The sequence below is a fragment of the Salvia splendens genome, chromosome 1 (genome assembly GCF_004379255.2).
Source record: "Salvia splendens isolate huo1 chromosome 1, SspV2, whole genome shotgun sequence".
Classification (NCBI taxonomy): domain Eukaryota; kingdom Viridiplantae; phylum Streptophyta; class Magnoliopsida; order Lamiales; family Lamiaceae; genus Salvia; species Salvia splendens.
In genome coordinates this window covers 8,564,056-8,630,215 of record NC_056032.1, presented here as the reverse complement: position 1 = coordinate 8,630,215, position 66,160 = coordinate 8,564,056, and the positions used below count along the sequence as shown (strand labels likewise).

The 66,160-nt window shown below is 40.5% G+C and overlaps 7 protein-coding genes and 1 pseudogene across 9 annotated transcripts in view; 4 read left to right on the top strand and 4 right to left on the bottom strand.

Annotated features, from left to right (window-relative positions):
• The window catches only part of LOC121805162 (beta-amyrin 6-beta-monooxygenase-like), a 1,627-nt gene extending 283 nt beyond the window's left edge, over nt 1–1,344 (bottom strand). Inside the window, exons 1-3 of the mRNA XM_042204953.1 lie at nt 399–1,344; nt 103–290; nt 1–17 (exon numbers count right to left, since the gene is read on the bottom strand). The exon at nt 1–17 is cut by the window's left edge and continues 283 nt beyond it. Of these exons, the coding sequence (XP_042060887.1) occupies nt 1–17; nt 103–290; nt 399–1,344 (1,151 nt within the window). The remainder of the gene's footprint in view (nt 18–102; nt 291–398) is intronic.
• Nucleotides 1,345–2,957: 1,613 nt separating this feature from the next.
• On the bottom strand, nt 2,958–4,562 carry LOC121803548 (NAC domain-containing protein 30-like). Its single transcript, XM_042203182.1, has 4 exons — nt 4,474–4,562; nt 4,198–4,373; nt 3,844–4,115; nt 2,958–3,559 (listed from the first exon to the last, which is right to left on the bottom strand). Exons 1-4 carry the CDS (start codon nt 4,491–4,493, stop codon nt 3,143–3,145), a joined length of 885 nt encoding a protein of 294 aa, XP_042059116.1. The 5' UTR covers nt 4,494–4,562; the 3' UTR covers nt 2,958–3,142.
• A 9,191-nt stretch (nt 4,563–13,753) lies between these two features.
• On the top strand, nt 13,754–22,443 carry LOC121740761. The gene is made up of 7 exons (XM_042133385.1): nt 13,754–14,157; nt 14,954–15,754; nt 19,297–19,649; nt 20,294–20,505; nt 21,312–21,568; nt 21,658–21,836; nt 21,929–22,443. The coding sequence occupies exons 1-7, from the start codon at nt 13,944–13,946 to the stop codon at nt 22,010–22,012; spliced, it is 2,100 nt and encodes a 699-aa protein (XP_041989319.1). The 5' UTR covers nt 13,754–13,943; the 3' UTR covers nt 22,013–22,443.
• Nucleotides 15,791–18,229, top strand: LOC121740770. Of its 2 annotated transcripts, XM_042133400.1 has the most exons (3): nt 15,791–16,457; nt 16,567–17,069; nt 18,073–18,229. In XM_042133400.1, exons 2-3 carry the CDS (start codon nt 16,571–16,573, stop codon nt 18,084–18,086), a joined length of 513 nt encoding a protein of 170 aa, XP_041989334.1. In that variant the 5' UTR covers nt 15,791–16,457; nt 16,567–16,570; the 3' UTR covers nt 18,087–18,229. The 2 variants fall into 2 exon arrangements, with proteins under 2 accessions (XP_041989334.1, XP_041989328.1); XM_042133394.1 differs by lacking the exon at nt 15,791–16,457 and having other exon boundaries at nt 16,465–17,069.
• Nucleotides 17,078–19,038, top strand: LOC121740786. Of its 2 annotated transcripts, none has more exons than XM_042133419.1 (2): nt 17,078–17,382; nt 18,236–19,038. In XM_042133419.1, the coding sequence occupies exon 2, from the start codon at nt 18,308–18,310 to the stop codon at nt 18,857–18,859; it is 552 nt and encodes a 183-aa protein (XP_041989353.1). In that variant the 5' UTR covers nt 17,078–17,382; nt 18,236–18,307; the 3' UTR covers nt 18,860–19,038. The 2 variants fall into 2 exon arrangements, with proteins under 2 accessions (XP_041989353.1, XP_041989345.1); XM_042133411.1 differs by having other exon boundaries at nt 17,078–18,147.
• Nucleotides 22,444–39,614: 17,171 nt separating the features above from the next.
• Nucleotides 39,615–40,649, bottom strand: LOC121764067 (probable pectinesterase/pectinesterase inhibitor 32). Its single transcript, XM_042160335.1, has 4 exons — nt 40,406–40,649; nt 40,054–40,341; nt 39,858–39,968; nt 39,615–39,772 (listed from the first exon to the last, which is right to left on the bottom strand). The coding sequence occupies exons 1-4, from the start codon at nt 40,647–40,649 to the stop codon at nt 39,615–39,617; spliced, it is 801 nt and encodes a 266-aa protein (XP_042016269.1).
• Nucleotides 40,650–49,827: 9,178 nt separating this feature from the next.
• LOC121740743 (F-box protein At3g07870-like) lies at nt 49,828–51,090 on the top strand. Its single transcript, XM_042133366.1, has one exon. It carries the CDS (start codon nt 49,877–49,879, stop codon nt 51,014–51,016), a length of 1,140 nt encoding a protein of 379 aa, XP_041989300.1. The 5' UTR covers nt 49,828–49,876; the 3' UTR covers nt 51,017–51,090.
• Nucleotides 51,091–51,159: 69 nt separating this feature from the next.
• Nucleotides 51,160–55,327, bottom strand: LOC121740752 (annotated as a pseudogene).
• Between the last annotated feature and the right edge of the window lie 10,833 nt (nt 55,328–66,160).

Genomic DNA, 66,160 nt, shown 5'->3' with positions numbered 1-66,160 from the left:
TGCACCGTCCAGAACGTCTACATGTTTGGATGAATAGAATTAGTTTGTAAGCTCTCCAAAATAAGTTTTGGCATAATTATCTAGGAAGAGTTTAGTGTGCACCTTCCATCCTTTAGGAATGGTGAAACCTGCATAGGTGAAGTCGGTTGTGGTTTCTCTGAAGGCTCCCTGTGCGGGCGGGGTTAGCCTAAGCGATTCACGCGCAACGTTCCATGAGTACTTCATCTTCTCAATATCCTCCCATGTTAGAAGTTCATCACACCCTTTTGTGTCCGCAATTGCCATTTGTTCTGTTTCAAACCAGAGGGTTAGCAAGATTTGATAATTTGATACTACCTCCGTCCATTTTGAGACATCCACAATTTAAGAAATCTGAAGAAAAGTTAGTATTTTGTTACCTTTGAAAACCCCATCATAAATGTGGGGATATTCAGCAAGATAGTTCATCACGGCCGTCACTGCAGAGCTGGTTGTCTCAAAGCTAGCCACCAGCAATCCTATAATGTTGTTAGAAATCTCCATTTCACTCAAAAATTTTCCATCTTCATCTGTAACAAGCAGCATATTTGACAGCAGGTCCCGCCCCTCGCCCTCGTGCTTCCCCCTCAGCTCCTCCCTCCTCTCCTTGATGATCCTCATGAGCTCATCCCGCACCATCTTCCCCCCCTTGATCGCACCATTGTAGGCTGTCCCGGGCAAGTCTATAGGCACGGAGAACATCCCGTTGGTCACCAGAGTGAAGGGATCCGAGAGCTTCTTGATGTGCATGGGATCAACCACGCTCAAGAACAATCTACACGCCAGATCGAACGTGTACTTTTTCGACATAGGCAAAACCTTCACCACTGGGTTAGCCTTCCACTCGTTATCCAGATGGTCACGAGCCAGCTCATCCATCACTGGAATGTACTGTTTCAAGGCCTCCGGCTTGAGGATGTCGTGGTGGAAGCTTCTTTTCAAGGCGGATACTTCCTTCAAATCGCTCTCGATGAATTCTGGGAAGAGCAAGGCCTTCTTCATCGACTGAGGCCACCATGAGGTCAGGATTTTGTTCTCGTTCGTGAAGAGGAACTTGTTGCTTTGTGCGCCACAAAATATCACCATTTTCTCACCCAACAATGAGGTTTGGAATACCTCGGGGGAGTATTTGGACATCCTGTCTTTGACAAATTTCTGGGGGCCTAAAACGGCGAACTCCATGTTTTCTCCGACCATCGGCCACCCCTTGGAGCCGGGAGGGAGGTTTTTCAGATCATCGGAACCTTTTTTTCGGAGGGAGGAGAAGATATAAAGGGAGAGAGGAATGAGGAAAAGAGGAACAAGATATGGTACGAAGGCCTCCATGTTTGTTTTGAACAATGTGTAGTATTGGATATGTGAATTTAGCTTGCATTTAGACTTTTTAAGCAAGCTCTATTTATAGGACTAAAACTTTTTTTTTTTTGGCATGCATGCGTTTGACAAAATGAAATATGTTTGGATTCTTGAGAGGTGAATCACAACAGGCTTGGGAATGTAGTATAGTGTAAGCACAAAATGTGGTATATTTCGTCTTATTATTAATAAAACCATCTATTTTTAAGGATTATTTTTTATTGTTTAATTTATGCTTGTGGTTGTCTTATTCGGATGTTATAGAATCTACAGACTAATGGTGGTATGGTGAAGACTTGAGATAGGAAAAATGTCTTTTTTGTTGTTTTCTAGTTTTAAATTTAGTTTAGGTTGTTTTGTTCGAGTCCTATTCTATCTTGGTAAGAGACTGAGTATACTCTATCCATCTGTCTTTAAAAGTCTCATAATTTATTTTCTTTCTGTTTGCATTAAATATAATGTTTTATTTTTATTATATTTAATAAGTTGATCATACATTACACTAACTCATTCTATTAACATTTTATAATAAAATCATTATATGTAGGACAACCATTCTATTAATTTTTTACCCACTTTCCTTTTTAAAATCAAACAATTTCTTAAAAATTATGCCGATTAGATATGAGAAATTTAATCCTGGATGGAGAGAGTATCTTTTAGTTTCTTGTTAGAATTAATTAGAAATTAGGTTTAGATCAAACTCTACCCCAAAGGCATTGAATCGTCTCTCTTCGTTTCTAACTAATGGTAGCTTAGTTTGATTTGTTATTATACTTGACTTTAGAATTTTGATTTAATTTCTTTATCTTTTTGTATTTCCTCTGTTCGCGATTTAAAATCTCATTTTGCTATTTTGGGATATCTGTAATTTAAAGATCATTTGGCTTTTTTCATTTAAGGAAGACAACTATTCACCTAACTCATTACACTCACATTCTATTAAATATAAAACAAATATATAAAAGAGGAGTTCACATTTCTCATTTTTCTTCACAAAGTCAAACAATCTTATGTTGGTTATTCTCATCCGTTTTTTGGCATCAAATAAATTGATAATCACCAAATAACAGGAAAAAAAACAGAATTGTAATTTTTATGATTTTTTCTCTATAAATTAATCTTTTCATTTGTTGATATGAATCTCATTTTGTCATTTTTATATTTTTATATGTTTGCTAATAAAAATTTCATACCACTTTTATTATAAATAACAAGTAAGTTTCACATTTTATTAACTCATTTCATTTACATTGTATTACAAAATGAATATATAGAGTTTAAAAGTGGGATAGCCCACATTTCACTAATTTTTTGAACTTAAATTTCTTAAAACTCACGCTTAAAAAATGAAGACTCTTATTCATTGACAAACGAAAATTTATTATGTAAAAAGCAATACAAAACCTAAACTCCATCATATCAAAATTAAAGCAGGTTGATTTGCAATGTAATTTTTTTTAAAATGAACATACTTAAGATAAGTTTACATACCCTACAAACATAATTTTACGTTAAAAAAAAGGCAGAGAAAGAAGGCGAAATCATGAATTAATGTTTTCATTGTTAGCTGCGGCAATCTATGAAAACAGATATGTATAATAAAATTCACAATTGCATACAAACAAAAAGCAGTCAAGAATCAACAATAATCAGCCTACGTCGCAAGACCAATGGGCAAAGGCAGCTAGATAGCTTTGATCAATGTTATTTTTTACAAGTTCTTCCCTTTTCCTCTTTACCTTCCCTGAGTTCCCTCTATAAAAATCTAAAATAAGTCAGGAAAGCATTGTAGTAGATTGGTCAAGTGGGTTTGATCATCCAAGTAATCACCGTGTGGGATCAGCGGCATGTTCGTGTAGTCAAACGACGCCGTTCCCATGAGTTGATGCGTAGATCCAAGAAGCTTGTAATCGAAGCTGCTTCCAAAGCTGCTCTTGATGTCTTCCTCGTTGGTGAAACCACTGTCGTTGTTGGTGGCGAAGCTGGTGGTGGACATGGAAGGGCTGTCGAGCTTCGGCATGTGGCCGTCGAGGTTTTGGTTAGGGTCGAAATTAGGCATGTTGGGATACGATTGAGGCCGGTAGCCGCCCATGTTTGATCTCATGTAGTTCCAAGCCTCGTACCCTTGCTTGTGGCTCGGATTCGGCTTCTTGAATGCGCGACACACGACCCATCCTTCCTCCTGCGGAACCAAATATGAGATGTGATTTTCTTGCAGCGTTAAAGAGTTTTGCTTTGCGTTTCATTAGCTTTTCAACCTTAGAAAGTGCTCTAAGAAAGAAAGAAAGAATGAGAGAGATGTTTTGAAATCATTATGCTTGTGCACCAAAGAAAGTGGCTCTTCACATGAAATTTAAGAAACATGCTCATAGCATGCCACTAAATTCAAAAGGAACATTTAGAATGGAGATCAACCAAGCTAAATAGCGTTACAAAGACTACTAGTAATTTTTAAAATTGATTTACCTGAGGAGGTCCATGGTCGGAAGTTTGAAGGCGATACTCGTGCATGATCCAATCCGTTTTGCGGCCATTTGGCGCGCGGCCTTTGTAGAATACCAACGTCTTCCTCATGCCGATGATCTTTTCCTTGGACAGCACAGCCTTATCCCTTCCGGTCGCCTTCCAGAATCCAGCCGCAGTTGCCCTATTAGTCCGTGTCCCGGTTGGATACTTCCTGTCCTTGTGGCTAAAGAAGTACCACTCATTTTGCTCATCATATCCCAATTTGCACCTATCTATTTATCACACAGACTAACATCATCTAATGATCATAGTATTTTTATTTTGTAATAAATGAGAAATATAATTGTTACGTACCCTGAATGTCCCATGGCTCAATTTTGTAGAGATCGACCTCGATAATTACATTGAGGTCTATTTTGAGATCATCCATCTTCCTCTTGAGGTAGTAGCCGACGAGTTCTTCTTCGGTGGGGTGGAATCGAAAGCCGGGAGGGACGCACGACTCCATGTCCATCATCTTCTTCATTGATCTAGAGAGAGAGAGAAACAAGGCAGGTAAATACTTGATGATGAAAAGCAGTAGTAAAATGGTGTGTGGGAGATATTTGTGTTTAGTGAAATTCACACAACTCTTTGATGTAATGATTCATTGCATATCCATTCGTGAGCAAAATGGAATGATGGTCCCATCCCAGCGATGTTTGATTACATGTGTTAATAACACCCCCCCACCCATCAACAAATATAGGCCAATCACTTAGTTGCATGTACAGTGATTCAGAGAGAGTATATTAAACACAACAGCTGCATATGGTGTTGGCCGAAAACATTGACTACATGTTGTTTTCTTTGAGTACATTCCACTCCATGCTTCCTGGTGCACAAGGGGTTTTCAGTACCAACCCTCATACTCTTGTTCAATAATTTATGATTTTTATAAACTTTTTGCCCTCTGTCAAACACAAATATTCAAGATATGTATATGCAGAATTGATCATATTTTGCTTTCCTATCCTCACACCGAGCAAAGCTTAGAAGCATAAGAAATACAAAATGCACTAACCAGGAGAGAAGGAAATTAAGAGAGAGAATGGTCTCTGGGTGAGAGAGAGAGAGAGAGAGAGAAAAGGGTGGTGACTGGTGAATATGCAATGTTAATGAAGCTAACAAGTTATGTAATGTTGGTTAAATTTGGGGGCGAGAGGGATGTATGCTTATTTATATTTATATGATCATAAGCAGAACCAAAACCGCACTAACATTAAACATATATATAGATACACACCACGGGTTTTGATCTATGCAAAACTAGATTTAAATACAGAAACGCAGAACAATATCATAATTAGGTCACTTTTAGGTCATAATTAGGTAATTTTTAGGTCATGCTAACAAAGCATGACCTAAAACGATCTTAGCATGACATTAAACCCAAATATTATAATATGACCTAAAATTGCTTAATTATGACCTTCCGTGTTTTTGGTTAATTATTGACCATTAGATCATCTAATCCTAGGGCTAAGATTTGGTCTGCATTTCTGGATCTAAACACATACTTATTTTGATCATCTCCCTACACACCTATACATATACACACACAAAATAGTTATTGATTGCGCGTGGGGTGGCTGATGTTGGCTCAAAGGCTTGTTTGGACGGCGTGACAACAAGCATTCACGCCAAACCCCACCCCCCTGGGCCCACGGTTTATTTCCTTGAATAACCAACATTCCATTAATTAAGCACTACCTATTGTAAAAATTAAATGTTTATTCACAAGTCCAGCGATGCTATTTCTGTTTGGTCCGCCGCCCTTGAATATTTGGCACCACTGGATGCTTGCCACGTGGACGGGCCCAGAGCTGTTTACATGGGGAAGAAGCTATTCATTTCTGTAGTGTTTAGGCCATCCACAACGCTGTCTCTATACCGTCTCTTAAACCGTCTCTTAACTACTATTTGAGCACTATTTGAGGGCCCCACTGTCCTTTTTTCCTCCATCTCTTAACTAAGAGACGGAACCTGCAACGCTCCGTCTCTTAACCGTCTCTATACCGTCTCTTAATTACTATTCATTCAATTTAATTTATAATTTTTTTTAAAACCCAATTCAATTTAAACAAACATACTTTATTAAAATTAAAACAATATTACAACTTAACATTAAAAAAAACGAAGACATAATTAAAATTCTAAAAAAATAAAAATGACATAATTTAATCTTCTCCGCCAAAGTTTTCCCAAATGTGCTCAATTAGATCCTCTTGGAGTTGGGTGTGGGCGCTAGAGTCGCGTGTCCTTGCCCGAATAGCCAACCGTTCTTGTATAGATGGATGCGCTCCACTTCGCGGCGGACTACTTGCGGTTGAGCTTCCGGGGGATTCGGGGTCGAACCAATTTCCGGCATCGGGTCCTTCGTCTCGGACAATCATGTTGTCCAAGATTATGCACGTATACATGATGTCGACCATGCTCTCCATGAACCACGAACGAGCCGGGGCTTTGATGATGTTGAAGCGCGCTTGGAGAACCCCGAACGCCCTCTCCACATCCTTGCGCGCAGCCTCCTGCTTCTGCGCAAAAAGAGCCTGCTTTGGGTTCGCTGGCCTGCCGCACGTCTTCACGAAGGTCGGCCACTTCGGGTAGATGCCGTCGGCGAGATAGTACCCCATTTTATACCGCCGGTTGTTGGCGACGAAGTTGATGGCCGGCGCTTTACCATCCAAAACTTCGGTAAAGAGGTCGGACTGTTGGAGCACGTTTACGTCGTTGTTCGAGCCAGGGACCCCGAAGTACGCGTGCCAGATCCAAAGTCGGTAGTCGGCAACGGCCTCGAGTACAACGGTTGGGTGGGTGCCTTTGTGGCCGCTCGTGTAGGAACCCCTCCAAGCCACCGGGCAATTCTTCCATTGCCAGTGCATGCAATCGACACTGCCAAGCATCCCGGGGAATCCGTGCACTTGTTCGTGCAGGTTGAGGAGGAACTGACAATCCTCCGTGGTTGGCCTCCGGAGAAATTCGTCACTGAAGGCTGCCCGGACGCCTCTGCAGAAGTTGAGCAAGCACAAGCGCCCAGTGCTGTCTCCGATGTGCAGGTATTCGTCGAATATGTCGGCCGTTTGTCCAGTCGCAAGCTGCCGGATGGCTGCAGTACATTTCTGCAGCGTCGTGTGGCTGGGACGACCGACCGCGTCGAACCCTTCTCGGAAGAACTCCTCCCTGGCCGCCAAAGTATTCGCTATGTGGAGAAATAGCGGTTTCCGCATGCGGAAACGGCGACGGAAATAGGTATCTCCCCAAATCGGGTTATCGCAGAAGTAGTCGCGTACTAACCGTGTGGCGGCTTCCTCCCGGTTCCGATTGATGTACTTCCGGGAGCGTCGTGGGGGTGGTGCGGCTTCCTCCGCCTCTCGTCGTCGATCTTCTTCGAGTGATTGTTCCATTAATTGGCGCATTTGCTCAAAAGGATCCATTTGTTTGAGTTGATTGAAGATGGAAATTGGAGTGATAGAGAGGATTTGAGAGGAATAGATGTGTGTTTGTGTTTGAAATGGGTATGGAATAGAATTATTTATAGAGTAAAAAAATTAAAAATTTAAAAAATGAAAATAAATATTTAACGGTAATATTACCGTTTGAAAAAAAAATTTTTTATTAAAAATCGATTTTTTTTTAAAAAAAATGAATTATTGCGTCATCAGTGACGACGCCCACTCGCGGGCCAGCGAGTGGGCGTCACGCACGCATGGGGACGTGCCACGTGTCCCTGGCGCGTGGCGAGACAGCTCGTCTCGTGTCTCTCTGAGACGAGCTACGCGATGAGACGGTCGCGAGCTGGAGACGAGATGGGCGCTGCAATGCGTCTCGCGGGGGTCTCGTCTCTCTGAGACGAGACGCGAGCCCGGCGCGAGACGCGTTGTGGATGGTCTTACTCTCTCCATCTCGCAAGTACTAGTATATCTTATTTGTTACGAAATTTTACGTAGTTTTATTTTATAATTTGGGTATAGAGATAATAATAATAATGTTTGTGTCAATTAAAGGAGACATTTGGAAAAGGGAAAAAATGTGTTGCTAATCGTGTTAAAATTTTAATATAACAAAGAGTAAGATCAAGTTGTTCATATTATGTAAATCACTACGATTGTTTATTTAGGTTTGCTAAAGATAGAATGCCTCATAATTTTTGAACGAGTTCTTTTGTGGTTACAAAAAGAAACATCCCAAAGCATTATAATCCACAATATAAAGCCAAAAAAAAAAATCATTTTGTACTTTATCAGTAAAAAATTAAAAGTTCATCAGGTTGGACTTTTGGTCCCAAACTTCAAGAACCTTCATGTCATCAGATCGCAGAAAATACTACTATAAAATTTGAAATTTGCACATTTTGCGTAAAAGAGTACTTTTTCGATTATAAATTTTTTAAATGACTTTGAGCATTTTGTAAGAGAAGAACTAAAAGAGAATGATTTTTTTAAATCCTTCCTATGTCAGTAGAAATTACAAGAATTGAGACCATACAGCAATAATATATCCACAACTAAAAAAACATATTTTTTCCAATGGATTTTTCAGTTGGTGAATCTTAAAAACTCATCGGTATACGAATTTATCGACGGAAATATATACACACAAACTCACCTTTATGTGTATTTTAAATCTATTTCAAAGAAGAAAATACTAATAAATTGTTAATGAGCTTTTCTAAAATAATATTCCCGTCCACAAAATATAGTCTTGTTTAATTTTATCCATTTGCCGTTGTTCATCATTATTAGTTGCTGTAGGCTTTGACAATTAGAGACCAATGTTTTTCTTTCGCGTTTTAAATGTTAACTTCGAATGACACTTTTCTTGTGCGTCTTAAATGTCTTAATTTTGAAAACATTTTTATATTTGCATCTTAAATTTCAATAAATTTTTAAAATTTTCTAACACTAATAATTGCGTCTTTTTTTGTGTTCTTATTTAATAAATTCTTATAGTGCTATCTGTTCATAATAAAATTTTTCGATAATAAGTTGGATCTTATTTTTACTAATAAGACTTCATTTTTTTTCTCTATTTCTCTTATTTTAGCAAATTTACATTAAAATTCGTATCAAAATGTTTTAGAGAAACATAAACGTAACTTCACTTAACTTATTTACAATTAAATCAACAAATTGTTGTTTCTTTTACCTACGTTAGGTGTGCACTAGGTAAACCACTTGTGCAATAGCATTTGATTATACAAAAACGTAAATCATATTTCAATAACCGGATATGATACATTTATAGACCTACATACATCAAATTGTTATAAATAGTTATTTGATAATGAATAAGTAGTGGGGCAATAACATAGTAGAAATCTGAAATCCTTAACATATTTAATGAGTTTAGAACTTTAATAAAATAATTAATAGATTTCATTTGTAGCATTTAGTTATTACTACACATATTTTTACTTGAATTTTAGAGCTTCTCAAATATTGAACTTAAGCTATAATTATTGTTCGTCAGCTACGATAAATATCATGTCATATTTAAAATCGATATAGTAAATATAAATTAAAAGTTGCATTATTATTAAATAATTTATTAATCCTCACTCTACCCCAAATTTGCAGATCATACCCCTAAGATAAAGAACTTTGCGGCTCCTTATATGACAAGTTTGAGACAAAATCCAACGAGGTAATTGATTGTTGAATAGGGGTACATTGTTAATTTCATGGCTCACGGCAAATAATTTATAAAAATCATGGTACAATATTCTCCGTCAGCGCATAGCCGTCCGTTTTTTAGTCGGCTCGTAATTTTAAAAAATATAAAAAAAATAGATGAAAAACAAACTATAACAAATGTGAGTTGAATGTAGAATTTGTTTGCTAAAAAAATAAAATAAATAAAGCATTTGGGCGGATCAAAAATAAATACTACTATGAGATATGTATTCGCGAATAAAGTATATATTTGAGTTCAACATATTGATTCATTAATGTATTGATTTTGACGATCAAAATAAGGTAAATCTTTCATTTAAACCGTCCAAATTAGTGATAAATTAATCTGAGGTTGAGAAACTAATACTTAGTATGTAACATTCATCTTTATAATTTACGATTATTGGAGTAAAAGAAAATATTGTAGCATACTTACAAGTAAGTGGTATTAACGAGAAAGAACAGTCGTTGCAGCAAAAAAGGCGATTTCGTTGTCTTGGCGGCCCCCACACTCCGGACCGACATCATGTGAGGGGGTTCAATCAGGGTACGCAGTAGCCCGTTAAGGGGGAGGCCTTAACCCACTGGCTGCCAAAAGCTCATATAGAGTATTGAAAAAAAAATCAAAAAATGGTCGGACGTCCGTGCGCTCGTCCGTCGAGGCCCCACAGTGGTGGACAATCGTGAGGACGAGCGAAAAAAACAACGGACGAGCGCTCGTCCGTCTGGCTCGTCCTCGAGCCGCTCGCCGAGCCTAATGGTGGACGAGCGCGACGGACGAGAGGCTCGCCGGTCGCTTGTCCGCGAGCTCGTCCACCACTGTGGATGCTCTAAAACTGCATTGTGGAGGATTAAAATTTTATGAACTTATTAGTAGATATGTAGTGGAATTGGAAACATTATTTTTTGCTAATTAATTAGGATTACTATTTCATTGAGTTGCAGTAATAAATGTGCATTGTGGATAAAACAGAAGGTGTCACTAAAAAAACGCTAATTAGTGACGGAATTAGTGACGGCAAGCGATAGCTCAATAACTAAATAACGGAGACTGAAACGCATCAGTCACTAATTAGTGACAGATTAGTCCGCCAGTAATACGAACTTACCACGGCAACCACCTATGTTTTCCGGGTGGGTTAGTAACTTTAATGACGGACAAATCCATCACTAAATTTTTTAGTGACAAGCTTTTTAGTGACAAATCTGCCGATAATCCCTAACTCTATTAAGGGATGAAATTTCGCTGATTGGTGACGGATAATATAGTGAGTTTTCTGTAGATATGTATTTTTAAGTAATCAAGTTGATTTATATCTAGCTACTAAATCTCACCAGGTATCTCAAAAATCAATTATAATCATGTATTGCTATAAACTATAGTACTAAAATACGAAAAGAGGTCATGATTGGAAATGATTTATGCTACATATTGATATAGAAAAGGGGGAGAGAGGGATAAGAAAGGGATGAGGACATTATGGTAATATGGTCCATGGGGTTTTAATGACCTTAACTATACAAACTGGCAGTAATTGGGGCCAATTCTTCAAGGTTAATTATGTCACACTAATTGACAATGTGAATATCGTCTTGCTGTTTTATTTTATTTGGCTAAAGTTTGTTGATGGGAAGTCTTGGTCTGGTCAGTAAGTCGCTTTTCCTTAATTTTAGAATCTTAGAACTTCAATATAACTAAGATTGTATGGATATATCATTTTTTATATTTAAAAGGAATATTATTGGTAATATTTGAGGAAATTGTTTGGTTTCGCTTTCCTTAATAAATTCATACACACTGACTTATTTATAATGTTATTAGTATTTAATTTAGTATTGTTTGAATCAATCAAGATATGTCTAACAAATTTTAATCCATCGGATTATTTGACATAAGAGCATCCGCAGCGGTGGGGAATTGACGTCCGTCCGTCCGAAATGTTTGACATAAATTCCAGAATTGGGGTTAGCTCACCCGAAATGTTTGGTTCAATCCGGTGTGGGCTAGACCTGGGTTTGGTTTTTGGAGGCCGTGGCGGTTTAGTTTTTCCAATTGAATGTCGTGGTACTAATTATAAGAAAAACGATAATCAAAATCTGAACTAAATTACCATATACACTGAACTAATTTGAAGTTCTGGAACGCGATTTGCAAAACACAGAATCTGAACTAAATTAAGAAAAGAACTAAACCCACTTGGACCGGATGAAGTTCTGGAACGCAACGACTGCTCATCTACATCCAAAATGTTAGAGATCAGTTCGAATGGATTTAGTAGACTGGAACTATTTTTTGAAGACAACGAATACCGTTCAATTCGCTCCGCCTCGTGTCCACCATGGTGAGAATCCGTAGAAGACTATGGTTGAGAAAAGGCAGAGGGCTAGGGTTGAGAAATGGTACTGAAACGGCGGAGAAGAGAGTGGGGGAAAGCTGAAACGTCGAGCGGGAAGTTTAATGGGAGAGAGTTTTACCCTAATTCATAATACCGTGATTTACGCCTGCATCATTTTTACCATGTTTGACTACATTAAGAAATAACTATGCTATCCTTGGCTGAATTAATTCAGTAACGGGATGAATAATTAATATAGATGCAGTAGTTTAATCTCATCCACCAAAATTTTAATCTAATGGATAATATTTAGTCTTTAGTTCTACACTAAGGAGGTGTTGTGTATATAAGGGGACCCTGGGTTGCGATCAATTGAGATTTTTTAGCCTAATTGAGAATTGAGATGCATTATCAACCACTCATTTTTATTAAATGAGTGGTCCAGAATTTGCCACATGGAAAATATTTTTAGATTAATTAATTATGAAATGACAGAATGGTAATTTCATGATACATTTTATTCAATAAATACTTTTTTAAAATTTAATTTTTTAAAATTTAATTTAATTTTATTTTTTTAAAATTCTTAAATTTATTTTTTTTGGGTCAACTACTTATACAATTAATGTCAACTACACACATATAAGTCAACTACATATACAATTCATGTCAACTACACATATATAATGTCAACTATGTGTACAATTCATGTCAACTGCATATACAATTCATGTCAACTACACACATATAATGTCAACTACATATACAATTCATGTTAACTATAAGTTGTTGACATTTGATGTGCATGCTATTGACGATAATAACCCCGAGTTGACATAATCTACTTGCAGTTGACATTTCGAAAATGTTGTGGATGAATGACTGAAAATGCATGTCAATTCTCAATTAAGCTAAAAATGTTAACCTACAGGACCCTATATATATTATATTTAGTACATATATTATAATATAATTCGGTTTTTCGGTTTTTTCCCTCCGAATCGAACCGAATCGAAAAACCGAAATTTCATATTTTTAAAACCGAACTGAACCGAAAAATTGAAAAAACCGAACCGAATTTTAAATTTTCGGTTTGGTTTGGTTCGAATATTCAGTTTTCGGGTTTTTTTCTCACCCCTATGCTCAAGGGTCCCACCATTCTATTATTTAATTTAAATGCTTCAATTACTTAAAACATTTCCACAATATTAAAATGCATTAAAAATAACGGAAATACTATTACAAATTACTAAAAAATTAAAAAGTACATAATTAAAATCCTAAAAATTTAAAATTACTTAATTAAAATCTTAAAAATTGAGGTTGAGAGAGTTGTTTGGTATACTGTGATTTTTTGTGTTGAAATGAAAGGTATTTTATAGATGAAAGTGTGAATTTTGGGATAAAAATAATGAAATAATAAATTAAAAGTGTGAAAAAATGGATATATTTTATTATTAGGAAGTGGAAAAATATTTTTTTTATCAAATCTGAAATTTTCAGATTTTTTCGAATAAAAAAATGATAAACCAACGGCCAATCAGAGCATGCTACGTCGGCTGCTCGTGCTCTTGCTGTCGACACGGCGGTGCTCTTAGCTCTTAAGAATAAGGCCGTGCCATCGACACGAGCACAGTGGTGAGCACGGCTCTTGCCGTGCCGTTAGCACGACGAGTGCTCTAATAGTATCGTTGTAGATGCTCTAAAGTAGGTAAATGATAAAGTTCAAATATCAGATGAAATGATAATTCCCAAAAACAAAATAAACAAATTTAAAATTGTAAATCTAGGGGCAATTCTGGCAGCAATGCAATAAATAAAATCAAACTATAGTAAAAAATTTAAAATCCACCGCATTCCTTTCTTCACACTCCCACCGCTGCCCCTGTCAGAAATCAATTCCTCTCCGGTGAGCTTAATCAAATTCCTCCAATTGTCCTCCCCAGCTGCTCAGTAATTGCAGTTACACCCTTCATATTTCCAATCGTGCCCTCACCGGGGCTGGGTATATACGTACGCGCATTGTGTATTTACGTCCAATAATGCGCGGATGCCTCAGTTCAGGCAATCCGGCGGCAATGGCTCCCGAAACGGCGTCGTCACGGATCACTTACCGCTCAGTTTCCGCGGCGGCTCCAGGCAGTTCCATCACCGGCGATCGAAGCCGCCGCCGCCGTATAAGATCTCTATCGGATTCTGCATTCTGATATTCGCTCTCATTCTGTCGATCTCCGCTTTTTTCTACTTCGCATTGCAGATTAAAGGTCTGTGAATAAATGACTTTGTTCTGTTGGGGGTTTAGGGGTTTGGTGTTGGAGCGTTTATTTTCTCAGTTTTTGTGAGTTTTTCTAGCTGAAAATTTTGGCGATTGAATATTGTTTTTGTATAGTGAATTGGAGCTCGAGACTTCAGTGATTAGCACTTGTTGGGTTGAGTGTTTGATTGCTGATAATATTGGGATCTTTGAACTTGGATGATGATTTTTAGTGGGAAAAATTTGTGCATGGACCCTAGCATGGTGAATTGCAAATGATTTTGCTCATGTTTGTGTTATTGAAGTTTTAATATGTCAACTTTGATTAACATTAGAGGTTTGTAAAACCTCCATTTAGTTTTCAGATCTGCAGAACTCTTTTAGTACAGTTTGGAAGGTGCTATGAGATTCGTTATTAAGATATAAATCGAATTAATCTTGCCAGATCCTTGCCTCAATTATAACATCCTAGGGATGTAGATATTGAGTTATTGACTAAGGCCTCGTTTATGTGATGGATGACGTTGGATCTGATATTGAACATTTATTTCCGACGTTGAATCCAAATTGTAAAATCTACCAAATTACTACAAATCATCGGCTGTATGTGCTGATATGTTGGTTAATCAGAGCTTTTTTGACTTGCCGGTACTTGGGTAGTTTCATCCAACTGCATGTAAAAATGGATGTACCCTAAATTCTCTTGTTGAAAACTAGATTAAATCTGAATTGTTTCAACTTCTATCTAGTGCAACTTGCTAGGCAAAAGCTTGAGATTTGCTATTCACTCATTATTTCCGTGTTAGGTGTGGAAAGCAATAGACACCAGACTGAAGATGAGTACACGAGCAATGATACAGATTTTCTCATGGATGTGACACGAATACAGAGACCCAGGGAGCTTAAGTTTGGCCATGGGTCTGCTGCACATGGCCGGGATTCACGGTACTGGGATAGGGATGATAGAAGAAGAGATGAAGACTATACTGAGGAGGAACAGGAGCGAGCCCTGGATGGTTCTGTGGATAAGGTTCATGTGCCAGTTAAAAAGAGTGATAAAGTAACTTCTAATGACCTGTCGCATGGCAACTCGGATCACCATAGGAATGGCTTATACAATGAAGCCGGGCGCAATGAATTGAAAATGTACGAGGCTGAATACGAGGCTTCTTTAAAGAGCACTGAGAAGTCCATGGATTCAGATGATCACCGAAACCAGCAGTCACATGATACTGATGGGAGGGAACACAGAGCACTAGATGAGGTGGACGAATATGATGATGGTATTGACTTACAGGACGATCAAATGGAAGAAAGTGATGATACTGTAAATGATGACATGGAGCACTCTAGTGCCACTAAATCCTATAACAACAATAGGGAAGCCTCTCTTGTGAATGACACTAGCCAAAGTAAGCAGCAAATTGAGGAGCTTGATGAAGCTTCTGCTGATTTATATGAGAAGGAGTCTCCTTCAGACTCCCACCTAGTTAAAGTTAACCTGATTTCTGAGCAGGCCAGTTCTGCTGAAGGTCAGCCTGTTAAGAAGGTTATTCCTGAAAAGCGCTCGGGTTCAAAAAAGAAGTCTAAGCGTCGAAAATTTTCTGGTAATTTGTCTAATTATTAATTACTTTTTCTTGGAAGTCCTATTACTCCAGTGATTGTCAACTTTCATTACAAGAACGAGACAATGAGCTATTCCGCTACTTAGTTTGAAAATGAACACCTGTGTCTCCTACTCATATCAATTGATACGTGTTTTAATTGATGTAATTAGTTGTGTGGTGGTTCTTATTCAATTCTATGGTTGCATCGTTGAGTTTTGTTGGTAACTTCAATTTAAAGGAGCATACATCATTCATACACTGATACAACAGAGGAGGTGACTTCCATTACAGCAATACTCGTTTAAAGCCTTTCACTTAGTATTTGTTCAGTGTTCTCCAGCTATATAACACGGATACTTCACTTTGTTGCCGTATCGCGTATCGGATACGTATCCGATACCGATACGCGACGGATACGCGACGGATACGTATCCTGGGCGTATCCGCGGGATGGGCCGTATTGGGCCGGGAAACCTCAGATTCGATACGTATCTCGGTGGATACGGCCCAGTTTAAAGCCCATCTAAAGGAGCCGGCCCGATAGAATTAACGGGCTGGACCAAAAAGCCCATTTGTGATGTAGCCCATTGCAGCTGGATGAACAAATCTAGCTCTATAAATAATGATGCTCTATACAATATAAGATTCCACACAATTGAGAAAGCCGCAGCTAGGTCAAAAACTCCCCGCCTCCATAGATTCGGTATGCTTTTTTTTTAGATTTTTCGTTTTATGTATCTATTTTTGCCATCGCTTTTCTATGTTATAATTCAGTTTTTTGCTCCCCCAATTCAATTCAATTATAATTTCAGCAGTATGGCATCTCCAAATCTGAGTGCTACTGCTGCTAGTTCTAGTGCTAGTTCTGCTGCTAGTTCTAGTGTTGGATCTGGGTCCAGACAAATAACTGATATCAGGGCTCCATTGTGGGATCATGTCACCATTCTAGAGAAGCCTAAACCTGGTGGAGGAAATATATTATGGAGATGCAACTATTGTCCATTTTCAAAAAGCACTAGCTATACAAGAGTTGAAGCTCATTTGCTGCAAAAATTAAGACAGGGGATTAAGACATGTCCAAATGTTTCATTTGAAATGCTGAGTGACATGAGGAGGGAAGTGGAAAAGTGTAAGGAGCTATTGGAAAGATCAAAGGCATGCACTGTTTCTTTGCCTGTAGCTCCTTCAGACAACAGCAAGAGGACCAAGAGGGGGCCTGTTTCTCAATTGGAAAAATCATGGGCATTGCAAGACCGCAAGCACTTGGATGCTTTAATTGTTAGAGCAATGTTTTCTGGAGGGATTTCTTTCAACTTTCTGAGAAACCTATATTTTAGAGAAGCTTTTGCATTTGCTTGCAGCCGCAATTTGCCAAGTTACACAATACCTGGGTATAACAGGGCAAGGGAATCACTGCTCAAGCAAGAAAGAAGGCACATAGAGACTCTATTGGAGAGTACAAAGAGCACATGGCCAGAGAAAGGGGTCACAATCTGCTCTGATGGTTGGTCAGATCCTCAGAGGAGGCCAATCATCAACTTCACCGCTGTTTCTGAGAAAGCACCAATGTTTTTGAGGGCTGACAATTGTGAAGGAGAATACAAGTCAAAAGAATATATTGCTGAGAAGTTGAGGGCTATCATTGATGAAGTAGGTCGACAAAATGTGGTACAAATCATCACAGATAATGCTGCAAATTGCAAAGGTGCGGGTCTTTTAATTGAAGCTGAAAATGATCACATATTTTGGACACCTTGTGTAGTGCATACTCTCAACCTTGCTATGAAAAATATATGTGAACCTAAACTGCCAAGGACACCTACTGATGAGGATATGCAGGTTTGGAGTCGATTAGAATTTATAAACAATGTCAAAGTTGAGGCTACTATGATCAAGAAATTCATAATGAATCATGGCATGCGTCTTTCCATGTTTAATGAGTTCAGCCATTTGAAGTTGCTCTCTATTGCTGAAACAAGATTTGCATCGGTTGTGTGTATGCTAAAACGGTTTGTTGAGGTAAAAGCAGCTCTCCAACACATGGTGATTAGTGACAAATGGAGCATCTACAAAGAGGATGCTTCAACTGCCCAACATGTAAAGGAAAAAATACTAAGTGATGTCTGGTGGGGCAATGTGGAATACATTCTTAGGTTCACTAGTCCTATCTATGATATGATACGCTTTGCGGACACCGACACCCCGTGTCTTCACTTAATCTATGAGATGTGGGATTCAATGATTGAGAAAGTGAAGAAAGAAATATATTTGTATGAAGGGAAGGAACCAAATGAGGAGTCAGACCTCTACTCTGTTATTCATGATATATTGATTGCTAGGTGGACAAAAGGCAATAATCCACTTCATTGTTTGGCTCATTCACTCAATCCAAGGTAATATGCACTGTGCAATTAAAATTCAGATTCTTTGCTCTTCATTTTTTCATTTTAACTTCATGATCTAAATTGCTGCCAATTCCAGATTTTACAGCAACATGTGGCTTCAAGAAGGTGCTGGCCGACTACCCCCCACAAGGACAAGGAAATATCACAAATGAGGATGACTTGCTTCAAGAAATTCTTTCGCATACCGCAAGAGTTGGCTGCAGTGAAGGAAGAATATGCAAGGTTTTCTAGTTGTTCAGAAGAATTCAATGACCCTGATTCTATACATGTTAGATGGGCTGTTTCCCCAATGACATGGTGGACAAATCATGGACAATCTATCCCTCTTTTGATGAGTTTGGCCATGAAACTGCTCAGCCAACCGGCCTCTTCTTCTTGCTGTGAAAGAAATTGGAGCACATATAGCTTCATCCATAGTGTCAAGAGAAATGCCTTAACTCCTGAGCGGGCTGAAGATTTGGTCTTTGTGCACTCAAATCTGAGACATTTGTCAAGAAGAACTGATGCATACAAGAAAGGAGAGACAAGGATGTGGGATGTTGGGGGAGATTCTTTTGATTCCCTTAGTGGTGTTGGTCTTCTTGAAGTTGCTGACCTCTCCATTGATGAACCTGAGTTGCAGGCTGTATCATTTGGATTGGGTGATGCCGAGGATGAAGGTGTGGAGCTGGAGGAGACGGGGAATGAGGAAGAAGCTTGATGTTGATGGCTTGATGCTAGTTTGCTACTACCTTTTAATTATTTCCTAATTTAGAACCTGCTGCTATCATGTTATTTTGAGTGTAATAGACCTTTAATGTCTCTATGTTGAATTAGAATATCTATTTTGTAATTTATTTTGCACTATTATTATTTATTAAAAAAAATAGTTAAAACGTATCCGCGTATCGGGTTGTTTGGGAAAGAGCCGTATCCGCGTATCCGTATCCTTCGGATACCGATACGCGTATCCGTATCGGTGCCGCATAGTTCTCCAGGCTAGTATTGGTCATTTGCAAAATGCTGATATTTCCTTTTTAATAAAAAAGAATAAAAGGGAAAAGTAACCCTTTTAAAACAAATGGAAGTCATGTTATGTCTGTTCCTTGCCTGGGATTCTGGTCTTCTGGATCAAATTCTGATGTTATACAATTTTAGGTTCTTGTGAGATGAAATTTCTGGATGCCTCTGCATTGATTGTGGAGCCTGTAGAAAGTCGAAAATTTGCAAGATTTTCCTTACAATATACAGAAAGGGAAGAGAAGCCCACTGAAGATGAAAAATGGGAACCTAGATTTGCTGGACATCAGAGTCTCGAAGAAAGGGAAGAATCTTTTATTGCCCATGATCAGAAGATTAACTGTGGCTTTGTGAAAGGTCCTAAAGGTTCATCAAGTACAGGGTTTGACTTAGCTGAAGGTGATGCAAAATACATTAGCAGTTGCCACATTGCTGTTATGTCTTGCATTTTTGGCAATTCTGACCGCTTGAGATCACCAATTGGCAGAGCCGTAAGATTCTATGGACCCTTTTTCTGCCTATTTGTTGTACTTAACCTCATTTCTGTCACACATACCTGATAAACCCAATGAGATACTTAAGTTTATTAGAAGTATAGGTAATTGAGAGTTGTAACTGGTTTTTCAGTTTTGTATGAGAATTTGGATTAGATTTAGTATTTTCCTATATAAAAAAGTTGCTAAGCAAGAGGTCTCACCATTCAATAAATTGAAAGACAATTCTCCCTTACACTTGAAAATAATCAGGGTCACCACTAAATAAGTGAGCCTTATTCATCGATTTTGTTTACTTTTGGGAGGTCCTTATTCATCTATTTGGAATTCTTAGCTCATTTTACTTTCGCTGCTATGTACCTTGATGCATACAGGATATCTTTCTGTATTTTGTTATTGTCTTAATTGAAGCTGACAATATTCACTTTTGTACACCCTGCGTTAGTGTCTGATTCAATGGCTTTCTTGAAGTTAGAGGTATTTTTGTTGGGGTTTATGGTCGTAAGGGATTACTGATATCTGTGTAACTCACATGTCATCCATCTTGAGAAGTGGTAGAGATTAATGATGGAACTATAACTGGATTTGAGAGATCTCACACTTTTCTACCCAAATATGTACTCACCTTTGTTAAACAACAGGTGTCTCGTATGTCAAGGAAAAACGTATGCTTCGTCATGTTCGTTGATGAAGTGACTTTACAAACTCTTTCGTCTGAAGGCCAAATGCCTGATACAATGGGCTTCGTCGGGCTGTGGAAGATTGTGGTGGTAAAGAATCTTCCTTACACTGATATGAGGAGAGTAGGGAAGATACCAAAATTTTTGCCTCACCTACTTTTTACTTCAGCCAGGTACAAAGAATAGCTAGAACAATTTCAAGATGCATTGCATCTTTAATCTTATTTTGCTTGCTTTATATTTTTGGTCTTTTGCTAAATTTTTAGAACATGTCTTCTTTGGCTGTACATTTTCAGTTTATCACATTAACACGCTTGTGTCAGGGGCCTGGGTGAGCTTTGGTGTTATTTATACTGGAAATTTTAGCCAGCACCTAAATGTTGAATAATGTTTAGCGTGTATTTTAGATATACACCATCATTTCTGTCAAGGAGACAATCGTAAACTGTGGTTTTAAAATTTATACCTTTAGAGCAATGGATTAACATCACACACTTTAAAACTGTACTTTCTCATTCATGATCTGAATTCCCAATGAAATTTATTGTCACATAGTTCCATTCCTAAATATTTTTGGTGAAAGATGCTGATATAGTCTTAAAAGCCCCTTCAGAAATGCAGGGAACTTAGGAAAATGATTTTGTAGGACTTCATTTAGGACTCTTCTCATAGCAGTATGATATACTTGTATCATGTACGACTCGTATGCTAGTCACATACCAGTATCTGGTGTAGTTTGTTTGATATTAATTCAATTCAAAATGGTTTGTTGATATTCAGTTCAAAGGTTATCATGTTAGCAATTGCACTCTGTCACATACACTCATTTTACTTGTGGAAATTGGGGGGGGGGGTGTTCAACAGAGAGCAGTTTTACAGCTCGACTCTCTTAGTGTTAATTGCCTCTTAAATTTGAATGATTTACAACACATTTCGCAGCACCTTATTATCAAAATTTCCATCTACCATTTCATTTCAGGTACTCAATTTGGTTGGACAGTAAACTTCGTCTCCAACTTGATCCAATGCTTATTTTGGAATATTTTTTGTGGAGGAAAGGCCACGAATATGCTATTTCGAATCACTATGATCGCCATTGCTTGTGGGAAGAGGTGGCCCAAAATAAGAGGCTCAACAAGTATAACCATAGCATTATAGATGAACAGTTTGCATTCTATCAAGCAGATGGGATGAGACGATTCAATGCATCAGATCCTGGCAAACTTCTGCCAAGCAGTATGATTTTGACAACTTCATCTTTACAAAATCCTTTCCATCTGGCTGTTATAATCTTTCCTTTATATGACACGTTAATTGTATGGCAGATGTACCTGAAGGTTCTTTCATTGTTAGGGCTCACACACCAATGTCAAACTTGTTTTCCTGCCTTTGGTTTAATGAGGTTGAACGATTTACTCCCCGTGACCAGCTGAGTTTTGCCTACACATATCACAAACTGAGGAGGAGTAATCCAGAGAAATCCTTTTACCTTCACATGTTCAAGGTGTCATTGTAGTTCAACCCAGACTTAGATAATATATTCAAGCATCACAATTCCTAATGTTTTGATTGTTGGACTCAATATCCACATTTCAGGACTGCGAGAGGCGAAAGATTGCAAAGCTGTACCATCACAGATCCGAGGAGAAGAGGAATGTCCCACAAAACGAAATGGTTTAAGTTTTCCATCACACCTCTTCTAGCATCAAGGAAACAGGTTCATTCTTTTGATCTATGTGTCAATGTTGGAGTGGTGGATACGGTCTCTTGCGGCATATATACTTGCAACTTGCTATGTCGAATGGTGAAGGCGCATTGCTTCCACCAATACAATACGATACACGCGAGGAGAAGGTTAGCTCTTGCTAACTCTGACTTGCTCAAAAGAAAGAACTACATAAAACATAGACATCATGTTCTAGAGCCTCAGTTCGAGTCCATTGATGAGATATATTGATTGTATAATGCCCACAAATTTAACCCGACCAATATCTTTTGTAACCATATTCATTATGCTAGCACCTGTTACAGTGTCTATACCATGTATTCTTGTCATCATTAACTTGATAAAATTTTGGTGTTTATTCCAAGATTTTCTTTTGCTTGCTGAATCTAAATTGTTTCTAATGATATTATTGTGGACTCGAACCTCCAACTTTGGTTTTTCTACCACTAAGTCAATACACGCCGAATGTATATTGTTGCCGTTTCTTGTCTTTCAGATTTTGTTTTACTTCATATGTACGTTTGTTTCAGGCTTTCAGATATTGGAATATTAATTTTAGAACCTATTAATTTTAGACTTGGAGTAAAATATTATCAATCGTAGGTTGGTGTGTTTTTTTTAAAAAAAATTCTAAATTATCATGTATAGTGAATTGGTTTATACGGTTATCCCTCTTTTTCTTCCCTTTTTTCATGCTGAAATACTCCCTCCGTCCCATTCAAGATGACCATATTTCCTTTTTTGTTTGTCTTAATCAAGATGGTCACTTTCCAATTTTGGAAATAATCTCCTCTCTCTTCATTAAAATATTCAACTACTTTTTCTTCTAAACTTCATTCCACCTAACAACACTTCCTAAAATCTTGTGCTACTCAAGAATGTGGTAATTTTGAGTGGGAAGGAGGGAGTACATTTTTGGTGCCATCGTAGATTCGTAATATGTATGTGAGGTGTTGCAACAATCAATTCTCTGCATATGTATGAATTATTATTCCAACAAATTTATTTGGACTTTTTCTCACGTTTACAAGGATAAAAATAATGTTTTTTTGTTATTAGCATGTAAATACATGAACTTTCATCATTTTTTAGTTTTTCCTCCTAACTTTATTTTTAAATGTAAATACATTCAAAATTAAAACTGATTTCTGGTTCTGGTTTCTGATTTTTCCCCTAAAGCAAAAATTAAAACTGATGCGGCAAAAAATAAATAAAATAAAATACCACCTCACCTCTTTCTCTCTTGTATATTTATGTATCTTCATTCATCTTCCCAAACTTCCATCTTCTTTCGACTTTTCATCCTTTAGTCACAGAAAAATATGTATGACAAAATACAATTTTCATTCTTGGATTTTCTTGGTTCCTCTATTTCCCATTGCAGTTATCATTTATGTTAGGCTTGATTTTTACTGTTGTTGTTTGCTAGATTAGTGAACATTTACACTGCATTCGTTAATGTTATAAACATTGATTTAAACTTGAATGCTTCGGAACATGATAGCCCTTTATAATAGATGAGATATTTATTCTTAGTCTATGATCCAATTGATATAAATGGCTTGTGCTTACAATGTAAAATAACAGTGTGCTTTGTATTGTTAAATTGTGAGTGTGTTTAAAATTTTGAATAAATCTATGAGTAGCCTAAATCCAAGGATGAGAGTTATGTTTTCATGGTATGTTTTGAGTAATTGAAAAAGGAGATTGAAAAAGATAGAGATTTGGGAACCGGAACGAAGGCAGTGAGGAAGAAAGAAGATGAGAATAATGAGATTAGTGAGGTGGAATTTCATTTTTTAAAATTTTTAATAATAACATCAAAACTACGTCGTTCTGATTGCCAGGTAAGTTTTAGTTTGTCACATCAGTTTTAATTTTTGCTTTAAGGGAAAAATTAGAAAAATTCAAAAGTTTATGTATTTACATTCAAAAAATAAAATTTGGGAGAAAAATCAGAAAATGATGAAATTTCATGTATTTAAAGGCTAATAACCTTTTTTTTCCAATTTAATGATAAAAAGAAGGCTTCATCTTGTCACTAACCAACCACTCTCATTAATATCCTCCAAATAATAATGATTTGCAAAGACGAACAAATCCTTGTGTAGTGTATTACAGCTTTTAATTGATAGGTGACAGCTACTGGAAAAGGTGGCATATTTTTCTTGCAATCATGATAGTCACAGGTAAATAGGACTATCCCATGAAATGAACTATTCACCTAACATTCATTCAATATTTGATATGTCTCTTTATCTAAACACATTGAAATATAACATATAAATAGAATATTGACAACGTCATGCACTTAGCCTATGGAATACATACCTTGTCTCCACATACAACATGCATGGCCTGCTGTCTTTTTTTCCAAGATAATGGGTAACACATATTTCAAATTGCTTCTTTCTTTTTCTTTTTGTCTTTTTTCTGTCTATTTCATCCTAAACTAGTTGCTAAAAACTAAGTAGGGTCGTCATAAATTTGACATGCATGCATTGATAAGAGTACAAGTATACAACTGAATATCTATAATACCACCACGTAAGTTAAAGCCACGTCAGATTCATGATATACCTACTCTAGTTTCAAGCATCATTTTTTTTTTTCTATTTCATCCCACATAAGTGATGTTGATTAATTAACACCCAAATCACAAGATCTTATGCAAATCTATCATCCCAACAAAATAGTAGGATTGACTATTTATTTTTAAAATAAAATTAATCATATACACTAGATAAAAATACAATAAAATGCAAAAAGAGAAATGGAAATAATAAAAATAAAATTCTTTTAGTCATGTTCTTCTTTCCCTCTTCCAACAACAAAACCAAAAGAATAAATCAAGTATCTAAATCAAGATCAAACAAAAAAAAGAACAATATCATAAAAAAAAGATTGATTAAATTACTAAGATAGCTTCTTGTTGATCCCACGTTGCGAATTATGCATGAGAAACACCTTCTTCAAAGCTTTGATGAATACAAGAATACTTGTTTTCTTCCCAGAGATTATGTGCCCATTTGCTTTGGACAACCTCAAACCTCTGACGCAGCTCACCCTCACTTCTCTCCTAGGCGGCGAAGTATCCGAATTCTGTCCATTTTTCGCAAATCGATCTTCGTTCAAATCCTCCCACAACATGTCCATTTTCTCTTCTCCATCGTCTTCTTCTTCTTCTTCTTCTTCTTCTTCTTCTTCTTCTTCTTCTTCTTCTTCTTCTTCTTCTTCTTCATCATCTCTCTCCTTAGAGCCTTTTGAAAATCTGAATGCTTGAAACGACGGAAAGTTGAACCCCTCTTCTTCGGCCGCGAGGCGAGGGACGGTGGCGGAGCGACGCCACAGAGGCGGAGAGTCGGGGGAGGAGTCGGCGGTGGCGGGGAAAGTGAAGTCTGTGGAGGCCATGAGTTTGTTTTTGGGGGGTTTGTAATAAAGAGGGAGCGTGGCGGTGGTTGGGGTGGAAGGTATGGTGGTTGAATATGTGTGAAAGGTTTAGTTCAACGGCTTCTCAACTTTTGTTGCACTAACTTGTTAATTTGTATCCAATTTAGAGGGGCATTATTGGGTTTCGACCTACTAAACTCTATGTCTACATGCGTATATGAAGTTTAGGTTGATTGGATTTAGAAGTTATAGTATTTTACTAAACTTTTGCTCTGCTTGTAATTTTGATATGATTTGTAGAATGTTAAACGTGGCATTTGACTCGGTTAGTGATGAATCCGCGAATTTCTGATGTTAGTGAATGCAGGAAAATACAGATCACGACACAGAGAATTTACGTGGTTCGATTTACTGAGGTAAATCTACGTCCACGGGAAGAAAAGAGGGCAGAGCTGTATTGCTTGATCTGTTTTCTACAGCTTACAATACAGACTTGCTATTTGATATTTTATCTCTAGAGAGCGAGAGAGTCTAACCCTATCTATCTGATCTAGGTTCTATTTATACAAAGGACCAAGATCGTGGCATGCAGCACCATTTACTAGGTAGTGGATGTCGTGGAGATCGTGGCCTAAGATCGTGGATGTAGCGTAGGTCATGGCCTACGATCGTGGCCTGAGTTGACACCACGTGGTAGTGGGTGTGTTGGAAGTTGTGGAAATCCTGCATGGGTCCACTAACTCCTTGTTCGGTCGAATACTGAGACCGAACTGCTTTGGTTGCCGATCTGAGAGTAGAGCTTGATGCCGACCTGAGAGCAGAGCTTGATTGGTTGGCTTTTACCGAGCTGTAGGCTGAGGCCGAACTCTTTGGTAATGCCGAACTCATACTCTTCCTTGGGCTTTGGGCTGATGGGCCGTTGGTTGCCGATCTGAGAGTAGAGCTTGATGCCGACCTGAGAGCAGAGCTTGATTGGTTGGCTTTTACCGAGCTGTAGGCTGAGGCCGAACTCTTTGGTAATGCCGAACTCATACTCTTCCTTGGGCTTTGGGCTGATGGGCCGTTGGTTGCCGATCTGAGAGTAGAGCTTGATGCCGACCTGAGAGCAGAGCTTGATTGGTTGGCTTTTACCGAGCTGTAGGCTGAGGCCGAACTCTTTGGTAATGCCGAACTTATACTCTTCCTTGGGCTTTGGGCTGATGAATCCGCGAATTTCTGATGTTAGTGAATGCAGGAAAATACAGATCACGACACAGAGAATTTACGTGGTTCGATTTACTGAGGTAAATCTACGTCCACGGGAAGAAAAGAGGGCAGAGCTGTATTGCTTGATCTGTTTTCTACAGCTTACAATACAGACTTGCTATTTGATATTTTATCTCTAGAGAGCGAGAGAGTCTAACCCTATCTATCTGATCTAGGTTCTATTTATACAAAGGACCAAGATCGTGGCATGCAGCACCATTTACTAGGTAGTGGATGTCGTGGAGATCGTGGCCTAAGATCGTGGATGTAGCGTAGGTCATGGCCTACGATCGTGGCCTGAGTTGACACCACGTGGTAGTGGGTGTGTTGGAAGTTGTGGAAATCCTGCATGGGTCCACTAACTCCTTGTTCGGTCGAATACTGAGACCGAACTGCTTTGGTTGCCGATCTGAGAGTAGAGCTTGATGCCGACCTGAGAGCAGAGCTTGATTGGTTGGCTTTTACCGAGCTGTAGGCTGAGGCCGAACTCTTTGGTAATGCCGAACTTATACTCTTCCTTGGGCTTTGGGCTGATGGGCCGTCATTGCTGTTGGGCTTGTTTAGTACGCACCCCATCACTACCCCCCCGAAAGACGAAGTGAATCACTTCGGCGAAGCGAGTCACTTCGGCATTCTGGATAAAGGTACGGGGGAGGCTGACGTCAGGGGACGTGCCTTGCACGTGACTGCATTAAATGCGACAGTAAAATCCGGCCGTTGAATCCTGAAAAGGTGGGATTCGAAACGGTGCGACGATTTTGAAATCTTCGCCGAATCTGATAAATACCTCCCTTCTTCATCATTGAAGCACTTTTGCGACTGCTTCTTCTGCACTCTATCTCCTTTGCGTAAAAATTTCCTTCCGCTTTCAAGAATTTCTTCAGAATTTCTTCAGATTTTGCAAAGAGTAAGAACCATGTCTTCTTCTTCTTCTTCCGAGTTAGGTAGCGGTAGGAAAGGGGGCAAGGGGTCTTCTAGCCGGAAAGAGTCCGGAGAGAAGACTGTAGAATACTTTCACAGCGTCTTGAGTAAGGACACCGTGATATCTCTACACGAAAAATATCTTCTTCCCGGGGGGAAGGCGGTGGTTCCCGACGATGATCATAGGGCTAACGACCCGCCGGAGGGTTATGCCACCGTTTACGAAGCCTGCTTAGAATGCGGGCTTCGTTTCCCTCTTCCCCCACCTTTTGTAGAGCTTCTTGATTTTTTTCAACTCCCTTTAGGTCAGGTGACTCCGAATTCTTGGAGGCACTTGTCGGCTTTTGCTGCCGAACTCCGTAGGCTAGATAAGGATCTGTCTCTGCGGGCAATCCTTAATTTTTTCCAATTTAAAAGGAAGGGATCTTGGTTTTACTTGATCCCCTTACAGCCTTTTAGGGCATTCTGCAAAACCAAGTGGCCGAAATGGCAAAACCGCTTCTTTTTTTATAATAGGACAGCGGCTCCGGGCTTTCCCTGGAGAGGGCCGAAGTCCGTGATTCCTCATCCTCGGTTAGAACCGTTGGCCGAGCTCGAGGGCGAGCTCAATAAGATTCCTATGATTAGGAAACAATACTCGGAAACTGAGCTCGTCAAGGGCGACCTCGTGTTCAATATCTCGTCTTCGGACGAAGAAACTGAGGGTGAGGATTTCTTTTTTATGCTTTACTGCTTTAGCAGCGAAAACTAACCTTGTTTCCTTGCTTTTTGGCAGTGTACATGCTGAACAAGGCTAGCCGCAAATCTTCGGAGTCCAAGGAGCCGGAGAGGCCGAAAACCACCAGCTCGGCGTCTGATGCCGAGAGGACTCCGAAAAGGCAAAAAACCTCTTCGGATCCGAAGAAGCCGGAGTCGACTTCGGCAAAGGGGAAGGGGAAGGCCCAGAAGCCCCCGAGAGCGCCAGAGAAAGACGTGGTCTTGGCGCCTCCTTCGGAACACATCTGTGAGCCGTTTTTATGGCCCACGGACTTCGCCGAGGTGAATTCTCTTCTTGATTTTCTGGCCTTGCTTTTTTCCTGTATTTTTTGTGGCCCCTTTGTTGACTTTTTTCTTTATTCATTTTCAGAGGAACGATATGCTCTCCAAGCTCGTCGCCGTCGAACTCTCCAAAGCGTCCAATGACTATGCTGAGATGCAGAGGAAGTTGGCGGCTGCCTGTCATCGGGCCGAACAGGCTGAGGCTAACTTTGAGAAGGCCAGAGCTGCTAGGATTTCGGCCCAGGATGAAGCTCAGTTTGCCAAAAACCAGCTCGTCATCCAGCGGGAGCAGACGAAACGGAGGGATGCTGCTGCTGTGGTTGCCCAAGGGGAGGCTCTCCGTGTTTACACGGAGAAACTCTTTTGAGCAGCCAGTTCTCGGCCTTTGTCGGTAGTCTGGTAAGGCTAATTACCGATAAGGGCGAGCAGGGGGCCGACGTCGTGCTGCCTCTGTACAGCCGAGAGATAGCAGCTCGGCTTCAGAATCTGCCGCTCCTTGAGGAGCTCGCTTCATCCTCGGTCCTGCTTTCTGCAGACCGAGTCCGGGGTTGTCGAGCTGATCGGGACGAGAACCTGGAGGCTATCTTTGCCTCCGTGGGACCCGTTTCACCCGCTTCGACTTACAACGGAGAGGGTGAGGCCGAGCCGCTGGAGCTGGAGGCCGAAGTCGAGCGGGCCGGGTATCCGGAGAAGGAAGCCGATCAGGGGGCGGAGGCGAGGCCGGCAGGATGCGAGGCCGAGGCTGAGGTAGCTCAGGAGAAAGAAGCTGAACCAGACCGAGGATCCGGAGACGAAGCTGGCGGAGTATGATTTCGTCTCCCTTCTCTTAGTCTAGTTTCTTCCTTGTGAAATGGCCTTGAAGCCCTCCTAGTGTAAAAAATTTTCCTTGTGAATGAAAAATTCTCTACACTTGTCTTCGTATAGCTTTTCGTACTCGCCTTTATTCCTGTTGTATTTTACTATCCGCTCGGTACAGCTGCCGAACTAATATAGCTGCTTTGTACTCAAAGGAGATGGAGATACTTCACTGGAAACGGCTGTACTCTTCGGCTTTAGACGAAGCTGAGAAAAGAGCTATAGCCGATCAGACGAAGAATGACGAGCTTCTGGCTCGTTTAGTGAAGCTGGAGGCCGATAATAAGGACTTAGAGTCCGATAAGAATGATCTGGAGGCCGAGCTGAATACGACCATTGCTGAGAGGACTGCGTACGAGGATTACATCCGTGTGCGCGGGGGAATGACCATATCAGATGTTCAGAGTCGAGTTGACGAACTGTGGGAGGAATATCATGTACTCCGGAGGAACAATGCGCTGGAGAGCTCGGCTTGCCAACAAGTCGTGAAATCATTGCGGCGCTGGGCTTCTCGGTACGACATAGTTCTTTCCCGGCGTCCCTCAATTGAGAGATTCCTCAGGCATTTCCCGCTAACAGATGCTAGTACTCCAGCTCAAACCTCTGATTCACTTGCTCAAAACCCTACTCCAAGTCAGCAACGAACTCAGGGACAACCGGAGACGTCAAGTCAAGGACGGACTGAAGTTCGCAGAGGAGCTGTGGTTATGAGTGAGCAAGATCGGCAAATGCTTCGTGAAGAGACTCTTAGCCGCCGAGGTGCTAGGGCTTCCCGGGCTCAGAGAAGAGGTGGCAGGTCGATTAGAGCATCTCGTCGACCTGCTTATTCTGCGGCTGCCTGGAACGCCCGAACTCAGCTTTACGAGGATTTTGTGAATAGATGGCTCAACTTTAGCAACCCTGGACAGTAGAATAGTCCTTTGTAATAGCGTAACGCCATCTCGTAGGGTAGCGGAGTTGTGTGCCGAACAAGATTTGAAAAATGAAATTTTGTTTTCGCTTATAACACTGTATTTACAGCTTAGCGAAAAAATTTCATCGTACTTGTCCTCGGTCTTATGAAGTAAACTTCTTTGACCGGACTTGGTCCTTGGTCTTATGAAGTAAACTTCTTTGACCGGACTTGGTCCTTGGTCTGATGAAATAAACATCTTTGACCGGACTCGTCTTTGGTCTGATGAAATAAACATCTTTGACCGGACTCGTCTTTGGTCTGATGAAATAAACATCTTTGACCGGACTTGGTTTGTGTTCTAATTTGGCGATTTTTGTCGCCGGGATCGAACTTTCCCTTGTCCTAATTCGGCGAGTTTTATCGCGTGGATCGGACTTTCCCAGTTAACCGAAGTGGTCTTATGCAGTAAACCTCTTTGACTAGACATGGTCGTCCTCGGTCTTATGAGGTAAACTTCTTTGACCGAACTTGGTCGTCCTAATTCGGCGAGGTTTATCGCGTGGATCGGACTTTCCCTTATTGCAGTTCGTTTCAGACGAAGTGCTTATTTCTTAAGCCGAATTGTGGTCTTGTATCTTCCTGAGAAGCTTGGACTCACAATCGTTGGCTTATTGCAGTTCGTTTCAGACGAAGTGCTTGTTAAGCTGAATTGTGGTCTTGTATCCTCCTTGGAAGCTTGGACTCACAGTCGTTGGCTTGTTGCAGTTCGTTTCAGACGGACTGCTTGTTAAGCTGAATTGTGGTCTTGTATCCTCTTTAGAAGCTTTGACTCACAATCGTTGGCTTATTGCAGTTCGTTTCAGACGAACTGCTTGTTTAAGCTGAATTGTGGTCTTGTATCCTCTTTAGAAGCTTTGACTCACAATCGTTGGCTCGTATATGTCCTAAGAAGGGGATCAGCCTTCGAAGAACAAGATACCTCAGTAACATTTGTAAGAGACGACACGCACATACAGACAAAACGCACAGATAAAACGCACAGAGACAAACAAAGACCAAGCAAACCAAAGAAAGCACATTGACCGAACAGGACTCAAGACTGACTGACCGGACTGTCTCTTACAAATGGAACTTTTTGAGGTTGGAAACGTACCATGTTCGGGGTACTTGTGCTCCTGACACGTGAGTCAATTTGTAAGACCCTTTGCCGAGGACTTCTGACACCCGATATGGACCTTCCCATGTGGGTTCGAGTTCGCCCAGCTTTTCTGCTCGGCTTACTTCGTTGTTTCTCAAGACGAGATCTCCCCCTTGACATTGCAGCTTCTTCACCCTTTGGTTGTAATACCGGGCTACTTGCTCCTTGTACTAGGCTGCTTTTATGCAGGCCAATTCTCTTCTTTCTTCGGCAAGATCTAGTTCGGCTCTCAGTCCGTCCTCATTCATTTCTGAGGAGAAATTTAGAGTTCGGGGACTGGGTATGCCGATCTCAACCGGAATAACGGCTTCAGTGCCGTACACCATCGAGTTCGGCTCCGGTGTGACTTCGGTCATTTCGCCTGCCTCTGACTCCGGCTGCTGTGATTGCTATGCTTGATGGTGCCGAGCTGATTGCTCGGCACTTTTAAGCGCAATCTGCACTCTTGCTCTTTTTTGATCACCTCGGATGACCGCTATCCCTCCTTTAGTGGGGAAGGTGTTCGGCGAGGATGCCTCTGATCGCTATGACCGGGCTTCTTTTTGTCTTCTCTAGATGAGCTGTCTAAAGACCGTTTTCGACGGTCTGCCTCATCGGCACGAGAAAACTGGTCCGCAATGTCCCACATCTCTTGAGCTGTTTGCGGACTGCATTCCACGAGCTTTCTGTAGAGAGCTCCGGGCAGGATTCCATTTTGGAATGCCGAAATGACAAGTAGGTCGTTGAGATCATCTACTTGTAGGCATTCCTTGTGGAATCTCGTCATGAAGTCGCTGATCCTTTCGTCGCGACCTTGACGTATAGAAAGCAGCTGAGCCGAAGTGATCCGGGCTTCCGCTTTCTGAAAGAACCTCCTGTGGAAAGCATCCATTAGATCTCGGTAAGATCTAATACTGCCTTGGGGGAGGCTATCGAACCACCTTCTCGCGTTCCCGATGAGCAGCTCGGGAAACAGCTTGCACATGTGGACCTCGTTGAGACCCTGGTTCGCCGTGTTATATTGATAGCGTCCCAAGAAATCATGAGGATCCACGAGTCCGTCATAGGTTATCGACGGAGTTCGGTAGTTCTGTGGTAGGGGAGTTCGGGTAATATCGTCCGAGAACGGAGTCCTCAATGCTCCGTACATGGCGAACCCGACATTTCTTCGGTATGGAGGAGATGGAGTTCTCCTGTGATTCCGGTACCGAGGATTCTTTCTCCTGGAAGACATGACACTACTGCGGTAGTGACTATCTCGTATGGAGGGAGAGGGGGAATCCGCCGTTTTCGTCTCCGGCTGCTTTTGGCTTTTTTGCAGGAAGGTTAAGAATTCCTCCTGCTTTTCAGCCAAAAACTGCTTGACAGCCTCATTCAAATCGGGCTGCTGGGAAGACTCAGTGGGACGATTTTTGGAGCGGCTTGTTCCTTCGCCATGAGAACTGGTGGTGGATTTATCCCTAGGTTGTTTTCCAGACCTATGGGATGGATTGACTTCCTCCTGGTTCTCACGGGCAGGAATACGGGTACTCTGCGATCTGGTATGCATTTTTTGGGTGGAAAAAATGGATCAAAATTCGCTTTATCACAAATTTTGTTCTTCGTTCCCACAGACGGCGCCAGTGATGAATCCGCGAATTTCTGATGTTAGTGAATGCAGGAAAATACAGATCACGACACAGAGAATTTACGTGGTTCGATTTACTGAGGTAAATCTACGTCCACGGGAAGAAAAGAGGGCAGAGCTGTATTGCTTGATCTGTTTTCTACAGCTTACAATACAGACTTGCTATTTGATATTTTATCTCTAGAGAGCGAGAGAGTCTAACCCTATCTATCTGATCTAGGTTCTATTTATACAAAGGACCAAGATCGTGGCATGCAGCACCATTTACTAGGTAGTGGATGTCGTGGAGATCGTGGCCTAAGATCGTGGATGTAGCGTAGGTCATGGCCTACGATCGTGGCCTGAGTTGACACCACGTGGTAGTGGGTGTGTTGGAAGTTGTGGAAATCCTGCATGGGTCCACTAACTCCTTGTTCGGTCGAATACTGAGACCGAACTGCTTTGGTTGCCGATCTGAGAGTAGAGCTTGATGCCGACCTGAGAGCAGAGCTTGATTGGTTGGCTTTTACCGAGCTGTAGGCTGAGGCCGAACTCTTTGGTAATGCCGAACTCATACTCTTCCTTGGGCTTTGGGCTGATGGGCCGTTGGTTGCCGATCTGAGAGTAGAGCTTGATGCCGACCTGAGAGCAGAGCTTGATTGGTTGGCTTTTACCGAGCTGTAGGCTGAGGCCGAACTCTTTGGTAATGCCGAACTCATACTCTTCCTTGGGCTTTGGGCTGATGGGCCGTTGGTTGCCGATCTGAGAGTAGAGCTTGATGCCGACCTGAGAGCAGAGCTTGATTGGTTGGCTTTTACCGAGCTGTAGGCTGAGGCCGAACTCTTTGGTAATGCCGAACTTATACTCTTCCTTGGGCTTTGGGCTGATGGGCCGTCATTGCTGTTGGGCTTGTTTAGTACGCACCCCATCAGTTAGTAGTTATATTTGATATAATACTATATGTCAACTATCTGGTGATGAGAAAAAATGGGGTTTTGATTTTGCAACAGATTGAAGATGGTATCATTAGTGCAATGTTTTGTTAAAAACATCAAAATTGTAGAATGCATGGTTGAAAGTTTTTGTTTAATTGAAATCTAGGCATAAACTGTACTAATAGTAATTCGAATCTAACACATGATTTAAAATTTTAAATAATACTAGTACTATTGTTTACATGTCAGCCCATATGCTTAGTGATTCTGTTGCATTCATATAGTATATACCAACTCTATATTTTTAAAGATACGAAATTGTTGGAAAAACTAGTTCGTGATGGATTATGAATTTTGAAGGGGAAAAATAAATATCTACTCCATATTTTAGATTTTGCTAGAACAACAGACTGTCACTCTAAAAAACTTAAGAATATAAAAGTAAAGACAGAACTACTTGTGTTAGAATTTTTTTAAAAAGAAAAAGAAAACATCCCTATATTGATGGCATATCATCTTTATTTTTTTTAGGACGCCTTGCATCCCCTAATTTTAATTGAAATATAAAAAATGAGGACACTTCAAAAGCGTTGGGGATATATTTAAAAGAGTAAAGGCCAAAACTGGTCCTAAACATATGTCTGTTTTACGATTTTAGTCATATACTTTATCTTTTGAATTTTTGCATCCTGAACATTTCAACTCGGATCACAATTGGTCATACACTAACAATTCCGTCAATTTTTAAACGGTTTTAACCCAATTTTGATGGTTTTAGCTTGATGATTTTGATCGATTCGAGTTAAAATCGTTTAAAAATCGGTTAAAACCGTTTCAAAATTGACGGAATTGTTAGTGTAGGACCAATTGTGATCCGAGTTGAAATGTTCAGGATGCAAAAATTCAAAAGATAAAGTATAAGACCAAAATCATAAAGTATAAGACCAAAATCATAAAGGCCAAAACTGGTCCTAAACCCACTGGCTTGATTCGCCTCGGCCCTTCCTCGCTCTAGCCGCCTTCGCCGCCTTCGTCCCTTGCGGCCGACGGCGCCCAACGCTGGATCCCCCGTATTCGCCGGGCGTTGGATCCCCCGTACCCCCAAACACCTGCGGTTCACCCTCGCCGGCCTCACCGGTGTCACCAGACGAGTAGTTGCCGGTCGCCGTGTGCTTCGTGCGCTTTGAGGTTGAGCCCGAGCTCGAGCGGACACCGCCGGCCCACCTTTCCTCGTCCTTGACGAGCTGCCAAATATCAACATATTTGAACTGTAGACCGGTGTCCTGGTAGAAGACGCGCAAAGCCGCCCTCAGAATGTCGGCGCCCGAAGCTCCGCTTTGGTAGTTCGCCGCTTCGGCCGTGTAGATGCCGCAAAATTTTTTGACCTGTAGGTCGACTCGGCCAAAGTGAGCACGGAGCATTGTATATTTGCGCTTCCGGGCCCCTTTCGGCTTAGTCTGGTGGTAGACATCACGGACCTTTTCCCAGAAGCACTTAGCGGCTTGTTGATTCCCGACGATGGGATCGTACGAGACGGTGAGCCAGGCGGTGTACACCGCCTTTGTTTCTTCGTTGGTGTAGGGATGCCGGCCCAGATCCTCCGGTTCCTCCTCCTCCTCCTCGGGTGCCTCAGACGCAGCCCTGGAGCTTCCACCGCCTCGGCCTCCTCCCTGGGTGGGTTCAACGGGGATATCCTCCCGAATCTGGGACAAACTCTGGGAAAGCCGCGAGCCGGAGGGTCGAGCGTAGGCATCCACATCGAAAGTGGGTGGTTGGTACCCACCCGGCGTCGCCGACCCCTGGGTGCCCGGCGTCGACGACCCAGAACCACCAAGTGTGTTGTACATGGTCTCCCAATCGCCGAACGCGTTGAGATCCCACCCACCGGCGCCGCCACCACCGTAATTGCCGTCGCCGGACATTTTGTGAAGAGATTGAATATGAAAATTGGAGAGGAATTGATGTTGATGTAGGAAGAATAGATGTGTAGTTGTGTGAAATGAAGATGAAATTAGGTGTATTTATAGAATAAGAAAATTAAAAAAAAAATAAAAAAAATGTTAAACGGATATAAAAAACGGTCATATGACCGTTTACACATTTTTAAATTTTTTTTTTTTTTTACAAATTTCGAATTTTTTTTAAAAAAAATGATTTATTGCGTCATAATTAACGACGCCCACTCGCGGGTCGGCGAGTGGGCGTCACGCACGACGCAGGGGCGGCCACGTCTCGCAGGCAGCGGCGGCACGGCTCACGGCACGGAATGGGGACGGCCTGGGAACGGATTGGCGAGCCGCAACGCGTCGCGCCGGCGAACCGTTCCGCCGGAACGGAACCCGCGACGGCCACGGCCCGCGTTGCGGGTGCCCTCACTACTAATATTTATGTTTACTAATTGTTGATTAATTAAAAGAAGTCGTATACCCTTAGGTCCCTTACTATGCTACAAGTAATTTCTAATTAGAGATAATCAAATACGGAGTATATAATAACTAATAATCACTGTATATTAAATTAAAATACAAATAATTAAAATTGAAGAAAGATAGCAACCATGAAAGTTACCCTAGTCTTTGTTTGATAATATTAAAGATGACATGCACATGCATATATAGAAGTCAGAAGTGAATCAAAGACCCAAATCAAAGGGGACTTGTGTTGCCGGCAGCCACTCATTCCCTTTCATAAAAGAGCCGACCGTGAAGCCCCTCGCCTCCGCCAAGCTAAGACTAATCATGACTCCTTTCCACTTGATCCGACCCGCAGTCTTGGCGCTATTCCCTTTGTTTCCACACTCCACCCCCTCGGGTCGATCAAATCATTCAAGTTATTCTGCAGGAACACCGACGTCGCATACGCCTTCCACGGCCGCCCCAGGAAGGTTCTCACGCCCGTCAGGTCTTCCGCTGCTTTGCACCACTATCCCTGTCCGTCATTGCGGATCGGTTTTGCAACTAGCAGTGATCGCGTTATCTTGCCCCTGGACTGGCTTTCTCACAAAGATGCTGCTCTTTTGTATCACCACCGCCGCGTTGCCGAAGATGAAGTCCACAGTTCCGTATATGTTGCACTCGCGGTAGAACTGCCAGTTGGAGTCAGGGCAGAGGGTGTCTTGGTAAGCCCTCTGATACGAGTATATCTCCGGGAATATCTATCATATCTCTATTATTATATTATCATATCTTTTCCATATCATTATTATCTTGTTCACCAAGTTAGGTTATTCATAGGAGTATTATAAATATGACTATTGTCATTCTCATTATTCAATCAATGAAATAAGATAATTCACGCTATTTTCCTTTCTTCTACAATTCAAAACCCTAGTTCTTATCGTTGTTGATCGTCGGGCAAAGATTCCCGCGACTTCACGGAGGAATTGATCCTAGTTCTTGTCATGTGCGATCGACGGGCAAACGTTCCCGCGACCTCACGGAGGAATTTGTCCGAGGTTAAGGAGTACATCCTTAACAACTGGTGCTTTCATTGACGATCTCATTATCCGATGTTGAATCGCAACATGGACCGCATGGAATCGATGGTTGTGATGTCCGCCGGAGTAACCCGCGATCTGGAGCAGTTTCAGCCGGCGAGTGGAGCGCTCGATTCCACGTCGCTGGCGTTTGAGCATATCTTGGCGACGCTGGCGCGCTTCGAAGCGCGATTGGACGTGTCGGAGAGGCGGCAAGCCATCGCTCAACCGCCGCTTAGGCCCTCCTGACCCGCCTTACGACAATGGGTTGCGGGGGAGAGGCGACGCAGGGAGATACCGTCCGGTGGTGTCGGATGCGACAACAGTGGCGTCGCAACAACATGGAGGCTTCGTCGGACCGTCGACTAGGGTTCCGCAACAGCGAACGATTTCGGAGTTGTGGGTGTGCGATCGTTACGGAAACGGCGGAGATGGAGTTCGAGGGAGACGCCCGACATCGTGGGACAACCCCGCGCATAGGATGGACGAGCCTGAGCCACCCTACGAGGAGTGGCAGTGGGGCCGAGGCGACACGGCACGGCATTGGATGTCTCCAGCGCCGCGCGGCACTTCACAGCTGCACCTAGGGTTCGTCAACCCTTCGACCAGAACCGCGAGTCAGGCGCAGGGATTGGAGTTGCAGCAGTGTGATCGTTATGGAGCTGGTGTCGAGGGTTTTCGGGGGCGCCGAATCACTGCTTGGGATAACTCCACAAATAGGCTCGACGGTCAGCCGGGGGGTCTTGCGACGGAGTCGGATTGGCACGGCGCTGATAATGACGGATTTCGGGGGCGACGAACGACTGCATGGGATAACCCCGCGCATAGGTTCGCCGATCAGCCTCGTTATGATCATTACCGAGTGGAGAAGCCCCGTTATGAGATGCTGAAAGCCCCACGTTTCGATGGATCTGAGGCGGCAAATTTGCGGGTGATTCGGGTTCATGTCGATGAGAATATGAAGATAGGGGCAGTAGGAATTGAGGATCAGTTTCAGCAGAAACAGAGTGATGGATTTGATTTGGCTTCTCCAGAGTCTGCCTCAAGTGAAGAAGGTATAAGAAACCCCCTATCCAGCCCCGACGACGATAGCGGAGAGGAGAACGGATTGTTAGAAGAACTGCCCCTACCCGCTGTGATCTCTCCGCCGTGCAGCCCCTATATCAGTGGAGAGGAAGACACAGTGTTAGATGACGACGAGGAGGTCGATTCCATTGGGGAAGTGAAGAAGGTCGTCGCATCTCTCGAGGCTTCTCGAATAACATCTCACGATGTTGTGGAGAATTGTTTGAGTGTAAATTGTGGTGCTTATCGATGTGCTTTAGTTGGAAATAAAGTTGCACCGTCCTTTCCAATACATTTGAAGGAGATTGCCTTTATCTGTGGGGATTTGCGTGTTAGGGATCCTACACGTTTGAATCCTCGATCAACATCTCTTGACACCGATGCAAGGTTGATCCCTCCGCGCAATGACACGTCATGTTTGAGCATTCTTGGACGCGTGGACGGGCTTTGCGTTTTGGGATGGAATTTTGCCGAACACATTGGGTATCCTTTGTTGATTGATGATGAAGGTGATGAAGGGAGGCGTTCAGCTGTTCGTTGTGCGTTTGATCCAGGAGGAGACGTCTCTCAACAATTTTTGGCTTTCAACTCTCGTTGTTGCGTCGTGATTTCCACCTTGAGGACAGGTGGATTTCAACCGTGGGGGAGTTGATACGAGTATATCTCCGGGAATATCTATCATATCTCTATTATTATATTATCATATCTTTTCCATATCGTTATTATCTTGTTCACCAAGTTAGATTATTCATAGGAGTATTATAAATATAACTATTGTCATTCTCATTATTCAATCAATGAAATAAGATAATTCACGCTATTTTCCTTTCTTCTACAATTCAAAACCCTAGTTCTTATCGTTGTTGATCGTCGGGCAAAGATTCCCTGGACTTCACGGAGGAATTGATCCTAGTTCTTGTCGTGTGCGATCGACGGGCAAACGTTCCCGCGACCTCACGGAGGAATTTGTCCGATGTTAAGGAGTACATCCTTAACACCCTCCATGCTGCACCGGTCTGAGTCGGAGAGAAGGGCCACTGCTTGTTCGTTCTTGGCTCCGGCCGTGTTTGCGAATTTTATGTCACGAGCTATGAATCCCTCTCCTAGTACGGCTGCGAATTGAATGCACTAGGGTTTTAGAAATCACATTTACTATATATAGTAAATAAATTGGAGAAAGAATAAAAAAAAAGTTACCAAAGGTGGCGGTTACCCTAGTCTGGAATCCAGTGCCATGGGCATGGCTCTTGTTGCCGGTGATTATGGTTTTATCCATCCCATCCCCAAACATCATCAAATTCCATTTATCTGATCCAATGTTCACATTTTCATTATAAACCCCACTCTTCACATATATCACATACATACCTCGTCTTGCTATATCTTGGTGCACCCTTCACCGCATCCGATATTGTCTTATACTTCCCCGATCCATATTTGGCCACCACATCATTAGCACTGATCTTCGAATCCGCCTCCAGGAGATTCCTGTCCCCATCAGACACCCAATCCAGATACTCAGAATCTTTTTTCATAACATCAGCTTTATTGTCCAACCTGGCCATGATTTTGGTCGTTCCTCTGTTGAGATCGATGGGATACTTGAGTTTGTTGTATACAGATTCGAACATCACCTGAGGTTTATTCTCAAATCCTTCTACGCATGTCTCCAGATTGGTGCCTGCAGCGCATATCAAGGACATCAGACCGTCATTGGCTACGTCGGGGGAGCAGCTCTTGGCAACATCTCAGTGCGAATAAGGCCAGTGTGTTGTCTGCATTAGTGTTGTTGATCATAGTTCTGATTTCTCCATTGTCACTGAAATATGGGATTGCTAATGAAATTTGTTGCATTGTTAATTCTGTCATGTTCTTGCCTTGACTTTCATTATTTGAATCGCCTGTCTGCAAGATGTTATCATCAGTTGTTGCAACAGCTTGAGATATGACAATAGCTATGAAAATTATTAAGGCTACAAGAGAGGCCATGGATGCTAATATTTTGTTCCTTCAATGAAATTGGCTATGATAGACTGTGAAAACGTTTTGCTTTATATAGATGCTTTCTTGTTTTTTCATTCAATAATGTGGTGAGAATCTTCAAGGGATTGTCTAATTTTCTTAATCGGGTCAATGATGTTGTGTAGATTATTGAAGAAGGTGTTGAATAGAGCAAAATCTTGTGGAGCCTAATTCAAGTAATAGTTTAGGATTTAGGAATACGTACGTATTCATATCGACATGTCATGGATTTTGGACAAAATATATGTGATTAAATGAATCATGGATTGACTTGTTCTACATGCCACTTTTTGTTTAGATAAGATATGATTAAAATTTAAATGTAACCAGCATTTCTTAATGACACTGATATAGTTTTAAGGAATATTTTAGTCTTTGTGTTTAATATTTTACACCCTTCTATTTTCTTGGTTTTTTATTTATTTAATTTCATATTCATCTATCTCATTATACATATATATTCTCCATTTAATTTCATTTAACAATAAATATTTAATGCATATCAAATTAAAGATAATAATTAACTTGATAGGTTATTTTAAAACAAATATAAATAAAAGATAATAATTTAAATTTCCTAAATTTTCTTTATTGGAATATGTTTTTGGACAAAACTAAAACCAATATACTTAAATAAGTATTTACAAGAAGAAAATTTGTCTATGGCACATCTTAAGAATAATGTTCGTATTTACACTTGTTATTTAAAATAATGAAAATATATATTTTTATGTGCACAATAATAAATCTTGTCAAAACGTTCATATACAAAAATATATTTAATTGTTTTTAGTTTAATTTTAATGTATATACATAAAAAAAGCTCTTATTACGACCCTTTGTCCAGAGACCTCTGATAATATATTTTTTTATAAGGTATTGAAAATGTACAAATCATATTTTCCTGAAACCTTTTAATTGTAGTTCAGTTTTAATATCAATACACATATCTTAATATTAGGTCAATATAATATATATATATATATATATATATATATATATATATATATAATATCAATATAATTATGTTGATATACTCATGTAATTGTGTTGACATACTTATATTATCGTGTTGATATTTTTAAAATATTATCTTGACATCACGAAAACTAAGAAAATATTACAAGATTCTAACATAATAGAAAAATGCTTAATTAATCATTATTACTATTTATTATATCATGTACTCCATCCGTTCCCGAAAAAAGTGTGAACTATTTACTTTTTGTTCATCCCTAAAAATATATAAACTTTCTAATTTTGAAAATTAAACTGCACTACTAATAATGTGGACCTCACTCTCCACTACAACTACTTCCAGTATCATTTTTATATCTCTCGCTTACATTACCAATTATGCATTAAAACTCGGGTCTAATTAAATGTTCATACTTTTCAGGGACGACTAGAGTATTATACTCCCTCCGTCCCGCTTTAGCAGTCCCGGTTGAGTCGGGCACATGTTTTAAGGGGTATTTAAGTGTGTAATAAATAAATGATGTAGTGGAGGTTGGGTCCCACTTTTAAACAACTTTTTTACTTTTAAGTGTGTAATAAACAAATGATGTAGTGGAGGTTGGGTCCCACTTTTAAATGATGTAATAAATAAATTGATGTAGTGGACATCAATTTTTATGCACCGAGTTCAACCGGGACTCCTAAAGCGGGACACCCGAAATTGATCAACCGGGACTGCTAAAGCGGGACGGAGGGAGTATAACTTAATTTTATAAAATGCCCTTTTCATTTAATTTTTTGTACATCAAAATAAATGATTTAAATGAATGTTTTTTTTCTAGAATACTTAATAGTGTAAAAGCAATATATAAAATCAAGGTGTAAAGAAATTAGTCATAAATTTATATTGCTAAAAATAGAAGGACTTCAGAAAAATCAGTTCAGTTCGATTAAAAATTAAGAGACTGTATTTACGATAAAATACCCTTAAGTACAGATTTCAAATTTGAGATATCCAAAGCTTTTTGATAATTTCTATCATTTGAGCAGATTTTTGCTTGATTTTACCATTGGAAATAATAAGATTGGTAACAAAAATAATAACTTAATGTGTAACAATGATTATCGGATGCATTTGAACCTGATTATGTTAATTAGACCACTAATTAACATCTGGGCTCCGTTGTAGTCCTGTCTAGGTAGTTAGTTTGGCTTGGGGAGAATTTTCAACAAATTATTGACTATTCAAATAGCAAGACAGAGTCTTTCTCCATCGAAATTTCAACTAATTTGAACATGTATGCCAAGAGCAAGACTTACTCTAATTTCTCCACAAAAGCACTACATAGAAACCTGGCTGATTTCCTCTCCCACAAAATGAGCCAAGAATTCTTCACAAATCTACGACGATGCATATCTGTTTGCAAGCCATGGCTCCATCTACTGATCAACTCTCACGAATTCACCACCCACCATCTCTCACATCAGAAATCCACGAAATCTATGAATTTGAAGACGAGCTTGATCTTGATGTTGAGCACCGCTACAAACTACTCACAACCTTCAAACTCCCTTCCCATGGACTGATCCAGGGCTCTGCCAATGGCCTCCTTCTTGTCATGCCGCCTGAAGGCCTTTCCTTATGCAACCCGATCACCCGCGAATACATGGAGATCCGAACCCCTCAAGACTCCAACTACAAGCACCCTCAAAAATTCACATTCGGATTCGGGGTGAGCACAAGGACTCGCCAGTATAAAGTGGTTATGTTTTCCCATGATCCAGAGAAAGATAAACGCCTAGGGTTTCTTCAATCCGAGTGCCACGTGTACACTCTTGGAACGGGGTCGTGGAGGAGAAGTGCGGCACCATGTTTCAGCTTGCAATGGGGCGTTTTTGAACGGGAATCATCTCCACTGGCTTGGGTTCGATGCAAACTGTAAGGCGTGGATTTCTTGCTTTGATCTTGAAACTGAGCTTTTAAGCACCATTTCTCCGCCAACGACTGATCATGAGCAGTTGCTCGCGGCCGACGTGTTTGCTTTTGGAGATAAGCTGTGTGTCTGTGACAGTTGGAATGAAGATGAGATTGTGGTGTGGTTGATGGAGGAATATGGAGATGAGAGTGGTGGTGAAAAGAGAGGATATGTATGGTGAATGCGTGTTTCGGCCAATCAAAGTGTTTAAAGATGGAGAGATGGGGGAGATTTCTCTGTATTCCATTGGTGTAGCAAGAGGGGGACTGTTTCGGAGATGAGAATGTTGGAAGCTCGTGGTAATTGCGCTCTCTGTTTGATCCCTCACACCCCCACTTTTCTCTCTCTCTCTCTCTCCAAGAGTTTTGTGGCCATGGAAAATGTTAGCTCCTTATGATCTGAATTCCTATATATAGTCTTAACATCAGTAATTCTATACATGTGTAGAAGGTTACCTTTTTTTATTCAATCTTTGAACAGTGTCAGCAATATACTACTCCTATTGATGTACTATCAAGTATTATGTAGTTACTAGTGATCACTTGTTTATACACATGTAAAGACAATAAAAATGTTACTACTGCAGATTCAACTGCAGTATTTGTGTATACTTATGAGTTATATATGTTGAGTTGAGAGTACCAGCATGTAATCCGTTGTACTCTAGTTGGTTAGGATACCCAGCTCTCACCCGAGTTAAAGTCCCAGCAACGGAATTTTTTTTAAAGTACCCTTCAAACAAGATCCTACGAGGCTACTACTGTTGTAATATTGATATAATTTCCATTACTCTCTAGAGCATCGGTTAACTAAAAGTAATTTGAAAAACCATATTAATATATGATTAATGAAAGATTGCAGGAAAACCTAGATTAAAATAGGTCGATCTCACGATGCAGAAAATTGGCATAAGCATAATATATTCTGAAATGTAGTTGAGGTAAGATGGGGTCTGTGTGGGCTGGCTTGTTAGGAACAATCTAGTCCAGGCCCATAATTGAGGCAACTTGGGCCTCATCTGATCCATGTCTTCGAATTATTTTTCGTATACACAAATATCTTATCAGTTGTTGACTTCTAGTTTCATCTACAGTTGACTAATACTACTCGTAATTATCTCTTCTTTTAAAAAAGCATCTACGTGGGTTTTAGGGGTTGGTGATGGTAAAGGGAAAGAATCTACCTATATATTAACATGCTGGAATATGGTGACCTACATCTTTCCAATTTACCTATTAATATTAACCATTTTATTGTAAATTCATTTGATGTTGGGGTTTGTGCATGGTAGTTGAAATTGTGTCTTAAGAGCATCCACAACCGTGCTCTTGTCAGCGGCACGGTTGTGGGCCCGGGCGGTACTATTCATGCCTGCTCTCTGGCAAGAGCACAACACCCACAACTGTGCTCTTCCGCAAGGACGAGCACAATTAATATAAAATTCAATTACACAAAAACATTTCCATAATATTAAAATTCATTTAAAACCCACAATAAATATTACAAATGACAAATAAAATTAAACATTGCATAATTAAAATCCTAAAAATTAAAAATGACACTACTCGTTGCCGAATTTCGCCCACATGTGGTTGATTAGGTCTTCTTGTAGTTGATTGTGGATTCGAGTATCGCGCATTGTGTGTCTTGTCTCGATCCTCTCGCCAACCGTCGTATGCTTGCCTCGGCGTAGGGGAGACCTCGCTGTTGAGCTTCCGGCTTCGTCCTCGTCGTAGAAGCTAGCCGCCCTCGGCCCTTCGTCGGCTATAATCATGTTGTGTAATATAATACACGTGAACATGATGTCGGCGATATTATTCACGTACCACAGCCGAGCCGGGGCCTTCACAATGTTGAATCGAGCTTGAAGGACCCCGAAGGCTCTTTCGACATCTTTCCGCGCTGACTCTTGACGCTGCGCAAAAAGAACCCGTCTCGGGTCGTGCCGGCTGCATCTACACATGTTTGAAAGTATTCAACACGTGCGGACAATGTGTTGACAATTCGCATGAACAAGCGCTTTGACATGCGAAAACGGCGCCTGAAGTAATCTGCCGGAAACCGCGGCTGGTCGGCAAAGTAGTCGGCAACGAGCCTTTCGTGGGCTCCCTCCCGGTCACGATGGATGTACCGTCGATTTGATCTGGTTCGTTGAGGAGGAGGAGCAGGGGTATTCGCCGCGACATATGCTTCGTAAGCGGCACGATGTTGTTCGTAGTATTCTTGTTCTTCGCGTTCCGCTTCCGCCATAATATGGGTGAAATCCATTTGAGATTTTGAGTGGGGGATGAATGTGTTGATAGTTTGTATGAGAATTATGAATGAGAGATGATTGAGAGATGATTTGATGTGATAAATGGATGATGAATGTGTGTATTTATAGATGATTTTGGGGAAAAAAAAAATAAAAAAAATCAAAAAAATTCAGAAAAAACGGAAAAAAAAACGGCCATATTTTTGGGATTTGGAAAATATTTTTTTTTATTTTTTAGCATTATTTATAATTAAATACCGATTTTTTTAAAAAAAAAGTAAAAAAAAGTTTAAACACAACGGTTATGCCGTTGACGAATGGGAGCGCGCCACGTGTGCGTCCGCTGGCACGGACGTGCTCGATACATCGAGCAGCGCCGTGCCAGCGGCGCGGCTGCAGCGGCGGCGGTCCTGCGCCTTGCCAACGGCGCGGACGGCGGTGGCGTCTTTCGCCACCGCTGCGGATGCTCTAATGTTGGAATAAACGGCTTAACTAGTCTTCAGAGCATCCACAGCTGTGTTCTTGCCAGCGGCACGGTTGTGGGCCCAGCCCCACTTTTTCTGTCTGCTCTCTGGCAAGAACACAACACCTACAGCTGTGCTCTTCCGTAAGGACGAGCACAATTAATTTAAAATTCAATTAAACAAAAATATTTCCATAATACTAAAATTCATTAAAAAAAACCTAAATAATATTACAAATGACAAATAAAATAAAAACGACATAATTAAAATCCTAAAAATTAAAAATTACATAATTAAAATACTAAAAATTAAAAAAACCACTACTCGTTGCCGAATTTCACCACGACATATGCTTCGTAAGCGACACGATGTTGTTCGTAGTATTCTTGTTCTTCGCGCTCCGTTTCCGCCATGAGATGGGTGAAATCCATTTGAGGTTTTGAGTGAGGGATGAATGTATTGATAGTTTGTATGAGAATTATGAATGAGAGATGATTTGATGTGATAAATGGATGATGAATGTGTGTATTTATAGATGATTTTAGGGGAAAAAATAAAAAAAATTCCAAAAAATTCAGAAAAACGGGCAAAAAAGGCAATATTTTTGGGATTTGGAAAATATTTTTTTTTATTTTTTATCATTATTTATAATTAAATAACTAATTTTAAATTAAAAAAATATTCAAAGGCAACGGCTATGCCGTTGCCCAATCGCGTGCCGCCACGTCACCTGCTCGCTGGCACGGCGCTGCTCGATGCATCGAGCAGCGGCGCGAGCGCAGCGGCGGCGAGACACGTCCGTGCCAGCGGCGAGGAAGGACGCGGGTTACGGCACCACGCGGATGCTCTTAAGTCTAAGACAAGACATTTTTAATTTCAACCCACATATTCATAATATAAATATTTTTACACATCTATTATCTGGTGGAAAATATAGAATAGGACATAAATTAATTATGAGAGTGAATGAGAATAACATTGGTGTTGAACTCCAAACCTATTGGATGAGGATTATGTGTGAGTTGTAACTTGGAAAACAAAGATAATTAGTATATTCAATACAGGAATCATAATTAATTAATGGTTTGACTCTATTAATGAGATGAGTAGGTACCATGTATCTTGAAACATCAGCTATACTTTGAATTATTCTTAATGATATAACTTATCTTGAAACATAAACATTACTTAGATTATTTGTATAATCCCCAGATCTATCACCGATTAACTCTTTTATTTTTCTTATGTATAAAAATTCACAGTCACTACTTTTGATGCAGCACCAAAAACATCTCTCCATGTAAAAAAATAGGATTTGGATCACCTACGGTGCACAGCACTGCTGTGCACCTCACATGACAATAAAAAAATAATTTTTTTTTTATTATTAAAAAATTCTCATGTGAGATGCACAGCAGTGCTGTGCACCGTAGGTGATCCAAATCCAAAAAAATACTTCTCTCTTACTTTTACCTATAGCAACTATCAAGATCAATGACATAGGGTTTTGGATAATTAATTATGGTAACTCACTCAATGTGCCGACACTATATCAGGATTCAGGTCATATAATTCATATTTAAACCGTAGTTTTGAAGCTGCACTGATTGCATTTTAATGATACAGGTGTTTAAGTCAAAAAGGGCCAAAGGAATGAATAATTTATGTGGGCCAGGGGACATATAATATTAATCTTTTTTTCCAAACAAACAAACATTTAATAGTTATTAAATTAAAAGATGGCAAAGTGGTGAGCGCCACTTGATTGACTTGGATACCCATCAAATGCAAACCACTTTACCAGAAATTATAATGAGCGAACGTTGTGGATAAGCATGCCATCACTATCAGTACCACGTACCTTACATATTGGCTAACATAAATTTCTAATTGGAAATGAAATATCTACTTACTTACTCAGTCCGTCAAATATTATAAAGTTTTACCATTTTGATCCGCCACTTGAAAAGTTATCTACTTTATTTATTTATTTATTTATTTAAGTAAATAAACTCTACTTTCCATCAACTCTTTACACTCATATTATATTATAAAATTAATATATAAATATAAAACCTCCATTTCACTAACTTTTTTAATTTATTTTTCTTCATGTTTCTTAAAACTCGTACTGAATCAAATTAGGACCATATTTTATTGACAGAAAGAGTATAAAATATAAAGATAGAGAGATTGGATATTTTTAATAAGCTGGTGGGCCAATAGGAAGATTGAATTGGTAGGCCCACAGTCTCAATATGCTGCTTGTATTTGTGTGTCCAGCCAGTTTGGATAGGATTGCATTTTCTAGATCAGGAATTAATCAAAGACTGCTCTCTTGAATCAATGCGTCTTACTGTATTATTATTATTATTATTATTATTATTATTATTATTATTATTATTATTATTATTATTATTATTATTATCAAAATATCAATTCTAGTATTATCTTGTAGTACTATTTTTTAAAGACATTATTCACATGAGAAGGCTATAAGATTCTTTTTTCGTCCCATTCTAAATAACACATTTTAATTTAAATATTTTACTAGTACATTTTAAATATAGAAATATCATGATTCTATTTATTCTTTTTCTCTTACTTCATTCTTTCCACTTTACTTATAAAATAACACTATATGAATTAAAAATACTTCACTTAGAGAAGAATGGAAGAGTATGATGGAATTGGAGTCTTTAATGCTTCTTGTTTCTTCTCTCTTTTAATTTGTACTGTGAATGTTAAATTCAAGAATGTTCAAATGAATATACTATAACCTAAACTGGAAAAAATATAGTGAAGTGAAATTAAAAAAATAAAATTTTTTGACTCTGTATCAATAAAAATCATTCTTGCTTGATTTTTTTTATGCATTAAACGTACTCCTAGTACCAAGTTAAGTACTCAGTAAATTTCAATATACTACTCTTTCCGTTCCAAGATAAGCTAGTCATATTCTTTTTTGGGATGTCCTATTATAAGTAAGTCATTTCTCTTTTTAACAAAAAATTATTACTCTTACTTTATTCTCTCTTTACTTCTTGACTTTACTCTCTCTCATATTTTATCTCTCTACTTTAACTATTTAAATATCAATTCCTTAAATATCGTGTCTAAAAAAAGGTGCTTCGCTTATCGAAAATAGTAGTCCACTTTATTTTCCTGCACTCATCTTAAGCTGCATTGTTGTTCCCATGCGTTAGGACTAATTGTGTTGGAAAGTGTTCACTAGTTAACCATTAATAGAGAACAAAAAATGGAATAACCTGTAATTTCATCCCAATTTATTTAGTACTACTATTGACTATCGGTGTTTATGATTAAATTGTGGATATGGAATAGTTTGGTAAAAATAAAATATTGTGAGTAAATAATTAGATTCCACGTAGCATTTGCATCCTCCGAAAGGCCAAACATAACCTTATCCATGAGCAAAATAAAAGAAAAAAAAAAAAAGAAGTAATAAATTAGTAAGTGTATAAATCCATGTCCTCAGGCTAAAATCAAAGCAACAATCATTATCAAATTCGATCAACAACAATGTCGTTCATCGTCTCGCCCGCCCACGATTTCCTGATGAGCCTCCCATCGCACCTCATCATCGACATCCTCTCCCGCCTCCCCGCCAAATCCCTCCTCCGCTGCAAATCCGTCTGCAAGCACTGGCTCCATCTCACCTCCGACTCCTACCTCGCCAAGCTGCATCTCGCCAGATCAAAGCCCGGCGTCGCCATCCACCAATCCGAGCCATCAAAGAACCTCCTCAGACTAGCCGATTTCGACGATTTCCACCTCCCGACGGCGGAGATCGACCTCCAATCGCTCAGCCACTCCCCCGAAATCGCCGTCGAAGGATCCGTGAAGGGCCTCCTCCTCCTCCGCGACGCCAATTACAAGCACGAGGCTCTCTACGTCTGCAATCCCCTCAGGCGCGAGTACATCGAGCTCGCCGCCCCCAAGCAGGTGGTCCGCTACCCTAGCGTCGTCACGCACGGTTTCGGAGTCAGCAAGGGGAGTGATGAATTCAAGGTCGTCAGGATTTATCAGGAGAGGGAAATGGACCCTAGGAGCGGCTCCTGCTTGAGAATCCCCAATTCCGAGTGCCATGTCTACACGCTCGGAACAGGGGAGTGGCGCCCTGTCGGCGACGCCCCTTTCGCCTACGACGGCCGCCTAATTGGCCAGTTCTTCAGGGATAATCTCCACTGGCTGGTTGAAGATTTGAACGGCCAGGAACTCATCTGTCGGTTCGACCTCCAAAGCGAGTCGTTTCACCCCTTTCCGGCGCCGTTTCCGGGGAGAAAACTGCTGGGGAGCGTGGGGGTGTTGGATGATTGCCTCTGCCTGTGCGATAACACGTCCAATTTCGAGGTGGATATATGGGTTATGAAGGAATACGGAGTTGGGAAATCATGGAGTAAGAGATTCGTGATTAGGAAAATGCCGGAATTGATTGGGCCGTCGTTTGAAATCGTGCGAGTGCTCAAGGTTTTGGGAGATGGGAACATATTGCTGGTGTGGGCGGATTACTGCGTGCTCAATTACTGCAGTAAAAGTGAAGTTACACAAGAAGTTGACATGGTTCAGTCTAGAGGCCCGAATAGCGTTGAGGCCATGCATTATGTGCCCAGTTTGATGACTCTTAACACCTTTGTCATGGAAAAAGTTGTTCTCTTTTAGAGTTTTGGAATTTGTTCATGAACTACATATTTGATGTTCGATTTTTTTATACAAAGCTTGAATCTTTTACACTACTTGTTTGTTTCGAACCTTTTAAAGTATAATCCCCAAATGGGAGAGAGAGTCCGTTACATGACTAGAGATTGAAGAAAGGTCTTAACATAACAATGCACAGCAATCATTCACAAATCGAACGTGACCCATCTCTGAGTAACTAAAGACCAAATAATAACAACATTGTAATCAGCTTGGCTAAGAGAGCACAAAAATGGCTGTAACGTCATCCGGGAAAACGAACTAAAAAACTCCTATATACTCGAGAAACTGTTGCACGCTACTCCTAGGTCCTAACTCCTAACACACGCCTCAGCCCAAAAACTTAGAGGAAATCGACATGAACATGCTCACCAGTAAGCGCGGGATCTGTAAAACGTTTACATCACTTGAAATGGTTTTGATGGATGATTGCTACAAACTCCCCGTGCAATTCATCGTTCTCTCTCTGTTTCCATATCTCGCCGTTTGAATGCACAACCCATGATATTTGAGGAAGTGCGGAATAGTCTACAAACAAAGCAGGTAATGTTTCTAAAAACCTTTGGTTTTATCCAGTTTTCCTAAAAACAGGCAGAGTTGGACTTGATACATTGTCAGCTTGTCATTATGTTCATATTAGCAAAGAGCAATCTACAGCATTATTTGGGAAGATTAAAATGAATGATATGCCTCGCAACTGTTGAGGGAGGCCTTACCTGCACATGGAAGCTTTTCGGGCTCTCTTGTACTGTGCAAAACCATTGTACCAGAAAGCACAGCAATAAATCCGCGGAGAACAGAGACAATGTCGCTAGCACAGTCCTGAAGCAGCAGAAACGTTTTAGAGGCGACCTAAATCACCTCAACATAACACAACATAAGGGCGGTACAATCTTGTGTACCTTGAACATGATGACAATCGCAAATATTGTAAGCGACGTGAATGTGTCCAAAGCCTGCACACTACTGTCCATAATGCAAATTTGGAAAACAGAACAAGAGCATTGACTACCAATAGAGACAAATTTTTCCACTCAATGAAATCTTGCAACGCAAATCTTCTTGTGAAGCTACATCGAAAATGATTGTTGGCTGTCATTTTGGTCTTTTTACACAAGCCTTTTTTTCTGATTATTTAAGCATTTATTTCTGTTTTACGGAATATGTCTTACACTTTTACGGACATCAAGAAGTGAAATCATGAAAAATGGAGCTTCATTCGCAGATTATGGGGATGCATAAAAGAATTGAGGATTGTACGTTTGATTAGCATGATAGTATCTGCTGCATAAAGAGCAATAAAGACAGTTATGTGCAGTCAAACAACATGCTATGAGCAAGTCTCGAGAACGAGAAATATCTAACCATTCAAGTGCCTTCTAAAGAATAAGTCAGTTAAAATAAGATTAAGCAAAACAAGAAGTTAATATTTATTATAAACCAATATAATGTTAAAATATAAAAAAGAGATTACCTTGTTTGAGTAGAATAATTGAGTGATTATACAAGAAGTTGAAACCATGGAAAATATCCAGGACTGGAAGTGGGTGACCTGACTATAGCCCTCTAGCGTGAGTTTTATAGCTATACCAACTGCTTTGGTGCTCATAACCTACAAACCAGCAAACAAGATCAATAAATCAATTTATCTTTAGAATTGAAAACGAATCTGCTCATTTTCTTTAGAATCCACTTGAGCTAGGAACACTAATTTAGATGATTCTGGTTATTCTGCTCTTCCTATCCAGCTAGATTTGAATTTTAAGCAATTTGGTGATCAGAGAGTGCCATATGTACAGTGCTTAACCGGAAACTGCTGCGCCGTATAATTTACTTTAGAATGCATACTTAAGTTGCTTGACAAGAAAATGTGACGTGACGATGAGAACAAGTTTAATCAGGTCCAGTGCCCAGCCGGGAAATTTTATTTCCCTCCCCTGCTCCTTTTGGGAAAACCGACTAACTAAATCTAAATATGAGGATGGGTCCAATTAGTTATTAGCCACAACTATTCTTACACAAACAGCTCGAAATAAAGGTTCATCACATGATTAGAGAGCAGTGTCGCCTCTTTGAAAAATAAACTGAACAACTTGCTAGGTAGTACATGATTAAATTTGCATATAACCAGAGTAAATTTTACTTACAGTTAAGGATCCTACAATAGAGCACACACCAATATACACCATTATATTTGTGTGTCTGTAGTGTGGTTCACAACACAACAAGTACCAACACCACTACCACAGCTGAAGCTATGTACAAAAGAAAAGCTGTGCAGATAAACGAGGAAAATAATTCAGAAACATTGTCATATACTCATATCCAGTTCAAAACAACACATGGAATCATCGACTCACCTGGTTGTGTTGCTAGTTCCCAGATTTGATCCACTGAGCTAATGTCATGTTCACTCGGTGCATGAAGCACTATGATAGTGTAACCCACAACACACAAAACACATCTCAATATTCCCAACTTTCTTAGTTTCTCTTGGAGTAAGAAATGAGCTAAAACAGCACTGTCAATAAAATAAATTGTGGTTAATCTTACGTGATAACATGATACTTCCTCTATCCTTTAAAATATTTTGCCCATTTCTTTTTGGCACGGGTTATAAAAGTGTGTAATTGAGTGGAAAAGGAGGCCACATTTGTTAGATATGTATTACATAATTTACATTTAGAGGTAAATGTGAGCCATGCTTGGTTTTTATGTAAATAAATTGATACAGTGAGGAAAACAGGCAAAAATGGCAAAATGGGTTATGCTTTAACGAATGGAGGAGTATTACTTCTGCTAATATAAAACACGAATTAGTAAAACACATGTTTACCTTACTATTATACTTAATGCTCCAAGTGGGGTGACAAGGACTGCAGGAGCATACATGTAAGGCTGTAAGCTACAAAATTGGCAAATTCTCCAATAATCACTGCGCAATTTACAAACGACTAGGTGACTTTGATATATGTGGATTGGATAGAAATAGCACATTTAACAAATTTATTCGGGAATCTCTTCGGGAAAATAACTTACTGGAGAACATGCCAATCCACCATAGTGGTTCTTGCAGATATCCCTATCCTCCTGAACCTTCATTTTAATAAATCCAATTTCATCAGAGTTCCATAATATCACTACAATATTTGGCCGTGCTAATACATTATTCCGAAACAATACCCCTAATTGCTAGTGCAATTTCCCACCAGATTCTATCAAAGTCCTAAACAACAAGAGTCTATGCCATTTGCATCATTAACCGTGCGTAATCTGCTAGGATCACCTGATGTCTTAAAGAACTACCTCATGTCACAAAGACAATACTATTAATCTAAAACAGAAACAGTAACACATTAAATTTATGGTAAATCCTGATCTCATCTTAAGCATAGTTTCTGATGTTACTGTAATTCCTAGTCGCCCAAATTCTCCTCACCCATGACAAGGCAAAAAATAGGAACTATGATTATGAAACAGAGTATCTTAACTGCAACAAACTAATAAGAGTTGTTGAGTCAAATTCAAAATCATACTACATGGTTATTGTTTCCAGCCTAATAAGCGGAAAAGCAATGCAGCATCACTACTTACTAAATGAGCACGTGTGTATAAAGTCTGTCAATTCTTTTTTATTTACAGCAAAATATTAGTCTAGTGTGATATATTAGGCCCATGGCCGTGAGAAAGAGCTACACAATATACACGTTCTTCTTAATTAGATCATCGTCTTCTTCACATAGCAACTTTAAGCGTAGGAATATATTCAGTACTTATATTCCTTCTCCAATTAATACAAGCCACAAACAGCAACTCCAATTGAAAGCTGATAAAATTACTCATTCCTCTAATGCAACAGCAAAATACAAACAAAGACGAAATATTTCACAAAATCTCAATAAAATGGCTGTAACTACATCTCTTATGACATCTTTCTCAAGAAAGTGTCAAACAGAGCTCAATATGACAATTCAAGCTTCATATTTTTCCCAATTAAAAAATAATAAAAACTTACTGGCGCGAAACATGTAAAAATGTGGCGATGCGGCCTCTTAATCGGTGCTCCTACGGGCTTATTTCTCATCTGTTGCCCAATTTACTCGGATTTTCCGCGAGATGATGGAAGGAAGAAAAGGATAAAGATATAAAAACTGCAACTCTATGAGCTTTTTTTGGTCAATTTGGAGAAACATATAATGTTGTTGTGGCAACATTTTGCGCGAGTGCAGCGGGAGTGGATCCCCTACTTCTCCTTAATTTATCATTTAAGCCAGTATTTTATTTTAATTGCTACACTCCCTTATTCGTTTTGCTTCAATTGCTATATTCCTTTATTTTATTATTAATGATATATTTGTACAATCATTTTGGTTAATACACACTACCGTATTTATTTATTGCACTATTCTATTGTCTATTGATAAGTCGCATTCTAGGCCTTAGTTACTGGTCAGTATAACATGCGTAATTAGTTTATATCAGCAAAACAGTTGCTAAAGTGTGTAAGAAAAAGGTCCTAGTCAGTACAAGAGGGTTCGGATAACTCAGGTGAAAAGAGCGCTAGAAGGGTGCAATACTGACCAGGATGCATGCCAAAAATGCTCGAGATGGAGAAGAAGGATTGCTGGGAAGGATCAACCACAAACGAGGGGAAAAGAGTCATTTCACGCAGAGAGTCTACCCTAAAAAACAAGGGCAGGCCTCCCTATAAAAGGAAGCCACTTGGAGAGAGAATCATCATCGAGTTTTATGCTTAGTTAGGGTCTTTCTCTCGGTAGATCAATTCCTTCAGCATAATCCAAAATCTTCTTGTTCCTCGCCACAACCATGGTCACCTGAAGTTACATCAGTCCACCGGAGAATCGCCTTCCATCATTCCAGCCAGTTCATTTCATAGTCGTAGCAGTTTCATCGCCCGGAGTGGCAAAACAATCTTATTTCGCTTTCCTAGTTAATCGTTACTTGTTTTCTTACGTTGGATCTGTTGCATATTCAACATTCGTTAGCTTTTGAAGTGTTTTGTTGGGATCCAAACGTTTTATGCAATGAAGTTGTTTTTATGCATCTCTTTTCGTGTGAATCTGTTTCATTCTGCCTAGGTAGCTTAGATCTAGTTGTTACAGTAATTTCTAAGTGTTGAAAGCATGATTTCATTTGGAGTTGCTCGATCTGATATTGTTAGTTATTTGCTTAGATTTAGTTTTCGAAGGGATTAAGTATGAAATCTGAGTTTACGTGAATTCTGTCACCTTGCATGTCGCCCAGTAAGTGTAATTCTTGTTTTCACTGGATTAATCTTCGAATTTTAGAGTGTTACATTGTGGATCTGAATAGTGAAGTTGTTAATCTGCAATTGTTATCCATGGAATCTGAGTTTGTTTGATTTTGTGTATATTTGTTGGAGAAGACAACATCCACATCCAAGTTTGGGACCACTTTTGCTTTTTCGTTACTTTTGCTTTTGTCCTTTACTTTTCTGCTGGTACCATACAGACCTGACAGTGCAGCCACCAACCCACCACTTTTTCTCTGATATTCCGTTTAGCCTTTTATAGTAACTATATACTTTCCACATGTTTCTAAAACACCGTGTCCCCCACTCTCACGTACTCAGCCACATGTCAATCACTTTCACACCACCCAGTCAGTAGAGTGCCACCTTTAATTCTTGTCTGGGTAGAATCTCAACCCAAGCGTGGTAGCTAACCAAACCCCTCCAGATTATCACCACAATTACCCAAAGCGCATCCATCTCTGTGGGATTCGACCCTTACCTCCACTATACTAGCCAGTAGAAGTGGGTTGAGGAATTTATTGATACCAGGTTCAGGTTGGCTGGGAATTCTATCCTGATCAGGTGGATACACCCTTGCTTGACACGACACCGTGAACCTGCACTCATATCAGATGGCGCCGTTGCCGGGGATGGATGGCGTTATTAACTGTTATTGTGTGTGATATTTTGGCGTATATATTGTGCATAATTTTTCTCTTTTCTTTTTATTTCAGTTTATGAGAACCAGTTCGGCTCCTGACCATTGGAAGCCGAAGATACTCCAACGAGGGACTATACTCGTGACCACTCGTTCTGGCCTGTCGACAGCCCTATCTGACCTAGGCACGAGTAGTGACGAAGAGCAAGACACCATAGTAGGAAGAATACCAGAACCGGTTCTAAAATTGGAAGGTAACCCAAGGAGGATGGCTGCCCACGTACACGATGACCCAGAGATCGGATCGCTAAACGCGCATGCCGACGGAGAACCGCCGCAAGCTATAGTTGTCACTACGGGGAGACAGTCACTCCGGAAGCCCCATGTTATCGCAATTCTAGCCACGTACTGTGGAAAGAGCTATGAAGGGCCATACGAGTTCCTTCGTGAGTTCTGTAAGATTTGTAAGGCACAGAGAAGGCCAACGGGGGCGACCGAGGATGACTACAGATTGAAGGCATTGCCATTCGTCCTAAAAGGGGAGGCTAACACATGGTTCATGCGCCTGCCACCCAACTCCATTGAGAGTTGGGCCGATTTCAAGTCAGCCTTCCTAGGCGAATTTTTTCCATCATCGAAGACGAGTGCGCTGAAGAGAGAGATAACCAGTGTGAAGCAAGGGTACGACGAACCCTTGAGTGATTATTGGGCGAAGTATATGAGCCTTTTGGATGCATGTCCAAACCATCGCACGGCAGACATAGAGATATATCACACCTTTTATGAGGGGATGAATAAGACAACAAATGATCTGGCAAACTCGTCGTCAGGAGGAAGCTTCACTCAATTAAGGGTCGGCGAAGCAAAAAAGGTCCTAGGGAAGCTTCTGAGCGCGAAGAAGGAGTGCGACAATTCGAGAGATGGATACAACAGAGAAAGGATTGCGAGTGCTTCGTCTGCTGACCAGGAGCAGAAGATAGAATAGAAGATGGACTTGAAGATGGAAGAGTTGAAAAAGGCGCTCCTGAGCGCGATCGAGAAGAACACGCCACCACCTTCCCCAACTGGGAGCTACAAGGGTGCAGAGCAGGGAAATCAAGGGCCAACCTATGATCGGTCGAATTACTTCGTCAATATGGAGCAAGTCAATGCTACAGGGTACTTAACTCTAGTGGGAATTGGATCCCGAGGAGACAGCGGGACGCACCATGGAGGGACCATTCAAATTTTCGATGGGGCGATGGGAACCAAAATCAAAACCAAAACCAAGGTCAAGGTCAGAACCAATACAACCCCCACCCGAACCAAAATCCCAACCGTGGCCGAGCAAACCCCGACCACCAATCCAACTGGTCAGGGAGGAACCAAAACCCCAAATCCAAAACCCACAGAGCCAAAACTCAAACCCTGTTTATATACCACCCCACCAGAGGAACTACCAAAATTACCAGAATCAGCATAGTCAAGGTCCACAACACCAGCAGAACCAGAACCAGTTCTAAAACCAGAATCAATATCACCAAGACCCATACAACCCTCCTGCCCAGTATAACCAATACCCACCTAACCAGAACCAGCAAAACTTCCAGAATTACCAACCCAACCAAAACCCCCAGTATAGCCAGCACCAAGGTCTGAATCAGTTCCAATATCCTAACAGGTCAAGGAGATCTATGGAGGACATGATGGGAGAAATGCTCGCTTCGCAGCAGAGTATCAAGGGTGAATTGCAGTCCAATAATGAAGTAGTGCAGGGGATGCAGAATGCCCAGAAGGAGCATAAGGCAAACATAGATATGATGAATAGGCAATTAGCCCAGTTGGCGAATTTGATGGGTGAATTGAAAGGGAATTCAGGGAAACTCCCATCTACAATCCATGTTCCTGAAAAGGCAAACGTGAGCAAGGTCACATTGCGGTCCGGTACTGCCTATGATGGACCATAACCGAAGAAACCCAGTGGAGAGCCCAGTAAAACGAAGGTACTGATCGACATCGTCTCGGAGAGAGAGCTCAACAGACCTCTGCCTCAGATGCAGGATCCATTTTTCTTGGATGAAGCACCATTAAACCAAAGGCGTACAGCCCAGGGAAGACCCTCCTAAAGAAACGGAACTCACCACAAAGACTCCAGCCCAGAATGTGCCCAAGAAAGACTCCAGGAAGGCCGTTGAAGAACCGGTAGAAGAGGCAAAAGGGAAAAAACCATTTCCTTACCGTTTCGTGACAATGAGGAAGAAAGAAAACCCAGTGGACTACATGTCCATTTTTGGGAAGCTGGATATTACCATACCATTTCTCCAAGTTGTGAAGCTACCCCTGCTTCGGAAATTCATCAAGGAGTTCATAGCCGGGAAGGCCCAGGAGGATGGAAAAATCATGGTGGAAGGGATAGCGTCAGCAATTGTGCAGGAAAAGCTACCGCCCAAGATAGCCGACCCAGGTATGTTCACTTTACCTATAACTATAGGAGATGTAAAAATCGAGCATGCGATGTGTGATCTGGGAGCATCTATAAATGTTATGTCATTATCAATCTATAATCAGTTGAAGGGAGTAAAGTTGTCAAACACTAGGGTGTTAATCCAACTGGCTGATAGGTCATGCATAAATCCTGAGGTCGTGCTAGAAAATGTATTGGTGAGAGTGCATGATTTTACTTACCCTGCTGACTTCTATGTGATCAAGATGAGTGAGTCTGAAGCTAGAGAGTCTAGCGGTATATTGTTGGGGAGACCGTTTTTTAGAACAACTAAAACAATCGTAGACATGGCTGAAGGGACAATTTGCATTGATTTTCATGGAGAGAAATTCACTTTTGATATCAATGAGGCCATGAAGAAGCCTATCGATTATGAAAATATATGCTATGTTGATGTAATTGACCCCCTAGTCCAAGATTTTCTTGAGACCGAGTTATTGCAGGAAAAACTCCAAGCGTTGGATGTGTATGGACAGGCTGATGTAGAAGCAGCTGCATGGTGCGATCTGATCAGCAGCTAAGGGTTGACTGATGAAGAGATAGAGGGAGCAATTAAGGACTTTTGTCAGAAATCAGAATTTATTGGAGCCGCAGGAGCTCAACTACTAGCCAGTACAGAGGAATTCTCAGATGATGAATTAGAGAAAGAGGGGGATGCTGCAAAAAATCTTCTACCCACAGACACACTTCCCCCACAAGTTGATTTAAAGAAACTGCCAGCAAACCTAAAGTATGCCTTCCTCGGGGAAGAAGACTCATATCCTGTGATTATCAGCAGCAGCCTTACGGAAGAGCAAGAGGCAAGGCTACTGACTGTGCTGAGCAAGAACAAAAGAGCGATTGGGTGGAGCCTTACAGATTTGGTGGGAATAAGCTCCGATGTCTGTATGCACCACATCAGGCTGGAGGAAGGAGCAAAAGCAGATCGAGACTCGCAAAGGAAGGTGAACCCTAACATGCGGGAGGAGATACTGAAGGAAATTTTAAATTGCTATCATTGGAAATTATCTATTCGGTGCCCGACAGTGAGTGGGTCAGCCCCATTCACATGGTCCCCAAGAAGTCAGGGATCCAAGTGGTTCAAAATGAGATAAATGAGCTGATACCAACAAGGCTAGTCACTGGTTGGCAGATGTGCATTGACTACCGCAACCAGGAAGGATCACTTTCCCTTACCGTTCATCAATCAGATGTTGGAGCGACTGGCTGGGAAGAAGTACTTCTATTTTTTAGATGGGTACAACGGATATTTCCAAATCTACGTGGACCCTGAAGACCAGGACAAAACCACCTTCACCTGCCCATTCGGAACCTACGCGTAAAGACGCATGCCGTTCGGTTTGTGCAACGCCCCTGGTACATTTCAACGATGCATGATGAGCATTTTTTCGATCTTATCGAGGATTGTATAGAAATATTCATGGATGACTTTACGGTCTACGGAGACTTTTTCGACTCATGCCTACATCACTTGGACGTAGTCTTGGAGAGGTGTCAAGCAAAGAGCCTAGTCTTGAATTTCGAAAAGTGCCATTTTATGGTCACAGAAGGGATCGTCCTAGGATACGTGGTGTCGGAGAGAGGTATCCAGGTAGATCAAGCCAAAGTGGACGTCATATCCAAGCTGTCATTCCCTACTGACCAGAAGGAAATAAGGGGCTTTCTGGGGCATGCAGGGTTTTATCTACGATTTATTAAGGACTTCGCCAAAATCGCCCAACTCCTTACCAGACTCCTTCAAAACGAGGTAGAGTTCGTTTTTTATGAACATTGCAAGGTCGCTTTCAACCTTCTCAAAGAAAAGCTGATATCCGCACCAATCATTCGGGCTCCTGACTGGGATCATCCTTTCGAAGTGATGTGTGATGCCAGCGACTATGTAGTGGGAGCTGTTCTAGGTTAGAAAATCAAAGGAAAAAGGTACGTGATTTTCTATGCATCTAAGACCTTGAATCAGGCTCAACGGAATTATGACACCACTGAGAAGGAGATGCTGGTTGTGGTGTATTCATTTGAGAAGTTCCGGGAGTACTTGTTAGGGTCCAAGGCCATCGTCTATACTGACCATGCGGCCATTAAGTACCTGATTACCAAGAAGGAATCAAAGCCCCGAATGATCTGATGGGTACTCCTGCTACAAGAATTCGATTGGGAGGTGGAAGATAAAAAAGGAGTCGAGAATAAAGTAGCGGATCATTTGAGCAGAATAGTGAAAGATGGGAGCAGCGAGGAGGTGCACGACCGGTTCCCGGAGGAACACTTATGTGAAGTGATTTTTGCCGTCAGAAAAATTGATTGGGAAGAGGTAATGAAGCTCACTGGCCAGGATACAACAGCAAAAGGAAGGATAGCTGAGGGAGCTGGAACGAGCGGCCATGGAGGCCACAATGATGAACCACAGGTAACCAAGAAGGAAGGAGAAGAGCCAGAGGAAGAAGGTGCTGATGAACCGACAGAGTCTGAGGAGAATCAATCTGATACCGAGGAAGAGGAACCCGAGGAACCACCTGCACCCAGCCCTGCCCCGCGGAGGAGCAGAAGGAATATGTGACCACCCCACTGACCAGTTAGTTTTCTTTTTCAGTTTTAGTTTTTTATATTTTATTTGTTGTTTTGTTGTTTTAGGTAGAGTAATTTTGTGTAGTATGTGTGTGCAAACCCCATTCACAGCACTTAGCCTATTCAATAGTCTAAGTGTGAGAAGTACATGGTTTGCTACTTTGGTGCATGTGTATATGTCTGTGTTCTTATCGTGTGCATGTTTACTCACACTTAGCCTATTGCATAGTCTAAGTGTGAGAAGTTTGTGTATATATATGTTTGTGTTTGTTGAGTTCTAATTAAGTCTTCAACTCTCCCGCTTAGCCTATTGCATAGTCTAAGTGTGAGAAGTTTTAGACTAATAATGTTTTGTTCTTGTTTTGTTAATGCATCTGTATGTCGGTCATACTAGCCATTCTCATTTTCCATTTCACAGTCATATCTGAGGGCAGACACTTGTGAAGTGGGAGGGGGGAGACAATGGCCAGTATGACATGTGTATATGTGTGGTCTGGGTTAGCTGTTTGTGCTAGTGTTTGTTTAGGTCTAGGATTTGTATATATGTGTTTATGAATGGGCTTAAAACTCAACTGCCTCGAACTGACGGTGAGGGGAATTGAGGGAGATAAGGCATGCTGGACAATGGAAAACATCCCCCTTAGTATCTCCTAGTCAGTATAGATGATGCAAGTATGAGAGAAAAACTCATCCTTAGAGCCAGATACAAAAGCCCTCTTAAATGGTGAGTTATAAGCCTAAGTGGAACCACTTTCCACCAATTTAGAAAAGAAAAGAGTGGCTGCCACATGATGCCTAGGGTAAGGTGACCGTGTGTAGTAAGTCCTGGAGGCAGTAGGAAACCCTAATCCCAAAAAAAAGAACATCCCTTAGAACCCCTCTTTCTAGCCAAATCTATACCCATATATAACCCACTAGCCACTAGGACTGTGTGTGTGTGAGGCATAAGGCAAGAAGGCGACTACCTAGGAGAACATACAGGAAAAACCAACTGGAGAAAGAAGTCGAGGGGCAAGGAGAAAATCGACTAGGAAAATTTCCAGGTCCAAAAAAATAAGAAGGAATAAGGGTGGCGAAGCCACATATAAAAAATGTTGAAGAAAATGGTCGAAAACACTTGACCACAAAAAAGAGGGAAGAATGAATAAGGGTGACGAAGCCACAAAGAAGTTACTGACCAGTTGGAGTCCAATATCAGGAAACGTCCAGCCGAAAAGAAGCAACAGCCAAGAGACCAAATGCACACAGTTCCCCTACATCAAAATAAAGTAGTAGTTTTTGAACCTTAGAGCCTTTGGAACATCCACCCCAAACACTACAAACCAATAGCCCCATTACAAGCCTTAAGGCCCTTCAGGAGCCGCACGTGAGATCTGAGTCTGAAGCATCTGTGGTTCAGCATTTTGAGAGAAAACAGTCCTAACATCCCCAGTGAGGAATGAGTGACTGAGCGAATCTGATGTTTGGCCGAGAGTTTGGGTGATCTTGACGAGCAGATATACTGACTGGGAAGGAAAAGGGGGGCGGCAGAAGTTCAAGGCTGTCTAAGGACGGATTGCACCTGATCCCAAGGGGAGGGATGGTTGAAAATATAGTCCGTTCAATGTGTTTAAGTGTTGTGTGTCTGTTTATATGTGTTTGTCCGTCGTTTATGTGTTTTTCTTTGCGTCAAAGTTTATAGTATAGTTTAGGAAAGAGTCGGTCAGGGGTGTACCCAGGCTAGAATTCGACTTATTTCTTTTGTTTGTTCTTCACGCTTGAGGACAAGCATGTGGTAAGTGTGAGCAGTTTGATAAGTCGCATTCTAGGCCTTGGTTACTTGTTAGTATAACGTGCATAATTGGATTATATCTGCAAAACAGTTGCTAAAGTGTGCAGGAAAAAGGTCCTAGTCAGTACGAGAGGATTCGGATAACTCAGGTGAAAAGAGCGCCAGAAGGGTGCAATACTGACCAGGATGCATGCCAAAAAGGCTCGAGATGGAGAAGAAGGATTGTTGGGAAGGATCAACCACAAACGAGGGCAAGAGACTCATTTCACGCAGAGAGTCTACCCTAAAAGCAAGGGCAGGCCTCCCTATAAAAGGAAGCCACTTGGAGAGAGAATCATCATCGACTTTTACGCTTAGTTAGGGTTCTCTCTCTCGGTAGATCAATTCCTTCAGCATAATCCAAAATCTTCTTGTTCCTCGCCACAACCATGGTCACCTGATGTTCCATCAGTCCACCGGAGAATCGTCTTCCATCGTTCCAGCCAGTTCATTTCGTAGTCGTAGCAGTTTCATCGCCCGGAGTGGCAAATCAATCTTATTTCGCTTTCCTAGTTAATCGTTACTTGTTTTCTTACGTTGGATCTGTTGCATATTCAGCATTCGTTAGCTTTTGAAGTGTTTTGTTGGGATCCAAACGTTTTATGCAATGAAGTTGTTTTTATGCATCTCTTTCCGTGTGAATCTGTTTCATTCTGCCTAGGTAGCTTAGATCTAGTTGTTACAGTAATTTCTAAGTGTTGAAAGCATGATTTCATTTGGAGTTGCTCGATCTGAGATTGTTAGTTAAACTTGTTGCTTACATTTAGTTTTCGAAGGGATTAAGTATGAAATCTGAGTTTATGTGAATTCTGTCACCTTGCATGTCGCCCAGTAAGTGTAATTCTTGTTTTCACTGGATTAATCATCGAATTTTAGAGTGTTACATTGTGGATATGAATTGTGAAGTTGTTAATCTGCAATTGTTATCCATGGAATCTGAGTTTGTTTGATTTTGTGCATATTTGTTGGAGAAGACAACATCCACATCCAAGTTTGGGACCACTTTTGCTTTTTCGTTACTTTTGCTTTTGTCCTTTACTTTTCTGCTGGTACCCTACAGACCTGACAGTGCAGTCACCAACCCACCACTTATTCTCTGATATTCCGTTTAGCCTTTTATAGTAACTATCTACTTTCCACATGTCTCTGAAACACCGTGTCCCCCACTCTCACGTACACAACCACATGTCAATCACTTTCACACCACCCAGTCAGTAGAGTACCACCTTTAATTCTTGTCTAGGTAGAATCTCAACCCAAGCGTGGTAGCTAACCAAACCCCTCCAGATTATCACCACAATTACCCAAAGCGCATCCATCTCTGTGGGATTCGACCCTTACCTCCACTATACTAGCCAGTAGAAGTGGGTTGAGGAATTTATTGATACCAGGTTCAGGTTGGCTGGGAATTCTATCCTGATCAGGTGGATACACCCTTGCGTGACACGACACCGTGAACCTGCTCGCATATCATCTATCTACACTCCACGCATATGAAATCAGAATTATTTATTATTTTGTTGAATAAGGGAATTTACTTATATAAGTAATCATCTTTGTTGAATATTAACTTTGGTTATTAAAATTTATTATTTAAAATTATTTTAAAATGATACTCCACAGTTAAAGCTTGTTATAATACTTCATCCGTTATATTCGAGATGTCCACATTCTTGAATGACACATGATTTTAGGTGGAATAGTTGTGTGTGATAAAGTAGAGTGAAAAAGATGATTGAATATTTTAATGAAAGGGGAAAGGGGAATTTATTTTTAAATATAGAAAGTGGACATCTTGAGTGTGATAAACTAAAATGGAAAGGTGGACATCTTGAGTTGGACAGGGGTATGATTAAAAACTTATCATGATTTAAATCTAAATAATAAAATTAAAGTATACTCCCTCCAACCAAGAAAATTTGTCACATTTCCCATTTTTATCCGTCCCACAAAATTTGTCACATTTCACTTTTTGCTATTTTTTGTAGTGGACTCTATACTCCACTAACTCATTTCCACTCACATTTTATTATAAACTAATATATAAAAACTCATATTCCGCTAAGTTTTTCAACTCACTTTCCATTACGTTCATTACTATTATAACCTGTGCCCGGTCAAAGTGTGACAAAATTTATGGGACGAATGGAGTAATATTTTTAATTAATAAAAATAATTAAAATAATAATTTTGTTTCATATAGAATAACCCGAACTTAATCTGATAATAATTTCATATGAATTTATGTCGGATTATCGTGTCAAGAATGGTCAGACCTAATATTAGTAGTTAAATAGGTAAAATTGAAATAAGCATGCAAGTGA

Excerpts from the sequence above, each read along its gene's own strand:
- LOC121764067 (XM_042160335.1), bottom strand. The coding sequence starts at position 40,649 with ATGGCCTCTCTTGTAGCCTTAATAATTTTCATAGCTATTGTCATATCT. Across the intron at positions 40,342-40,405 it reads GGCCTTATTCGCACTGAGAT|GCACCAATCTGGAGACATGC; the intron begins GTTGCCAAGAGC and ends TATGCGCTGCAG. Across the intron at positions 39,969-40,053 it reads AATATCGGATGCGGTGAAGG|ATAAATGGAATTTGATGATG; the intron begins GTGCACCAAGAT and ends ACATTGGATCAG.
- LOC121803548 (XM_042203182.1), bottom strand. The coding sequence starts at position 4,493 with ATGAATCATTACATCAAAGA. Across the intron at positions 4,374-4,473 it reads ATGAATCATTACATCAAAGA|ATCAATGAAGAAGATGATGG; the intron begins GTTGTGTGAATT and ends CTCTCTCTCTAG. Across the intron at positions 4,116-4,197 it reads TGAGCCATGGGACATTCAGG|ATAGGTGCAAATTGGGATAT; the intron begins GTACGTAACAAT and ends TGTGATAAATAG.
- LOC121740743 (XM_042133366.1), top strand. The coding sequence starts at position 49,877 with ATGTCGTTCATCGTCTCGCCCGCCCACGATTTCCTGATGAGCCTCCCA.
- LOC121740786 (XM_042133419.1), top strand. The coding sequence starts at position 18,308 with ATGAGGATGACTTGCTTCAAGAAATTCTTTCGCATACCGCAAGAGTTG.
- LOC121740770 (XM_042133394.1), top strand. The coding sequence starts at position 16,487 with ATGTATCTATTTTTGCCATCGCTTTTCTATGTTATAATTCAGTTTTTT.
- LOC121740761 (XM_042133385.1), top strand. The coding sequence starts at position 13,944 with ATGCCTCAGTTCAGGCAATCCGGCGGCAATGGCTCCCGAAACGGCGTC. Across the intron at positions 19,650-20,293 it reads GATCACCAATTGGCAGAGCC|GTGTCTCGTATGTCAAGGAA; the intron begins GTAAGATTCTAT and ends GTTAAACAACAG. Across the intron at positions 20,506-21,311 it reads CTACTTTTTACTTCAGCCAG|GTACTCAATTTGGTTGGACA; the intron begins GTACAAAGAATA and ends ATTTCATTTCAG.